This window comes from Delphinapterus leucas, chromosome 1 (assembly GCF_059928025.1).
Source record: "Delphinapterus leucas isolate spDelLeu-1000000601 "Yukka" chromosome 1, BTC_Dleu_Yukka2, whole genome shotgun sequence".
NCBI classification, from domain to species: domain Eukaryota; kingdom Metazoa; phylum Chordata; class Mammalia; order Artiodactyla; family Monodontidae; genus Delphinapterus; species Delphinapterus leucas.
The window spans coordinates 76353393-76415060 of NC_143129.1; the positions used below are offsets into that span (position 1 = coordinate 76353393).

The 61668-nt window shown below is 39.9% G+C and overlaps 1 protein-coding gene across 2 annotated transcripts; it reads left to right on the plus strand.

Moving 5' to 3' along the window:
• The first annotated feature begins 370 nt into the window (after nt 1-370).
• FCRL3 (Fc receptor like 3) lies at nt 371-46954 on the plus strand. Of its 2 annotated transcripts, XR_016393562.1 has the most exons (15): nt 371-1117; nt 19042-19062; nt 20132-20374; nt 20895-21146; nt 21383-21667; nt 22688-22975; nt 23284-23559; nt 29396-29674; nt 30039-30158; nt 35547-35574; nt 36451-36563; nt 36777-36845; nt 38359-38390; nt 38488-39545; nt 42130-46954. XR_016393562.1 is itself a non-coding variant. In XM_022559346.2 (14 exons), the coding sequence occupies exons 1-14, from the start codon at nt 1087-1089 to the stop codon at nt 38629-38631; spliced, it is 2181 nt and encodes a 726-aa protein (XP_022415054.1). In that variant the 5' UTR covers nt 371-1086; the 3' UTR covers nt 38632-42085. The 2 variants fall into 2 exon arrangements, 1 of the variants encoding a protein (XP_022415054.1); XM_022559346.2 differs by lacking the exon at nt 42130-46954 and having other exon boundaries at nt 38488-42085.
• Nucleotides 46955-61668: the final 14714 nt, after the last annotated feature.

The following is a 61668-nucleotide window of genomic DNA, read 5'->3' on the forward strand; positions in this document are numbered from 1 at the left end:
TGGGCCTAACAGTTGTTCTTTCTTTCATAATGCAAGTGCCCGACTTAAACTTTGATTGCTGAGGCATCCACTTCAAAGAGCTACTTTGAATAAACACATTGCCAGCCACTAGATAAAAAGCAGCACCAAAGCCCACCCCACCGCCCTCCTTTGCCCCCCAGGCTCCTTTGTTTTAGAGATATTGGTTGATTTTGATAACTGACCATTTGGGCCTCTTGTTTTTTTCTCTTCCTGTGCTTTAACTTCTGGCTTTTATATTTTAAATTCACCAATAAAGAGTGAGCCCTCAAAACACTAAGCCCCACCCTCCACCCCAATAAAAGCTTTCCAGGACCTATGAGTAATAAACTTTTTTTTCCCAAAGTTTCTTCCTGTTTATTGCTGAGGGTCACAAGGGCCTGCCCAGGCACAGCACTGGTTATAGGCTGAGATGGGGCACAAAACAGTTTCCTACCTAATGCTTGTTCTTTTATCTCCTAATTTGCACAGATCTGGGAGGAATTTAGGGGCAGCTCCTTTTGTAGTTGGTGAATTTTAAAAAATTTTTCCTCCTCAACAACTTTGTGCCACTTTATGTAAAGTCAAAAGGCTTTTGTGTCTGCTTTGACCCTTTGACTTTTTGTGACTTACACCATAAAACATAGCAGGACACCACAGTCACCAGGTATGTCTATATTAGGAGCCTTATGCAGAACCAGATGTTGTATGAATTCAAGGTAATGGAAGGGTTTTTCCATTTGAAAAATGAAAAAAAGTTATTTGAATACTAGCAAATCTATAGTGTGGCATTTCAGAGAACCCAGCACAGCTTTGGAGACATTTCTCCAGAGAGAGTTGAGCTGCTAGAAGATAACTGTCAACGTCTAAAACTGCACAACTGCTGGGGTTGAAATACAAACAACATTTAGGAAGGTAGTTGTGTTAATTTTTCAGAACCCAAGGCAAGATATTATTTTTTTACTTCCCCTTTTCTAACTCTTGCAGATCTCATCTGAGTACCTCCCTTCTGTCCTCTTTCGTGGATGAGAAAGAAGCCTGGCTTGTGGTGAGAGAGACTTTCCCTGCCCTCAGCCAGGCCACATCCCCATGTTTCTGTGGCTGCTACTGCTGATCCTGGGTGAGTAGATGGGTTGGACTGGGACAGGGGTCTCAGCTCCTAATGTCATCCAGGGAAGACCAAGGAGCTTCTGTTTCTGCTTCCACTTGGGGTTCAGAGACAGATAGCAAGTGTCAAATGAAAGAAAAATGCACAACATAAAAGCTAAGAATTAAGTTTTATTAAGAAACTTACTGAGGACTATCGCCCAGAAGACAGCCTCTCAGATAGCTCTGAGGAACTGCTCCGAAGAGGTAAGGGAGGAGCCAGGATATATACAAACTTTTTGCTGGAAAAACATGTAGTCAAGCATCAAAAGATTAGTGCTAATCACAAAGAAGGGAAATCTCAACTTAATGATTTTAGTGCTTTTCTCTGTATGGGAAGATGTAAGAATCTGGGGTCATTTAAAAATTTCCCTTAGGGGCTTCCCTGGTGGCGCAGTGGTTGAGAGTCTGCCTGCCGATGCAGGGGACACGGGTTCGTGCCCCGGTCCAGGAAGTTCCCACATGCCGTGGAGCGGCTGGGCCCGTGAGCCATGGCGGCTGAGCCTGCGCGTCTGGAGCCTGTGCTCCGCAACGGGAGAGGCCACAACAGTGAGAGGCCTGCATACCACAAAAAATAAAAATTTCCCTTAGATATACATCTTAACTATTTAAGGACCAGTATATCCAAAACACAGAATGTTTCTTGTTTTTCTGTATCCTGAATTCCCCTTGGAGCTCCCTGTTTGTGGGCAACTGCAGTGGCTAATGGCTTGATCCTTATAGAACTGGAATGGCATGCAACATTTTTTTCTTTACAGTGCCCTTTGTTGGTCATAAATTCGACCAAGGTTTGGGAGGCATTTCATGACCTATTTGTCCCGTGGCGCTAAGAACACTTATTCCTAAGTAAGGCGAAGATCTCAGTGATAGGCCATTCATGTGCTATATCTGGATTAGGCCCTGTTAATAACCTAAAATTCTCTGGATCATCTGTCTTACTAGTCTATTATGATCCAGGAAATGTTTTTCTCTTGTTACTTCTTCCCATATCTAGAGTTGCACTATTACAATTATTCTGTATAGAGTTATATATGTGATCATTGCCTCAAGACTTTTAGCCATCATTAATTTTGTTGGAGGCCTGGTTACACATCAGGTAATTTAAGAAACAACAATATTACAAAATAGACAGAATATAAGTAATATAGCTCAGAGTGGAGCAGAGAGAGACAAAAAGCATAGTTTGAAAACAACAAAGAGAGAACAGATTAAAATAATGATGAGTATAACTAGTTGTAATCTGGATTGCAATAAGCTATAAAGTCCAGAGGGGAGCCAGCTGGAAAAGCCAAATTCTGGAGGGATCAGGTAGAGAGAAAAAGCTAAATATTTCATCTTTGTTTACAAAGGTATACTTTATCATTTTTTTGTAGGTCATAGTGTAAGAGGAAAGGTTTTCTGGAAAATAAATATTAAAAGTCAGTAATATTTCAGAAAAAAGTTATAAAATGCAAATTGTGTTTATTAGTTCATTCAGTCCCATGTAATTGATTCCTGCTGATCTGGACGAAGTCACCAGGTTTTCCATTAGAGTTTTGTAATTTCTTACCCAGTTCAGTGGTATGATCTACAAGTCATCAAAAACCTTATTTGTCAAAAAGTCCTTTCTGTGAATCTTGAAGATCTTGATTTTGTAAAAGCATAAAAAATGACTGTCTATAAAAGACAAAAAATTTTAAATGGCATGGTTAAATATCTGATTACAACATAACTGACAAAGAATATACAACATTCTGTGACATACAACATTTTAAGATAATAATTAGAATTATGACTAATAACACTATACCAGGACATATCGGATTTTTAGGAATTTCATATAATTTTTAGAAGCTCTATATTAATGACATATACCCATATAATATAGCCTAAGAAAGTTTATCACAACTTATTTGACAATATTTCCCATGTAATTTAACATACTCAACAACCCTAATTAGTTTAATATCTCTCTTTGGGATGTTTCAGTGGCCCTTTGAAGCATCACAAAGTTAGCTAGAAGTCAAGAGAATTCATTTGGAATTTGACTTGGGAAGTTTGTCAAAGATATCAAAAGGTTTTTAAAACACGTGGTCAAATAGGATCATAGGTCAGTGTAAAACAATACTTATTCACTCAACCAACGTGACATTAAAGATTTTAAAGGCAAATACAGAAAGCTACAACAAATTACTTAAAAGATAAAGAAACTTTACAATCTGTTATCAAAAGCAGATCAATATTCCAAGAAAACTTTGTTCTCTGACCTTGGAGAGAAAACCAAATTCTAGTTTTGTACCAGCTTACTTTTAATATTTAAACTTATTTACTCAATTAAATTTTATTTTAATTTTAGCCAGTCCTGACCATGCACAAAACTCTTTTCTCAGGGTTCCTTTCCCACAAACTTTCTGTAACTGTCTTTTTTACTTTCAGATTTAGTCCAGTGCTTTTTCTTCCTTTTTTTCTCTCCAGAACAAAATGACTCTCTTTTCCCATAACAAAATGTTCATTCTTTATGTCCTTTTCCTTTCATGCAAAGTTGTTACCCTTATTAGTTTTAATTATGTATATTAATTAGGATTCTTAATGTTTAAGTACTGTAATTTCTAGTAAAAGCTAAGAAGTAAGCAACGATGCACTGTCTTTTACATTGGCATTCTGTAGATTGGCAAACTTACAAATATTATTTATGATTTCTAAAAACATGTGCTTTTTATAGACTATTTTTTAGTGTGGCACCAAACATTTTTATTAATAGTCCGAAATATCTTTAGTTTCTCTGCAAAATGAAGCCTATATTCAGTAATTAATATTTCAGTATCTTATTTGGAAATGGTCTAGGTATTTAATAAATTTCCATCATTTAAATTCACTTACCAAAATTCTAAAGTTTCAAGTTACCAAAAATCTAGAGAAACTATTTTTAAGTAGATATACCATAAAACATAATTATTCTTCAAGGGTTCGCCTAAAAGCTCTTACCCATTTATATCTATTTAATTCATTTGTTCTGAACAATTATGTTTAGATTATCCATGAAAACTTTGAGACATGACACCAAGTCAGCCACCATCCCAAGCTATTTTTCTCACTGATAAATTTTATAATAGAGATAATATGACCTTATTTGACTTTTAGTAAAGCTAAGTGTAATAAAAGTAAGACATATCTGTATTAATTAAACCAACAAACTTGAACTTTAATACTGAATATTAATTTAATATTGAATATTTCCCAGATATGTGAACTTGAAATTCATTTGGGTTAGTTTCTACTACATTTAAAAATATTTAATTTGTAAATGCTACTTTTAAGTCAATTAGATAGAGCTCTTCTATAAATTTAATTTTGATAATACTATCTGAAGGTAATTATGTATCATATGTATAATGTACACACAGATGTATAAACAGACATAACTAGAGATCTCATAACTTCATTTTAAATCTGAGTCATGAATCAGGTATTACAATATAAACTTACTAATTTATAAATGACAGTTGGTGTAAGTTAAATTTATTTGCTCAGATAATTAAGGCTTTTTACTATTTGCAGAAAAGACTTTGAGATTTGTATCTGGCCTTGATAAATCCTTAAGGAGGCCGTTAATTCGATTTTGGGTGAGGGAGGCTTTCAAGTAGTTTGAGTTTGTTTGCTTTTGTTTTGTTTAGTTTTGTTTTGTTTTTACATCTGTATTGGAGTATAATTGCTTTACAATGGTGTGTTAGTCTCTGCTTTATAACAAAGTGAATCAGTTATACATATACATATGTTCCCATATCTCTTCCCTCTTGCGTCTCCCTCCCTCCCACCCTCCCTATCCCCCCCCTCTAGGTGGTCACAAAGCACCAAGATGATCTCCCTCTGCTATGTAGCTGCTTCTCACTAGCTATCTATTTTACGTTTGGTAGTGTATATATGTCCATGCCACTCTCTCACTTTGTCACAGCTTACCCTTCCCCCTCCCCATATCCTCAAGTCCAATCTCTAGTAGGTCTGTGTCTTTATTCCTGTCTTACCCCTAGGTTCTTCATGACATTTTTTTCCCTTAAATTCCATATATATGTGTTAGCATACGGTATTTGTCTTTCTCTCTCTGACTTACTTCACTCTGTATGACAGACTCTAGGTCCATCCACCTCATTACAAATAGCTCAATTTCGTTTCTTTTTATGGCTGAGTAATATTCCATTGTATATATGTGCCACATCTCCTTTATCCATTCATCCGATGATGGGCACTTAGGTTGTTTCCATCTCTGGGCTATTGTAAATAGAGCTGCAATGAACATTTTGGTACATGACTCTTTTTGAATTATGGTTTTCTCAGGGTATATGCCCAGTAGTGGGATTGCTGGGTCATATGGTAGTTCTAGTTGTAGTTTTTTAAGGAACCTCCATACTGTACTCCATAGTGGCTGTACCAATTCATATTCCCACCAGCAGTGCAAGAGTGTTCCCTTTCCCCACACCCTCTCCAGCATTTACTGTTTCTAGATTTTTTGATGATTGCCATTCTGACTGGTGTGAGATGATATCTCATTGCAGTTTTGATTTGCATTTCTCTAATGATTAATGATGTTGAGCATTCTTTCATGTGTTTGTTGGCATTCTGTATATCTTCTTTGGAGAAATGTCTATTTAGGTCTTCTGCCCATTTTTGGATTGGGTTGTTTGTTTTTTTGTTATTGAGCTACATGAGCTGCTTGTAAATTTTGGAGATTAATCCTTTGTCAGTTGCTTCATTTGCAAATATTTTCTCCCATTCTGAGGGTTGTCTTTTGGTCTTGTTTGTGGTTTCCTTTGCTGTGCAAAAGCTTTGAAGTTTCATTAGGTCCCATTTGTTTATTTTTGCTTTTATTTCCATTTCTTTAGGAGGTGGGTCAAAAAGCATCTTGCTGTGATTTATGTCATAGAGTGTTCTGCCTATGTTTTCCTCTAAGAGTTTGATAGTTTCTGGCCTTACATTTAGGTCTTTAATCCATTTTGAGCTTATTTTTGTGTATGGTGTTAAGGAGTGATCTAATCTCATACTTTTACATGTACCTGTCCAGTTTTCCCAGCACCACTTATTGAAGAGGCTGTCCTTTCTCCACTGTACATTCCTGTCTCCTTTATCAAAGATAAAGTGACCATATGTGTGTGGGTTTACCTCTGGGCTTTCTATCCTGTTCCATTGATCTATCTTTCTGTTTTTTTGCCAGTACCATACTGTCTTGATTACTGTGGCTTTGTAGTACAGTCTGAAGTTAGGGAGCCTGATTCCTCCAGCTCCGTTTTTCGTTCTCAAGATTGCTTTGGCTATTCAGGGTCTTTTGTGTTTCCATACAAATTGTGAAATTTTTTGTTCTAGTTCTGTGAAAAATGCCAGTGGTAGTTTGATAGGGATTGTATTGAATCTGGAGATTGCTTTGGGTAGTAGAGTCATTTTCACAATGTTGATTCTTCCCATCCAAGAACATGGTATATCTCTCCATCTATTTGTATCATCTTTAATTTCTTTCATCAGTGTCTTATAATTTTCTGCATACAGGTCTTTTGTCTCCTTAGGTAGGTTTATTCCTAGATATTTTATTCTTTTTGTTGCAATGGTAAATGGGAGTGTTTTCTTGATTTCACTTTCAGATTTTTCATCATTAGTGTATAGGAATGCCAGAGATTTCTGTGCATTAATTTTGTATCCTGCTACACTACCAAATTCATTGATTAGCTGTAGCAGTTTTCTGGTAGAATCCTTAGGATTCTCTATGTATAGTATCATGTCATCTGCAAACAGTGACAGTTTTACTTCTTTTCCGATTTGGATTCCTTTTATTTCCTTTTCTTCTCTGATTGCTGTGGCTAAAAATTCCAAAACTATGTTGAATAAGAGTGGTGCGAGTGGGCAACCTTGTCTTGTTCCTGATCTTAGTGGAAATGCTTTCAGTTTTTCACCATTGAGGACGATGTTGGCTGTGTGTATGTCATATATGGCCTTTATTGTGTCGAGGAAAGTTCCCTCTATGCCTACTTTCTGCAGGGTTTTTATCATAAATGGGTGTTGAATTTTGTCAAAAGCTTTCTAGCATCTACTGAGATGATCATATGGTTTTTCTCCTTCAATTTGTTAATATGGTGTATCACGTTGATAGATTTGCGTATATTGAAGAATCCTTGCATTCCTGGAATAAACCCCACTTGATCATGGTGTATGATCCTTTTAATGTGCTGTTGGATTCTGTTTGCTAGTATTTTGTTGAGGATTTTTGCATCTATGTTTATCAGTGATATTGGCCTGTAGTTTTCTTTCTTTGTGACATCCTTGTCTGGTTTTGGTATCAGGGTGATGGTGGCCTCGTAGAATGAGTTTGGGAGTTTTCCTCCCCCTGCTATTTTTTGTAGGAGTTTGAGAAGGATAGGTGTTAGCTCTTCTCTAAATGTTTGATAGAATTCGCCTGTGAAGCCATCTGGTCCTGGGCTTTTGTTTTTTGGAAGATTTTTTTTTTTTTTTTTTGTGGTATGTGGGCCTCACTGTTGTGGCCTCTCCCACTATGGAGCACAGGCTCCAGACGCGCAGGCTCAGCGGCCATGGCTCACGGGCCCAGCTGCTCCACGGCATGCGGGATCCTCCCGGACTGGGGCACAAACCTGCATCCCCTGCATCAGCAGGCGGACTCCCAACCACTGCATCACCAGGGAAGCCCTGTTGGAAGATTTTTAATCTCAATTTCAGTGCTTGTGATTGGTCTGTTCATATTTTCTATTTCCTCCTGATTCAGTCTTGGCAGGTTGTGCATTTCTAAGAATTTGTCCATTTCTATCAGGTTGTCCATTTTATTGGCATAGAGTTGCTATAGTAATCTCTCATGATCTTTTGTATTTCTGCAGTGTCAATTGTTACTTCTCCTTTTTCATTTCTAATTCTATTGATTTGAGTCTTCTCCCTTTTTTTCTTGATGAGTCTGGCTAATGGTTTATCAATTTTGTTTATCTTCTCAAAGAACCAGCTTTTAGTTTTATTGTTCTTTGTTATCATTTCCTTCATTTCTTTTTCATTTATTTCTGATCTGATTTTTATGATTTCTTTTCTTCTGCTAACTTTGGGGATATTTTGTCCTTCTTTCTCTAATTGCTTTAGGTGCAAGTGTAGGTTGTTTATTCTAGATGTTTCCTGTTTCTTAAGGTAGGATTGTATTGCTATAAAATTCCCTCTTAGAACTGCTTTTGCTGCATCTCATAGGTTTTTGGTCGTCGTGTCTCCATTGTCATTTGTTTCTAGGTTTTTTTTATTTCCTCTTTGATTTCTTCAGTGATCACTTCGTTATTAAGTAGTGTATTGTTTAGCCTCCATGTGTTTGTATTTTTTACAGATCTTTTCCTGTAATTGATATCTAGTCTCATAGTGTTGTGGTCGGAAAAGACACTTGATACAATTTCAATTTTCTTAAATTTACCAAGGCTTGATTTGTGACCCAAGATATGATGAGTCCTGGAGAATGTTCCATTAGCACTTGAGAAAAATATGTATTCTCTTGTTTTTGGATGGAATGTCCTATAAATATCAGTTAAGTCCATCTTGGATAATGTATAATTTAAAGCTTGTGTTTCCTTATTTATTTTCATTTTGGATGATCTGTTCATTGGTGAAAGTGGGGTGTTTAACCCTACTATGAATGTGTTACTGTCGATTTCCCCTTTTATGGCTGTTAGTATTTGCCTTATGTATTGAGGTGCTCCTATGTTGGGTGCATAAATATTTACAATTGTTATATCTTCTTCTTGGATCGATCCCTTGATCATTATGTAGTGTCCTCCTTTGTCTCTTCTAATAGTCTTTATTTTAAAGTCTATTTTGTCTGATATGAGAATTGCTACTCCAGCTTTCTTTTGGTTTCCATTTGTATGAAATATATTTTTCCATCCCCTTACTTTCAGTCTGTATGTATCTCTAGGTCTGAAGTGGGTCTCTTGTAGACAGCATATATATGGGTCTTGTTTTTGTATCCATTCAGCCAATCTGTGTCTTTTGGTGGGAGCCTTTAGTCCATTTACATTTAAGGTAATTATCAATATGTATGTCCCTATTCCCATTTTCTTAATTGTTTTGGGTTTGTTATTGTAGGTCTTTCCTTCTCTTGTGTTTCTTGCCTAGAAAAGTTCCTTTCTCATTTGTTGCAAAGCTGGTTTGGTGGTGCTGAACTCTCTCAGCTTTTGCTTGTCTGTAAAGGTTTTTATTTCTCCATCAAATCTGAATGAGATCTTTGCTGGGTAGAGTAATCTTGGTTGCAGGTTTTTCTCCTTCATCACTTTAAATATGTCCTGCCAGTCCCTTCTGACTTGCAGATTTTCTGCTGAAAGATCAGCTGTTAACCTTATGGGGATTCCCTTGTGTGTTATTTGTTGCTTTTCCCTTACTACTTTTAATATGTTTTCTTTGTATTTAATTTTTGACAGTTTGATTAATATGTGTCTTGGCATATTTCTCCTTGGATTTATCCTGTATGGGACTCTCTGTGCTTCCTGGATTTGATTAACTATTTCCTTTTCCATATTAGGGAACTTTCAACTGTAATCTCTTCAAATATTTTCTCAGTCCCTTTCTTTTTCTCCTCTTCTTCTGCAACCCCTATAATTCGAATGTTGGTGTGTTTAATATTGTCCCAGAGGTCTCTGAGACTGTCCTCAGTTCTTTTCATTCTTTATTCTGCTCTGCAGTAGTTATTTCCACTATTTTATCTTCCAGGTCACTTATCCGTTCTTCTGCCTCAGTTATTCTGCTATTGATTCCATCTAGAGTATTTTTAATTTCATTTATTGTGTTGTTCATCGTTGTTTGTTTGCTCTTTAGTTCTTCTAGGTCCTTGTTAAATGTTTCTTGCATTTTGTCCATTCTATTTCCAAGATTTTGGATCATCTTTACTAACATTATTCTGAATTCTTTTTCAGGTAGACTGCCTATTTCCTCTTCATTTGTTAGGTCTGGTGGGTTTTATCTTGCTCCTTCATCTGCTGTGTGTTTTTCTGTCTTCTCATTTTGCTTATCTTACTGTGTTTGGGGTCTCCTTTTTGTAGGCCACAGGTTTGTAGTTCCCGTTTTTTTTGGTGTCTGTCCCCAGTGGCTAAGGTTGGTTCAGTGGGTTGTGTAAGCTTCCTCATGGAGGGGACTAATGCCTGTGTTCTTGTGGATGAGGTTGGATCTTGTCTTTCTGGTGGGCAGGTCCACATCTGGTGGTGTGTTTTGGGGTGTCTGTGGACTTATTATGATTTTAGGCAGTCTCTCTGCTAATGGGTGAGGTTGTGTTCCTGTTTTGCTAGTTGTTTGGCATAGGGTGTCCAGCATTGTAGCTTGCTGGTTGTTGAGTGAAGCTGGGTGCTGGTGTTGAGATGGAGATCTCTGGGAGATTTTTGCTGTTTGGTATTTTGTGGATCTTGGAGGTCTCTTGTGGACTAGTGTCCTGAAGTTGGCTCTCCCACCTCTGAGGCACAGCACTGACTCCTGGCTGCAGCACCAAGAGACTTTCATCCACACAGCTCAGAATAAAAGGGAGAAAAAGTAGAAAGAAAGAAAGAAAGAAAGAAAGAAAGAAAGAAAGAAAGAAAGAAAGAAAGAAAGAAAGAAAGAAAGAAAGAAAGAAAGGAAGGAAGGAAGGAAGGAAGAATGGAAAAGAAAAAAAAGAAAGAAAGGAGGAAGGGAGGGAAGGAGGAAAGAAGGAATTAGGGAAGGAGGGGATGAAGGAAAGAAGAAGATAAAATAAAATAAAGTAAGATAAAATAAAGTTATTAAAATAAAAAATAATTATTAAGAAAAAAATTTTCTTTTTTAAAAACAAGAAGAAGAAAAAAAAACGGACGGATAGAACCTTAGGACAAATGGTGGAAGCAAAGCTATACAGACAAAATCTCACACAGAAGCATACGCACACACACTCACAAAAATACGAAAAGGGGAAAAAATAATAAATTTTGCTCTCAAAGTCCACCTCCTCAATTTGAGATGATTCGTTGTCTATTCATGTATTCCACAGATGCAGGGTACATCAAGTTGATTGTGGAGCTTTAATCCGCTGCTTCTGAGGCTGCTGGGAGAGATTTCCCTTTCTCTTCTTTGTTCTCACAGCTCCCAGGGGCTCAGCTTTGGATTTGGCCCCGCCTCTGCGTGTAGGTCGCTGGAGGGCGTCTGTTTTTCGCTCAGACAGGACGGGGTTAAAGGAGCCACTGATTCGGGGGCTCTGGCTCACTCAGGCCGGGGGAAGGGAGGGGCACGGAGTGCGGGGCGAGCCTGCGGCGTCAGAGGCTGGCATGACGTTGCACCAGCCTGAGGCGCGCCGTGTGTTCTCCCGGGGAAGTTGTCCCTGGATCACGGGACCCTGGCAGTGGCGAGCTGCACAGGCTCCCCAGAAGGGGGGTGTGGATAGTGACCTGTGCTCGCACACAGCCTTCTTGGTGGCGGCAGCAGCAGCCTTAGCGTCTCATGCCCGTCTCTGGGTTCCGCGCTGTTAGCCGCGGCTCGCACCCGTCTCTGGAGCTCCTTTAAGCAGCGCCCTTAATCCCCTCTCCTCACGCACCAGGAAACAAAGAGGGAAGGAAAAGTTTCTTGCCTCTTCGGCAGGTCCAGACTTTTCCCCAGACTCCCTCCCGGCTAGCCGTGGTGCACTAACCCCCTGCAGGCTGTGTGCACACCGCCAACCCCAGTCCTCTCCCTGCGCTTCGACCAAAGCCCGAGCCTCAGCTCACAGCCCCGCCCGCCCCGGCGGGTGAGCAGACAAGCCTCTCGGGCTGATGAGTGCTGGTCGGCACCGATCCTCTGTGTGGGAATCACCGCTTTGCCCTTCTCACCCCTGTTGCTGCGCTCTCCTCCGCGGCTCCGAAGCTTTCCCTCTCCGTCACCCGCGGTCTCCGTCCGCGAAGGGGCTTCCTAGCGTGTGGAAACCTTTCCTCCCTCACAGCTCCCTCCCACTGGCGCAGGTCCCGTCCCTATCCTTTTGTCTCTGTTTATTCTTTTTTCTTTTGCCCTCCCCAGGTACGTGGGGACTTTCTTGCCTTTTGGGAGGTCTGAGGTCTTCTGCCAGCGTTCAGTAGGTGTTCTGTAGGGGTTGTTCCACATGTAGATGTATTTCTGGTGTATCTGTGGGGAGGAAGGTGATCTCTGCGTCTTACTCTTCCGCCATCTTCCCCTCGTTCCTTGTTTAGTTTTTATTTATTTATTTATTTTTTAGATAGGTAAGAAGTGGATTTATTTATTTACTTTTAATATTTTTGATTAATTTTTATTGGAGTATAGTTGCTTTACAATGTTGTGTTAGTTTCTATTGTACAGCAAAGTGAATCAGCTATACACATACATATATCCCCTCTTTTTTGGATTTCCTTTCCATTTAGGTCACCACAGTGCATTAAGTAGAGTCCCTGTTCTATACAGTATGTTCTCATTAGTTGTCTATTTTATACATAGCGTCAGTAGTGTATATGTGTCAATCCCAATCTCCCAATTCCTCCCACCCCCACCCCTTTCCCCCTTGGTATCCATACATTTGTTCTCTACGTCTCTCTGCTTTGCAAATAAGATGATCTATACAATTTTTCTAGATCCCACATATATGCATTAATATACGGTATTTGTTTTTCTCTTTTTCACTTACTTCACTGTGTATGACACTCTCTAGGTCCATCCACGTGTCTACAAATGACCCAGTTTCATTCCTTTTTATGGCTGAGTTTATTTAGAGAGATACACTTTCCATAGGCAGAATGCTATTTGCTTCTCAAAAGGCAAGACGGCCCTGGGAGAAACACACACCACAGACAGAATGTGGGCCATCTCAGAAGGCAAGAGCACCAACAGTTTGAGTTTTATTGATAAAAGGCCTCTTTTTTCCTTTTTTCCCTCTTCAGCTTCAGGTTCAACCTGATTGAGCTAATTAGGCTCAGTCTCAGGTCACTGTGGGCTGTATTTACATTTCTGATTTGTAGATTGGCAAGACAAAGACAGTTGCTTTTAATTCGCCAAAGAACTGGTCTGCTGCCTAAATGATATTAAAAGATTGATTTGCCCAATTACATTTTCTTTCATTTGCTTTTTTAATATCAGCAAGAAGATTTTCCGCTAAACTGGAAATCAAGAGTTCTATGTTCTAGAACTTTGGGATTCAATTTATCATGCCTTCAAAAATTTATGCACAAGGTATTCTACAAAGACCCTCTTTGTGCATGCACAAATTAAACAGAGCAATTTACCCTAGGGGCAAAAAATATTTATTATTGCTTTTATTAGTCCCTGAATGTTGGGGCCCCGTTTTTACTTTATGCTGTGTGCGCACAGGTAACTATATTGGTTTCTTTCTTTTTTTAAAAAATCAACTTTTAATTAAATTAATTATTTATTTTGGTTGCACTGAGTCTTAGTTGCAGCTCTCCAGGTCCTTAGTTGTGGCATGCAAACTCTTAGTTGCAGCATGCATGTGGGATCTAGTTCCCTGACCAGGGATAGAACCCATTTCCCCTGCATTGGAAGGCGGATTCTTAACCACTGTGCCACCTGGGAAGTCCCTATTGGTTTCTTTTAGTATGTTTAATTAATACTGCCTAAGGGGCAGATTTATATGCCCTGTCTTATAATACCAGTCAGGGGAAGCATTCCTCATAGAGATGTAATGTCTATCCCACAGTACAATTAGACAAAAGAGATGTAACTATCTTATATAAATGCCATTCAAATACATCAGTTTTTATAAGATTTTATTTCAAATTTATAACTATTGTACCTTTAACTTAAGCCTCCATTAGGACCCCATCAACAAGTCTTGGTCTTACAAGGAGTCCAGAAACTTTCCTTTTTATCCCCTGGCCATTTTATCCATTTTTGTATAAAAAGCTTTGGGGTTCCCAGTGAGGGGTCAAACCAAGGGACACAGGCCCTTTTGTTAATCTTAACTTCATTAATTGATCTCACTGTTGTCCCAAGCAAATGCTAGTCAGGTATCTCAGTGTAATTTTCTTCCAGCCTTTAAATTTTGTTTCAAAATAGGGGTTAATAGAGTGCACTTTAATGTTGGGGGGACTAATTGGGGGGTCCCTTTGGTCTATCCAACCCCAGGTAGTCAAAACTTTTGTTTTAATCCTATCAAAATCCATTTTATTTATCCCATTTCCTAATAATCATCTAAAGATTTCCATTCTGTTGGGATAAGTCCCTTTAAAATTTTCACTTCGTTGGGAAGAAGTCTCTTGACTTTCCCCTCAGTTTCTTCTTATTCTCCTGTTAATCAACCTAATTAACATTAATTAAGCTAATGTTTTTATTAGCATCTGCAAGAACCATTGAAGGGAAGCTGAGACCACAAATAAGGCTTCCTAAAACATTTTTATTTGTTAGTTTTAAACTAAGAGAGGTTTTTTTTGTTTTGTATTTTTGTTTTTGTTTTTTTTTGCAGTACGCGGGCCTCTCACTGTTGTGGCCTCTCCCGTTGCGGAGCACAGGCTCTGGGCGCGCAGGCTCAGCGGCCATGGCTCACGGGCCCAGCCGCTCTGCGGCATGTGGGATCTTCCCGGACCGGGGCACGAACCCCTGTCCCCTGCATCGGCAGGTGGACTCGCAACCACTGCGCCACCAGGGAAGCCCTTAAACTAAGGGAGTTTTTAAGGTTACCTGTTTTACTTATGTATGTATATATATATATTTTGCATCTACCTTTTAATTTGGTATTTTCATAGGCACCAATAAAACAGCTGTTTAAAATGAGAGCTCTCTAAAAATTTAGCAATTTAGAAGTTTCTCCAATTTAAAGAATCCAATGTCTGGCCATTGATGAATAGTATCTTAATAGCAACTCGAACCAGTAAGACGCAAGAGGCAACCCCACAAGAGAGCGCAAAGAATGCAGCCTTCTTAAAATACAGAAAGTTTACTCCCCATAATAGTCTAAGAAACTAAAGGTCTTTTTTGTGCAGGTACACAAAACAAAGGTTGAGATGACAAGGCCCCTTATGGGCTGGGACTCCTTATAACAAATTTTCCTGAGAGCTGGCATAGCCAGACAAGATGACTGCTTGGAATCCCAATCTATTCAGCTGGCTGCCAAATGTACACCATATGTGTACCTTCCGGATGGCAAAGACCAAGCTCTCGAAACACGGAATAAAATGCCTAAGAAGATCAGATATAACATTTACATCTCAAAAGCACAGGGAGAGAAATGCAAGTTCCTCCTAGAAGGGCTTTTGTTCCTTTAAGGTCAAAATTTTGAAAAGATGTTTTATCAAGCTGGCTTTCTTCTAATCATTTTTAGAATGTCAAAAGAACCCTATCTTGGCCATTTTAGGGCAAGATTTCCTTTAATTCCCAATTAAACAAGTATTCAATATTTGTAAGTATAAATTCCATATGTACATAAACATGGCTGGAGTGTTAGTTGGAGGCTGGCTTTCTGATGCCCTTCATTTTACCCAGCCCAGAGGCTCAGTGTCTTTCAACTGAATAAATCCTTGTATCTTTTAACCAGGCTCCCCCAGTATCTTTAAACCGGGGTGGAGGTGATTTTGGAGAGGCAAAAGTGAGTGGTGGCATGAAGCGAGATCTTAATTCCCTGCCCAGGAATTGAACCCGGGTAGCCTGGATGAAAACCAGGAATCATAGCCACCACACCCCATGGCTCTTGCCCCCAGTGAAAAATGCATTTCTCATGGAGGTAAAAACTGTAAAAACAGGTACAAAGTTTATTATTAGAGACATAGCACAAGAGGGAGACAACACAGAGAAACAGTTTGTTTAGCAAGGCAGAGATGCACGCCCCGAGAGAAAAGGTGTGGGCATCCTCCCTAAGGAGAAGATAAAGAGGCAGTTAAGTCGTTTATATACGGCAGTTCTTCCGGGTCTTTGTTTACCTTTGGCCAATTATCTGGCTTCTTTTTCCACACCTGACATGCCCTAGGACCCTCCCCAACATGTGTGTGCAACTTTTTTCCAAGTTGAATTTCAGCCCAAAGGCCTATGGGGTGGCCTTAGCATCACATATTATGGGGTGGTGAGCCCTCCTTTTTGACCCTAAAGGAGACTTTCTGCCCATGTGCAATGTGTCCCTTGCCCCAAGAAGGGGAAATGTGTGACCTCTTGACCCTTTACTCAAACAAGGTTTAGCCCCTCTCTGTTCCAGCCATGACTGTTATCTTAAGGTGGCCCCGAGCAAGGGCAGCCGGGGAGGGGGACACAGGATGCTGGAACCCAGCAGATCCTCTCCTGTTATTCAGCTGTACACACCCTACATGCATACACGTACACACACAAACACACTTGCACACATGTACACATGAACAGAACTGAACACAGAGTGGAGACTCCCAGCCCGGGCGGCGTGTGGTTGGGCTTGTCAGATCACCCCTCAGCTTTTGAAGGTGTCCAAAGGAGATGAAGCCTGGCTATTTACACTGTCTCTGTCATTGCTTCCATTTCGGAGAGCAAACAGGAGACTGATTTTCAATGTCTAACCTGGAGGCCATCTATCTCCTGTCCTAGGAAATGCAAACGGAAGTCTAGCTGTAAGTGTCCAGCCCGAAGCCCATGTTTTCCTGCCTCATGAAATGTAAATGGGAGGCCAGTTGTAAATGTTTAACCTGGGGCCCATCTATCTCCTGCCTCAGGGGGAGGGGGGGACAAATCCCTATTATATACCACAAAATAGAACTAACTCAGGATCATCAACCAATAATTGGGAGATCCTACAAACAATAAATGCTGGAGAGGGTGTGGAGAAAAGGGAACCCTCTTGCACTGTTGGTGGGAATGTAAATTGATACAGCCACTATGGAGAACAGTATGGAGGTTCCTTAAAAAACTACAACTAGAACTACCATATGACCCAGCAATCCCACTACTGGGCATATACCCTGAGAAAACCATAATTCAAAAAGAGTCATGTACCAAAAATGTTCATTGCAGCTCTATTTACAATAGCCAGGGCATGGAAGCAACCTAAGTGCCCATCAACAGATGAATGGATAAAGAAGATGTGGCACATATATACAATGGCATATTACTCAGCCATAAAAAGGAACAAAACTGAGTTATTTGTAGTGAGGTGGATGGACCTAGAGACTGTCATACAGAGTGACGTAAGTCAGAAAGAGAAAAACAAATACTGTATGCTAACACATATATATGGAATCTAAAAAAAAAAAGAAAAAAAATAGTCAGAAGAACTTAGGGGCAAGACAGGAATAAAGATGCAGACCTACTAGAGAATGGACTTGAGGATACGGGGAGGGGGAAGGGTAAGCTGGGACAAAGTGAGAGAGTGGCATGGACATATATACACTAGCAAACGTAAAATAGATAGCTAGTGGGAAGCAGCCGCATAGCACAGGGAGATCAGCTCAGTGCTTTGTGACCACCTAGAGGGGTGGGATAAGGAGGGTGGGAGGGAGACGCAAGAGGGAAGAGATATGGGGACATATGGATATGTATAACTGATTCACTTTGTTATAAAGCAGAAACTAACACACCACTGTAAAGCAATTATACCCTAATAAAGATGTTTAAAAAAAAGAATATATGAAACATTATGCTGGGACTCTATAAAGCCATGGACATTATATCATGATTATATGTTTAAGTAGCTGAAAGTCATTTGTAGTCTTAATATGCATGGATGATATAATAAAGGACATGATGAACATGGGCCTTAAACCAAAATAATAATAATAATAATTGTGAGATCCGAGAACCAGGAGAGACTCACCCAAATTTCTCTAAACTCATGGAAGAGGCAAATGGGCACAAGAGGCTCTTGCTGGTACCAAGGCTCCTGATCCTCAGGCAAAGGAGTGAAGTCTGCTCTGGGTCCCTTTGTGGTCACCAAAACTATTGACTGAAAGAAAACTGCACAATGTGAAATCTGAGTTAAGTTTTATTTGGGGAAATTATTGAAGACTATAGCCCAGAAGACAGCCTCTCAGATAGCTCTGAGGAACTGCTCTGAAGAGGTAAGGGAGGAGCCAGGATATATATAAACTTTTTGCTGGTAAAACATGTAGTCAAGCATCAAAAGATTACTGCTAATCACAAAGAAGAGAAATCTCACCGATTTTAGTGCTTTTCTCTGTATGGGAAGATGCAAGAATCTGGGGTCATTTGAAACTTTCCCTTAGATATGCATCTTAACTGTCTAAGGGCCAATATATCCAAAGCCCAGAATGTTTCCTGTCTTTCTTCATCCTGAATTCCTCAGAGTACACTGTCTGTCGGCAACTACGATGGCTAATAGCTTGATCACTGTAGAACTGGAATGGCAGGCAACACTTTTTTCTTTACACAAGAGATGAAGAATGAGCAGAGCTGGGTCCCAGGAAAACCAAAGCCAACAGAGCAAACCAAGTATATTACCCTTGATTCTTCAACCATTTCTTTTTCATCTCATCGGAAGCTTGGATGTTTCTTTCCACCAAACCCCTTCTAAATCCCTCACATAAACAATTATTTTCAAAATTCAGTTGAGTAAGGGAAGATCTACTGAGAAATATGACCCCGCTTCCTGAGACTTTAAGCCAGCATTTAGCCAGAGATTGAAAATGTAGGAGGAAGAGTACCCAAGTAATGAGGGGAGGAGAAACCATTTCTCCAAGGCCTTTTCTGTCTCTACATGGCTGAGTTCAGGCTAGGGAAGACAGGGGGGAATGAACTATGAAGCTGCTAAGTATTAAATAGCAAAGAGAAGAGTCAGGATTGTGGGTACAAGTCATTCATGTTTATACAATAAATTATAGGCTATTCTTTTTTGTTTCTTTGTTTGGGGACTATGGGTATCATAGAATAGGGGCAAAGAAATGGGAAGGAAAAACCGAAGAAGTGGTTGTGGCTGGGTTGTTGGAACACTTCTCAAATTGTGTAAGTGAAAAGGTTTGAAAAACATTGCTCTGTGCTAACCTTTACATCTTGGCTCCCTCACAGCTCCTGGAAGAGATCAATCAGGTCAGTTTTCCCTTTTCTCTGTTCCTCCTGGTCTCTGGGCATTGGTCCTCCCAGCCAGCACTGCCTGGACCCATAAATGAGGCCTGTGGTGATGTGCCAACATCAGTGGTATTGCTACTCCGAGGTCACACCTGTTGCATTAGTGGGTGAGCACACCCTCCTCTGACTTCTCCAGTCTTCAGTTCTTTCCCTATTACCGAATGCCACAGTGCGGAGGGGAAGGAAATATTTGCAGAAGGAAAGGCAGAGGCAGGAGGCTGATATTGAGAGAAACTCAGATCTGATCTCCTCTATTCCCTAAGACCCCTCTGTATGTCCAAGCTGGTACCACTATCAAAGAACATAGAAATATATCCTATTCACAGTGGAAAATGCTAAAGCCAAATCTTTGTACATCTCCGAAAGAAGCTCATGTCACTACACTGTTTCAATTTCTGGTCCCATTGGTTAGTTGCAATTATATATACAAATATGATTATGCAAGCAGTCCATGCCCCTTTGTTCAAATTTTTTATATCCTGTATCAATTACTGATTATACTCACCTTAGGCGGAGAGTAGAAAAATGTTGCCTTCCCCATAGACTCTCAAATTAAGCAAAGTTTAAAAGAATTGTAAGTGAAACAAATCTTGTTCATTAGATATTAATAACCAAGTAGGTACTGGTTTTTCAGAGTCTAGAAACTGCTTCTGAGGTATATACATCGCAGGCTGACTTTTACCTTGACAGGAATGTATAGGACAAGAGCATTTCAGAATCAGCCCACCTTCAGAGGCCCTCACAGTGTTTGCCCAACTACGAATCATGTCTCCTGAACTTTTCTGAGCCCATACCAGGAACCTGAGACCTATCCCGCATGACACCTACCCACCCACTGCTACTAGGCAAAAAATGACAAAGAACAGATTCTGTCCCAGGCAGTTCCCCAAGTTGTGTCTGCTCCATTTCCAGCCCTGGTCCTAATAGGATTTAGCCCAGAAAAACTCCTAGTTGCAGCTGGGCCCTTCCTTACGCTCCACCCACCTCTCATTCACCTTTACCTGCCTTCGTCTTTCCATTTCCTATTCAGGAGTAACTCCAAAAGCTTTTCTTCTCCTCAATCCTCCATGGTCCACAAACTTCAAAAATGACAGAGTGACTCTCACATGCAGAGATTCCCTTTCTCCAGCCCAAGGAGACATATCTTGGTATCATAATGATCATTTGTTGGATAATAAATCTGAAGAGATCCAAATACACAAGACTGGATATTACAAATGCAAGACTCGAAGATCTTCTCCCAGTGACCCCGTACATATGGATTTTTTACCTGGTGAGGAAAGAAAGGAGGGAGCCTCTGAAATTAAACCACTGGGCAGGATGTCTAAGGGCTAGGCTAATGCAGGGAGCCTAGGCAGGGCTGTAAACAGGCATGAGGATATTTGATGTATTGACCCCAGTGGGGAAAATAAGGAGATAGGACAGCAACAGGATGCTGCCTTGTCCATCCTCTCCATCCAGAGAAGTATTGGTAAGTATTGGTAGGAAGTATTGGTAAGTATTGGTAAGTATGGGGGAAGTCACCAGGAAAAAGGGACTTGTGTCTGAAGAAATGTATGGTATAAAACTTCTCTTTTAACAATATGTATGAGGATTTCTTAAGGATATTTTCTGGAAATTAGTTCATTATCCTAGGACAAGGGAGAACTGGGTTTTGGGATCATGTGGAAATGTTGATGGAGGACAGTTGCAGGTATGTATAGGATTGCAGCTCTTTCTTCATGGGCAGAAATGAGAGTTTGAAGAAACAAGCATCAGGAAATAAATTGATTGCATTCCTCCACTCTTTGCAGACAGACTGATCATCCAGGCTCCACACCCTGTCTTTGAAGGAGATGATGTTGTTCTGAGATGCCAGGGGAGAGAAGCAACAAGTGAAACAGTTTTATACAAAAATAAAAAAGAAATTAGGAAGAGTTATATATCAAACTTCACACTAAATTCAGTCTCCAGGGACAATGGCAAATATCATTGTACTGCTTCTAGGAAACACTTTTGGGGAATAACGAGAGACATTTCAAAACCTCTAACAATTCAAGTTCAAGGTAATGGCTGCCCTCCTGTGGGTAATAGGACTTGGCAGGGAAACTGTGTGAGGATTTAGGGAGGGGCTCATCAGTGGGGATTTCATGAAAATCCTCCAGTCATGGGAGGGAGATGGGAAGTGGTTCCACCTACTTGGGTCTCTGTGTTCTGATAGCTGGTGCTGAAAGCACACGTGCATCTTTCCAGGAGCCCTGAGCCTCACTACCTTGGGAACTGTGTTTGTTCTTCTCTCTAGAGCTGTTTCCCCCTCCTGTGCTGACAGCCAGACCCTCCCAGCCCATAGAGGGGAGACCGGTGACCCTGAAATGTGAGACTTGGCTCCCTCCACAGCGGTCATACATTCAGCTTCAATTCTGCTTCTTCAGAGAAGACCAGGCCTTGGGATCAGGCTGGAGCAGCTCCCCAGAGCTCAATTTACCTACCATGTGGAGTGAAAACTCAGGGTCTTACTGGTGCCAGGCAGAGACAGTGACTCACCATGTCAGGAAAAGAAGCTTGAGATCCCAGATACATGTGCAGAGTGAGTGTCTGTGGGGCTGCACTTCCAGAGTCAGAGCCGGGGAGAGGAGAGGAGAGCAATGACATTTCCTGCTCCCTAGGACACTGAACATAACATAGAGGAGAATTTCAGCTGTCCTGGTATCCTTCTCTCTTCAGGTTCAACACTGGCCTAATGTCCCTAGAACATTCTCTTCCATCTAACTCAGTTAATAACAGTTATTGATCAGTTACTGGGTCCCCAACCCTGTGGGGGGTTGCAGAGCCTTACAGGATATGTTCTCTCAAGAGTCAACAGATAGGGCTTCCCTGGTGGCACAGTGGTTGAGAGTCCGCCTGCCGATGCAGGGGACACGGGTTCGTGCCCCGGTCCAGGAAGATCCCACATGCCGTGGAGCGGCTGGGCCCGTGAACCATGGCCGCTGAGCCTGCGCGTCCAGAGCCTGTGCTCCACGACGGGAGAGGCCACAACAGTGAGAGGCCCGCGTAGCGCAAAAAAGAAAAAAAAAAGTCAACAGACACAGATGACCACAAGCAGTCTTTAGAGGTCCCTATGCTGCTTCCGTTTGTTGACCTAAACATATTCCAAAATAAAAGTGGAAGATAAACATGAACTGGAATAATCAGAAAAGAATGTGAGAAGATGGAGGTGAGACTGGAGAAGAGTCTTGAAGGATAGGAAAGGGGTTTGAATTTCAGGATAGAAGTAATATTCTCAGGGTTCACTCTTATTTTGTGATCCATCAGTGCACCAAAGATTCCTTAGATATAAATGTAAATAAAACGTGACTGCAGTCAGCATTAGGTTTAAGAAGATCCGGAGCCTAGTCCCCACATTCCCCAAGAATGGGAACTGTTGTATGTGGTGGGAGGGGTGTTTCTGCCTTTATAATAACATGCACAATTAATTCCTTATTGCCCACTTTGGACTCCTGCTTATTGTACCTGCTGCTATGGGCTTGTTCGTGACAGAACCAGCCTTCTCCTTGACCCTGAAGTTTCTGCCATGAGAACCCTCATGTGTCATCTTGTGTCCTCCCAGGAGTCCCTGTGTCTGATGTAAATCTAGAGATCCAGCCCCCCGAGGGGCAGCTGATTGAAGGAGAAAATCTGCTCCTTATCTGCTCAGTAGCCAACGGTACAGGGACTGTCACATTCTCCTGGCACAGAGAGGGCACAGTGAGAAGTTTGGGAACAAAGACCCAGCGTTCCTTGTCGGCAGAGCTGCAGATACTCACTGTGAAGGAGCATGATGCTGGGAGATACTACTGTGCAGCTGACAACATTCACGGTCCCATCCTCAGTGAACTGATTAGAGTCACACTGAGAAGTAAGTTCCCGATTCCTTCTATTCAGCCTCGGTTCACAAGCCAGGGTTTAGGCTTTCTATCAGCCATGAGGCTCTTTGGAAGAAGGCAAAGGAACAGAGTTGTGAAGATTTAGAAGCTAACCAAGGAATGGCAAAGATGACAAAAGTTGAAGATATTTTACTTGTGGAGAGGACCGTAGTGATGAAAACAAAATTATCTAGGATTACTCTTCATGGTTCAAGAGATATATCTATATTTAAGTTTCTTGAGTGGGGTTATGAGTCTGTCACAGCATCAGAGTCCTCTGACAGTCTACTATCTCTTTCAGTTCCAGTGTCTCGCCCTGTCCTCACCCTCAGGGCTCCTGGGGCCCAGGCTGTGGTGGGGGACGTGATGGAGCTTCACTGTGAGGCCCGGAGAGGCTCTCCCCCGATCCTGTACCGATTTTATCATGATGGTGTCAGCCTGGGGAGCAGCTCAGTTCCCTCAGGAAAAGCATTCTTCAAATTCTCTCTGACTGCAGAACATTCTGGAAACTACTCCTGTGAGGCTGACAATGGCCTGGGGGTCCAGCTCAGTGACAGAGTGACTCTCAGTGTCACAGGTTAGTAGGGATGCCTGCAGCAATTACAGCCCAGAACAGACTGTGTCTTCTCTTTTGGGCTACTTGCTGGTGTGACATTCCAGCAGACTCCCCACTTTTTCTTCCTCTACCTGAGAGTCCTGGGATTCTTTCTTCTGACTCTACATTCAGGAACTTAGGCCATTCCTAATGGTTTTTCTGCATTTATCAAGATGATCATATGATTTTTATTTTTTATTTTATTGACGTGATGTATCGTGTTGATTGATTTGCAAATGTTGAACTACTCTTGCATACATGGAGTAAATCCCACGTGATCATGGTGTATGATCCTTTTAAAGTACTGTTTTATTCGGCTTGTTAATATTCTGTTGAGGATTTTTGCATCTATGTTACCTGAGACATTGGCCTGTAATTTTCTTTTTTGTGTGTTGTCTTTGGTTTTGGTATCAGGGTGATGTTAGCCTTGTAAAATAAGTTAGGAAGTATTCCCTTCTCTTCAGTTTTTTTGAATATTTTGAGAAAGATAGGATTTACAGCACCTTTGAATGTTTGGTAGAATTCACCTGTGAAGTCATCTGGTCCTGTACTTTTATTCTTGGGAGGTTTTTGATTTCTATTTCAGTCTCTTTCCTAGTGATTGGTCATTCAGATTTTATTTTTTTATGATTCAGTCTCAGAAGGTTGTGTGATTCTAAGAATTTGTCCATTTATTCTAGGTTGCTCAATTTGTTGGCATATAACTGTCCACAGTATTCTTGTATAATCCTTTGTATTTCTGGGCATTCATTGTTATAGCTCCTCTTTCATTTCTGATTTTATTTATCAGAGCCTTCTCTCATTTTTCTTAGTGAGTCTAGCTAAAGGTATGGCAATTTTGTCCATCTTTTAAAAGAACCAGGTCTTAGTTTTTATCAATATTTTCTATTTTCTTTTTAGTGTATATTTCATTTATCTTTGAATCTTTATCATTTCCTTCCTCCTACTGACTTTTAGCTTCATTTGTTCTTCTTTTTCTAGTTCCTTTATGTGCAAAGTTAAATTTTGGTATGTCATATTTTCATTTTCATTTGTCTTCAGGTATTTTTTCAATTCACCTTTGATTTCTTGTTTGACCCAATAGTTGTTTAGCAGCTTGTTGTTTAGTCTCCACATATTTGTGATTTTCCAGCTTTCTTCTTGTGGTTGATCTCTAGTTTCATACCATTGTGATCAGGCAAGATGGTTGATATGATTTCAATCTTCTTAAATTCATTGAGACTTGTTTTGTATTCCAACATATGGTCTATTCTTGAGAAAGTTTCATGAGCACTTAAGAAGTATGCGTATTTTACTGCATTTGGATGGAATGTTCTGTATAAATTTATCAAGTCCATCTGGTCTAATGTATCTTTTAAGGCTGCTGTTTCCTTGTTGACTTTCTTTCTGTACAATCTATCCATTAATAGTGGGGTGTTACAGTTCCCTACTATTATTGTGTTGCTGTCAATTTCTCCCTTTAGGTCTGTTAATAATTGCTTTGTATATTTTGGTGCTCCTATGTTACGTGCATATATATTTATCACTATTACATCTTCTTGATGAATTGTCCCCTTTATCACAATTAATGTCCATTTTTGTCCTTTGTTATCTTTTTTGGCTTGAGGTCTATTTCTTCTGATATGAGCATGGCTATACCCACTACTTTTTTTTTTTTTTTTTTGGCTGCCATATGCATGGAGTATCATCTTCCATCCTTTCACTGTGAGCCTATGTTGGTCTTTAAAGGTAATGTGAGTTTCTTGGAGGCAGCATAGAATTGGGTCTTATTTTTTACTCCATCGAGCCACTCTATGTCTTTTGATTGGTGAATTCAACCCATTTACATTTAAGGTTATTATTGATAAAGGAGAATTTAGTATTGCCATTTTACCTTTCATTTTCAGGTTGCTCTATATCTCCATTGTTTTCTTCCCCTTAAGTTTCTGCCTGCCATTTTGGTTTTGTGGTTTTTTATGATATTTTTCTCAGTTTCCCTTTTTTCATGTTTTGTGTCTCTGTTCTAGACTTATATTTTGTGGTTACACTGAGGTTTGCATAAGACCTCTCCTAGATAAAATAGTCTGTTTTCTGCTGATAGAATCTTATCTTCATTTACCTATATGGGTTCCATCCTTTTCCTCTTCCCTTTTTATATTTTTATTGTCTCAAATTATCTCTTTTTGTATTGTGAGTTTTTTACCAAATTGAAGTAGCTATAGTTATTTTTCTGGCTTCCCCCCTTTTACCTTTATGCTATAATAAAGTGTTTAAAACCTATTCTGATAAAGAGCTGCAATTTTCTGATTCTGTCTATTTCAGTTTCCTCAAAGTTTTGTATACTTTTGCCTTTTTGTTTTTTGTAGAAGAGCTTCTTTCAACATTTCTTGTAAGCAGAACCAGTGTTGATGTATTCCCTCAGCTTTCATTCATATGGGAAGGTCTTTGTTTCTCCTTCATATCTGAATAATAACTTTGCTGGAAAAAATATTCTTGGGTGACACTTTTTATCTCTCAGTATTTTGAGAATGTCATTCTGTACCCTCTTGTCCTGTAGAGTTTCTGTTGAGAAACCTGATGATAAGCTCATGGAGATTCTTTTGTAGGTTACCATCCTTTTTTCCCCCAGGCTGCCTTAAAATTCTTCCTTTGTGATTGACTTTTGACAATTTTAATATAACATGTCTTGTAAAAGGTATTTTTGCATTGAAGTAATTAAGTGTTCTCTTAGCTTCATGGATTTGTATATCCAGTTTCTTTCCTAGGTTTGGGAAGTTCTCAGCTATTATTTATTTAAATATACTCTCTGTTCCTCTCTCCCTGTTTTCTCCTGGGACACCCCTTATACTAATGTTGCCTTTCCTAAAAGAGTCAGATAGCTCTTGGAGAATTCCCTCATTTTTAAATAATCTTATTTATCTCTCCTCTTATACTTGTATCATGTCTAGATTTCTATCTTGAGATTGCTAATTCTCTCTTTCATATAGTCTGATCTATTTCTAGTGCTTTCCAAGGCATTCTTCTCAACATTTATTCAGTTCTTCAATTCCAGAATTCCTGTTTGGCTCTTTTTTAGAGTTTTAATATCTCTGGTAAAGTATTTCTTTTGTTCATTAATTTTATTTCTGAGCTCATTAATCTGACTTTCTGAGTTTTCTTGTAGCTTTTTGAGTTTCTGAATGACAACTATTTTGACTTTCTTTGAATTCTTTCTCAGTTAGGTCACAATATTTCATGACTGTAAGTTTGAATTCTTTCTCAGTTAGATCACAATATTTCATGACTGTAAGTTTGGTTTCTGGAGAATTTCCAGTTTCTTTTTGTGGTACAGTGTTACTGTGATTCTTCATGGTACTTGATGGGTGGTTTCTCTGCTGGTGCACTTGATGTGGTGACAGTTAGAAATCAGAGGCCTTTCTTTTGTTTTCCAGTAGGTGGTGGTATGGCATAAGTTTTTGGTTTCTCTTACCTAAGCTGTCTCTGGCTATGTTTGAGAGTAGTCACTTTCCATCTTCCCCTTTCTCTATAAGAAGTGTGGCTCTATTATCGCTTCCTGTGCCTCCGGAGTTACTGCTGCTTTGCTCCTGAAGTGTTGCTGTTATCATCACCTGGTGCCCCAGGATGGTGGGCTGTTCTCTCGTGTCTGGGATCCCTTGAGTCATAGGCTCCACCAATGCAGGCAAAGCAAGGGGGTAGCATGGGAGCTAGGGTCAGGCTGGCACCTATACCCTTTCTGATGTCATAAGGTTTGTGGACTCTGTCGCTGTGGGTTGAGGGGCAGGGGCTGGCGTCATGGGGCACTCATTAAAAAAATGAGTAAAGGACTTGAATAGACATTTCTCCAAAGAAGACATATAAATGGCTATTAGATACATGAAAAAAATGCTCAACATCACTCATTATTCGGGAAATGCAAACCAAAACTACAATGAAATACCACCTCATACTCATTAGGATGGGTACTATAAAAATAATAGAAAATAACAAGTGTTGGCTAGGATGTGGAGAAATTGGAATCCTTGTGTAATGTTGGTAGGAATGTAAAATGATGAAATCATTATTGAGAACACTATGGAGGCTCCTTGGAAAATTAAAAATAGAGCTACCATATGATACAGAAATTCCACTTCTGGGTATACATCCCCCAACGCTGAAAATATATTCTCAAAAAGATATTTGTACACGTGTGTACAGAGCAACATTATTCATAATAGCTAAAACATGGAAACAACCCAGTCCGTTTATCTGTTGATAACCCAATATCCATTATCAATAGATAAATGGATAAGCAAAGTGTGGTATGCACATAATATGAAATATTACTCAGACTTAAAAAGAAAGAAAATTCTGCTACATGCTTCAACCTGGATGAATCTTGAGGTCATTATGCTAAGTGAAACAAACCAGTCAAAAAAAGACAAATACTGTATGATCCCACTTATATAAGATGTTTAGGTTAGTCAAAATCATAGAAACAGAAAGTAGCCTAGTGCTTGTCAGGGGGTGGGGAAATGGAGTATAAGGAGTTATTGTTTAACGGGTATAGAATTTCACTTTTACAAGGTAAAAAGTTATGGAGATGGATGATGGTATTGGTTTCACAATGTCATGAAATTATTTAATACCACTTAACTGTACACTTAAAAAGTTTATGATGGAAAATGTTAAGTTAAGAGCATTTTACAGCAAAAAAAATTGGATAAAAATATATGAGGTGGTGACATGGGTGGAAAGACACACTGAGATGTGCAAAGAATGTATAAAGCCTTACCCCTGAGACCCTTCGCATTTGGCCCAGGTCACTATATATTGTAAAGGATGTACAGAAGGGTGAATTATTCCCATTCAATGGATTGTCTCCATGCTCCCTCCCCTTTAGCCAATCTCAGATGCAAAGCAAAGCTTAAGATCCTTACCAAACTTCTCTTGCCAATGAAGCACACAGCTTATATCTAAAGCATTGCACACAGATTGGCTCATCCAGGTTCCCTCACAACTTAGCAGAATCAGCAATCTCACAGTTCACATTTCACATTAATTAATTATTGATTAACAATTCCATATATTAATTAAAAACATAGTGATTTTCTGTTTTTCCTGGCTGTCCTATTTCTATAATCACAAAGTAAAATGGAAATCATGTTGTTATTGCTGTGTCTGGATATTTTGGGGCCAATCTGGATCAATTTTGTCATCCACTCATTCACGAATTGTTGATGAACTATTACATGCCAAGGCAAAGTTCCAGCAGCCGGAAATACAAAAATGAACAAACAGATAAGTCCTCATCCTTATGAAACGTACGTTCTATTAGAGGAATCAGATATACAACAATGATAGATGATAGATAGATAAATAAGAGAGAGATACATAGATACATAGATTGATAGATGTTAGTATTAATGCTATGCAGAAAAATAAAGCAAGGTAACTGGGTAAAAGGTAATGAGGTCTTACTTCAGATAGGTGTGGAAGTCTAGGTTTAAAGCTAGGTCTCAGGAGTCAATCAATGATATGGAGAAACAAACCTTGCTTTTAGTTATTATTTATATCAGTAATAGTAGCTAACATTTATCGAGCATTTTACATACATGATTCTTATTACCATAGCTTGTGATATAATTATTATTAGCTCCATTTTACGAAGGAATAAACTGAGACTTGGAGCTAGTAAAAAGTTTTTAAAACATCAAGATCACAGGGCTAATAAAGAGCAGAGACGGGATTTAAACTCAGGTCTCTGTTCCTACTACTAAACTAAACTAAATATTTCCTTTATTAACTTATCTTGTACACATACTTAATTAAAGCTGCTCATGAACTATGTTGCTTCCCTCAGTTCCAGTGTCTCATCCTGTCTTCACCTTCCACCCTGCTGGGGTCCAGGCTATAGCGGGAGATGTGTTAGAGCTTCGCTGTGAGGCCCAAAGAGGCTCTCCCCCGATCCTGTACTGGTTTTATCACAAGAATGTCACCCTGGGGAGCATCTCGGACCCCTTTGGAGGAGGAGCATCCTTCAACCTCACTCTGATGGCAGAGCATTCTGGGAACTTCTCTTGTGGGGCTGACAATGGCCTGGGGGTCCAGCGCAGTGAGATGGTGACACTCAGCGTCACAGGTGGGTTGGTGGTACCTGGGCTATAGGTTACATTTATAAGCAATAAAATATTTCTCCAATAGACTGTAGAAATTCTCCCAGTGCCAGAGTTATTAACATGAAAACAAGGCTTGAAGCTTCTGGAGACTGGTACTGATTTCATGGGGGTGGGGGAGGGAAAAGGAATACATTTTAATGTTAGATTCTGGCAATCACTCATGTGCTATTATTTTGAAAATTACGAATTATACTGTAAATGATTCAAATTGAGAAATCAGAACCTGGCAAAAACCTGTCCTAATATATCGCTAGCCCCCACCTACATGTTTTTTGTCTAGATAAAAAATATTTGGCCCTGAACTCAAGTATAGGTCTCTTTACTTAGGGCCTTCCAGTAACAAAATAACGCTTATCACCGAGGGGGTCACTGCAGGGCTGCTAAGCATCCTTGGCCTTGCTGCTACTGCTGCTCTGGTGTGTTACTTCAGGACCCAAAGGAATTCAGGTGAGTGACTATATCTTACTCTTTGATGTTGTGACTTTTGCCATTGCTGTAATAACTTGGACTTGTGTAGTACATCCTATAAAGGTCAATTATTCCTTTCCAAGTACTAAGCCCTCAGTTCTAATCACTGCCACTCTGTGGCAGTGACAAAAAGGTACAACAAATTTCTTAATGAAGTTACTACTCCATGTGTTTAATTTGAGACTTAAATCAGAGAACAGAGTTTAGCTTCCATTTAAAAATTAGAAAGTTAAGTATTTACTGTTCCAACCCCAGTCCAAAGCTTACTGAAAACAAAAAGAAGGAAAAACAAAGTCCTCCACTTGTAACAACAACAAAAATAGACAATAGCCATAAGTACAAACCATAAACTCTGAGCTATATTTGAAAAGCATATAAAAACAGTGATATTTATTAGTAGATAAAATTAATAGATATTCTGAGAATGAAATTAAAATTTTAATTTCTGATTGTTGCTAGTATATAGAAATTCAGTTGATTTTTGTACATTGGTCTCATATCCTGCAACCTTGCTAAACACACTTATTAATTCTAGTATTAGTTTTGTAGATTCCATCAGATTTTTCTGCATAGATGATCAAGACGTCTGGGAATAAACATAATTTTACTCCTTGCTTTCCAATCTGGATTCCTTTTATTTTTTTTTCTTGCCTTAATGGACTGGCTAGAACCTCCTGTACAATGTTGAATAGAAGTGTTGAGAATAGACCTACTTGTCTTGTTCTTGAACTTAAAGGGGGGAAAGTATTTGGACTTTCACCACTGCATATGATAATATTAGCTGTGGATTTCTTGTAGCTGCTGTTTATTAGGCTGAAGAACTCCCTACTAATTGTAATTTGCTGACAGTTTTTACAGAAGAAATGACAAATGTTTTTTCTACATTGATTGAGATGATCATATGATTTTATCTTCTAGTCTAGTGATACAGATTTTGGATTTTGAATGTTGAACTGGCTTTGCATTTCTGGGGTCAACCTCACTTGCTTATAATTTTTGAATTTGATTTGCTAAAATCTTTAAGAACGTTTGCACCTATGTTCATAAGGGATATTGATTTGGTAGTTTTATTTTCTTGTCATTTCTTTTTCTGGCTTGATGTCTAGGTAATACCCACTTAGTTATCACTTCCAGAATTCTTCATTCCTTTTTGTATATACATACATCCATATGGTATCATTCTCTCTCAGTTTGAAGGACCTCTTTTTAACATTTCTTGTACTATGGGTTTGTTTGTGAACTTGATTGACAGTGTTGCTGAAGCCTTCTATATCCTTTCTGATTTTCTTTTTACTTGATCTATCGGTTATTGAGAGAAGGGTATTGAAATCTTCAACAATATTTGTAAATGTTTCCATTTCTTCTTGCAATTCTATCACATGTGCTTCATGTATTTTGAAACTTTATTATTAGGTGCACAAATATTTATCATTGTTATGTGTTTTTGATGAAATGACCACATTATCCTTATGACCTTTTTATTCCTGTAGCATCATTTACTCTGAAATATTCTTTGATATTAATATATTAATATAAATAATGTTAGCATGATATTTATTTTTTCTACCCTTTTAACTTATTTGTGCCTCTATTTTTTTTTTTTTTTTTTTTTTTTTTTTGCGGTACGCGGGCCTCTCACTGTTGTGGCCTCTCCCGTTGTGGAGCACAGGCTCCGGATGCGCAGGCTCAGCGGCCATGGCTCATGGGCCCAGCCGTTCTGCAGCATGTGGGATCTTCCCAGACCAGAGCACGAACCCGTGTCTCCTGCATCGGCAGGTGGACTCTCAACCACTGCGCCACCAGGGAAGCCCTGTGCCTCTATATTTAAAGTGTATTTTTATAGATAGCATATAGTTAACTTGGATATTTTTAATCTAATATGGCAGTCTCTACCCTTTAATTTTAAAAATTTAGACCATTTAGATTAATGTGATTATTGATAGGGTTAGGTCCCTAAATCTATTATTTTGCTATTTGTTTTCTATTTGTCTCATCTGTTCTTTGTTTTCCGTTTCCTTTTTTTTTCTACCCTCTTTTGGACCACTTGAGTATTTTTTATGATTCCATTTTATTTCCTTTTTTGGCTTATTATCTATATAACTCATTGCTTTGTTATTTTAGTGGTTGTTTTAGAGTGTATGGTATACATATCTAACTTATCACAGTCTACTTACAAGTGACATTATATCACTTCATGCATAGCATAAGAATCTTACCATTGTGTACTCCATTTCTCCCCTGCCTGTTACATTGCTATTAATTTTGTAAACAATTCTCTTTTAAAGAAGTTTACATATAATTTTAAAATATTATACATTTACTCATAAAGTTACCACTTCCAATGTTCTTCATTCCTTTTTGTATATCCATATGTTCATCTGGTATCATTTTCTTTCCACCTAAAAGATTTCTTTTAACATTTCTTGTAGTATGGGTCTGCTGGTGGTGAATTATTTCAGCTTCTGTATGTCTGTAAAAGTCTCTGTTTTGCATTCATTTGTGAAATATATTTTTACTGGCATAGAATTCTGGGTTGAAAATTTTGTTTTCTTTCAATATTTTAAAGATGCTGTACTGTCTTCCCTGTGTGCATGATTTCTAACAAGAAATCTGCCATAATCCTTGTCTCTTTCTTATGTGATTGCTTTTATTTTTCTCTCTGAATGTTTTTTCATGGATCAGAAATCTTTGAGTGCATAGACTGTTTTATTCAGTGCTTTGGGTGCTTATAAGGTTTCAAGACTTTATATCTGGAATTACCAATCCTTTACTTTCTGTCTTTCTCTGTGGTGTAACATGAACTCTCTTTTTCTGTCATACCAAATGGTTCTGTTTTCCTTTTTCAGGGCTCATATTGAAAATCAAGCAAATAAACAAATAACTGGGTCTCAATTTAATGAAGGCTTTACATACTTTCCTTAATGATAGTGGTTAAGCATTGTCTTCTGACTTCCACTTTCAGGTCAATCAATGAGCATCCAGCCTTCCTCTTCTTTGTACAAAAAATGGCATCATCATTTTATGACTGATATTTAAAGCTATTTAATAGTTTCTTAAATAATATTACATATACAATTATGTGTGTAGCACTAACCCTGATAGTACTCATCACAAAATCTGTCACTCATGTAGAGCCTATTATATGCAATTTTATAGTGTCTAATTCTCTCAGTTTTTCAGTATGTACATTTCACTTCAATTCTACCAATATCATTATAACCATATTAAAGATGAAGAAATGAAGATTTGGAGAAGTTAGAAACCTTTCCAAATTCATGTGTATCTACTAAGAGTCAGAGTTAGGTCTTAACTGGGGTCTCCCTAGCCCTTGAGTCCATATACTCTCCATTAAATCTTGGTGACTTGTAAAAGGCTGGTTGTACCTCCTACTTTAAAAATTACTTTTCTATCTCATTACCTATCTGGATGTCATTTATTAATCAGTAACATACTAGAAGTGCAGACATTAGAACCTCAGTATTGCAGTTGATAATATTAAAAAGACAGGTTGCTCAGTCAGTACAACACCAAATAACACAAGGGAAGGAAAGATTACCAATCATTATTTAATGTGATCCATGAGGGCAGAAACTCAGGAGATTCTGTCCTCTATATCTAAGGGAAGTGTTTTTTTAAATAGCAAACTCAACTAAGGCATTCTGACAGTGTCAATCAGAGGGTCTCTGCCTTTCACATCTCAAAATCTTGTCTACTGTACTTCCCTCATAGCAAAGTCTTCTTTCTCATTATTGACCAGTCTTCTCAGGGAAGAGCTCAGCCCTTTCAAATTCATCTAAAAGTGAAGGACTCTGCTCCTTAAGCCTGAGTGTTTCCTCCAAGTTACCTAAGGGAGTGATATATTTATTGACTCTATAACTGCTTGGAATTAAATTCCAGTAATGTAACTCTCCAGACTCCAGTCTCCTTAGCTGTGTAATGGTCATAATAATCGTATATACCTTTTAGGTGCTATGAGACAATCTATGTAAACTGCTCAGCACAGTGCCTGGCCCATATATCTTTAGTGAATACTAGCTTATATTATAAATAGCCACCTTCTGGGTCTGTTTTCCTTTATGCAGATGAAGAGATAATCTGACTCTCAGAGGCATCCTGGGACTTAGTTAACCTGCTTACAAGTAAGGGTATTAGTTGTTGATTGATATGGTTACAATGGCCCTGAGGAGAGAGATATAGGCCAGGATCATGCTTACACACCTCTAGTTTAACTCAGGACACCTGGTTCCCAAAGATGGGGTTTGTAGGCATTAATCAGTCATTTTCCATGAGAGGTAAGGCTGAATATGTTTACTTTGGGAAATAACTTGTATCCTCTAAGACCAGTGAGACAGATATAGAGCCACAGATAAGTAGGCAAAGGGCAGAGATGGGGAACTGGGAGGAGGCTGTACTGGGCAGGCCAGAAAGATTTCAATATTTTTGTGTTGATGGAAAGCTGGCATATTTTCAAGGCTGATGGAGTAGGCTTCCAAATTAGGTTTACCTGTAGTCACCTATTAAAAAATCATCAACTTGTTTTTCTTTTAGTCCTCATAGTACACAGTTTAATTTGTTCAGTCATTTAACAAATCTTTACTAGATATTTTCAACCTTCTAGGCACTGGAAATAGAAAAATAATTAAGACAAGTTTTGCTCCCTCAAGTAACACACCTTTTCACGAAGGAGAGAGTTAGAGGCAAACACAGAAATAGATAATTAAAATACAATATAGTAATTTTAATATTGCAGGGTTCTATGTGCATGGATATAGGTCACTTAATCCAGCCTGTTGGCATCAGGGAAAGCTCTGGAGGAGGAAAGATAAATTGGTATTAGCCAGGTGAAAGCGAAGGAAAGAAGGGGTATGGAGAAAACAATATGCACCCAATGTTGTTGAAATGGATTTGCAAGGTCAGAGATAAAGAAAGGTCTGGGCTTATTCTGGTAGTCCTATTGAGTCATACTTGTGTAACAAGTATTAATTTTAACCCCCCTCTAGGCCTCAGTCTCCTTGTCTCTACCTCATAGGGCTGCAGTGAGAATAGAGAAGTGGGAGTATGGGAAGCACTTGATCTAGAGTTAAATATTAAGTTGTCTCTCTTCTGCTACTTCGTCACAACTACTTAGAGTTCATGCTGCTATTACTGATTGAATGATGGAGAATAAGTGTGATTCTGTGCAAATGTCTCTCCAGACCCCACCTTCTTTATCTATAACATGACATAAGGGGTGGAGCCGGATGTTCTCAAAGATTTGCCATAGCTGAAATCTAGGCTGAATTTGATTTCTGGGAAAGGATATTCTAACATAGAGCACATTGTCCACAGAGATCACTTATCATCAATGTTCCTTTTTTCGTTTTTCAGGAGGACTTTCCACCACTGGAACACCTAGGTGAGGTCTCTTCTTCTTGTGCTGTCAGCATTTTCATTTTATTTATGCTCACAAGATAGAACATGGAATTATGTACATTAAAAATATTTTACTCATTTCCTATTAAAATTTCAAATTCTTATGAAATAAAAAATGTGATTAAGAAGGCCACTTTCGATCATAGTTGTGAATAATACTCACTTATACCTACTTATACACAGAATTAATATTATTTACTATCCATGGTTAATTTATCTCCTTCCTTAAGTGTGCACCAGTAGAGAATTGATCACTGATGTCTTAATGATATCATCTTTCATAAGGCTACATTTATTCACTCCCTTATCGCTCATTTCCCCACTCATACACTCATTCAGGAAACAATTATTGAATGCTGGCAATGTTCAACTCACAATATTAACTGCAGAAGCAAATGAAATTGGAAAAATATACTTTTCCTGAAGATTCTTCATAATATTTTACAGGAAATGTAGATCATTGTAATATGAGGTAGAAAACTGAAAGGAACCTAAAAAATGACAAAGGTCAACTTCTGTGGAATGCAGAAGCCTTTGTGTACCAATGTTGAAACATTTAAACTTTTGAAAGCAATAAAAAATAGGCAAACACAAGTGTTTACTCTATCAAAGGGACCTTGATCTATGTAGCCTTTGTCCTCTGACCTTGCCTCAGCTGGCCTTCTCTGTAATGCTGCCCTGGCCCTGTCTTGTGCCATACTTCTGACGTTTTCTCAAAAGAAGCATGAAGACTCAGAGTAGCAGCCATGATATTTTCACGTGAACCATGCTGAGCTCTTCCTGGATATTGATTTTCCTGAGATTCTGTGTAGTCCACAAATACTTTTCTCCTTTTTGTCTCTCTCCCCTTCTGTCACAGTTACAGTCCCAGGGAGTTTAAGGAACCTTCTAGAACCTCCAACACAGACCCCCAAGAACCCACTTACTCTGAACCACCAGACCCAATGGAACAGCAGCCAGTGTACAGCAATGGTGAGAACTTCCTAAGGAACAGAAGGCTCCAGGGAGGAACAAGGGAGGGAAGAGAGATTGAGCAACAGTCCATGGTTCAGTCATATTCAATATAAAAATGTCATTTCTGGCACTATGTCAAGGTTAGAAGGTGGTTATAAACTTGGTGACTGGGAAGAAGAGTTTATAGTGTGAGCTCTTGACTGCAGCCAACTGTGATCTATTGTTTTGCAGTGGATCTTGGTGAGAGTGACCTGGTTTATTCCCAGATCTGCAGCATCCAAGATACAAAAGAAAATTCAGGTGAGACACAAGTAGAGGTAAGGTGGCAGTGTTTTATCAAATCCAGCAAGGGGTTTTTGATCAAAGAGTCATCTCAATATGAATCCAACATGAGAGGCATTAACTGCTCCTCTTATGTTACCAATCCTTTAATCATATCCATTCCCTCTTACCTGTCTACACTGCCACCATTACCTCATAAACTCTTTAAGGACAGACACCTTATTTCTTTGCTAATATATCAGTAGCATATAGTGTTATGCTTAGAAAATGTTAGGCCCCCTCAAATTTTTCTTTAATGAATGAATGAACATAGGCATAATAAATGAACAAAGGCATAATAAATTAAGCCTTTAATTATCTAATGTGTAGACAATTGTAATTCTCTTAACTGGTCTCTTTATTTCTAATCTCATTCTCCTTCAAACCTTGTAACGACCTGTTTCCAGCATGATCCCTCTGAGATGCACAATTGATCACATCATTGTCTAGGTTAACTGCCCTCAGTGATTCTCCATTTTAAAGCATGACCCTTGCCTTCCCCTGTGATTTTGTCCCTCCTCTAAGCTCTGCCTTATGTCCTTACTTTAGCCATATTGAACTCTTAACATTTCTTTGATCAAACTGGGTTGTTTTGTGCTTTGGTGCTCATGCTTCGTATTTGTCTTGTAATGTTCTTGCCTCTAGTTTGTCTGTGACCCTTGCTCACATTTCAAGAAATAATTCAGTTACCATCGTGAAACTCAGTAATTCCCACCGGCCCTCCCTATCTCCTAACCTGAGAGGAACTGATTACCCTCTGTGGCAACAGCATAGTTTAATACGTATTTTTATCTTGGTGCTCATAATACTTCTTGCATTTGTTTCCATGTCTATTTCTCTATTTCTTTCCTTAAAAATGATAAGATTCTTAATTGTATGGACTGAGTTTATGTCATTTTCCCCACTTTATGGCTTACCAATGCTTAATAGAAGGTCATTGTTCACTGAATGCTTATTGGCTGAGTAACTAAATGAAAGAGATCCAAAGAATCCCTTGGAAGGTTAGGAGAAATACACACACACTGAATTTTCTCAATGTTAGCACTGCATATCTTTGGCTTACTGGGCATTTTCTGTTTGGCCTTAGAATGCCAAGTCCCTATTGGAGCTGCCTCCTCCAATTTCTCTGTGCAAAGTGAAGTGAATCATATTTACTTCCTTCTCCCAGATGATCAATGTAGCCATAGAGACCCTAAATAGTAGTAGGGAGGTGGGAATAACAGAGTTGCTCTGCTGGGGTTGTGATGAGCCGTGGAAAAAGGAAGATATTTTCAAGAAAGTCATTCTGGGCATTTTATGGGCAGAGGAAAGGCTTTATTGTTTGTGTGAGGATGAGATTCTTGCTCTGTGAGGGCTTTGGAAGAATTCAGCAGAGGAGACAGGAAATGAGTCAGCAGAGGAAAGATTGGCTTGGAATGCACTGTGAGTAGGTTGTAAGTTACAATGTATTACCCACAGTTTAATACTTTTCTTTCCTCTTCCCATCCAATAGCAAATTCACCAAAGAAACACTGGGAGGATAAGGTGGGTCATATTTCCTGGCTTTCTTTCCCCTCTGCTCTTCCTCACCTACATTTAGGTACTTACTATTTGTGTTTTGTTTTGTTTTGTTTTCCACTAGGAGCCTGCAGTCATCTATTCAGAGTTGAAGAAGGCACATCTAGATGATTCTGCAGGGCTGGCCATCAATCAAGACAGGGACCTTGAAGATGCTGCAGAAAACTATGAGAATGTCCCATGTGCATTGTCAGCCATAGACCACTAGCTCTGTACCCATAGTGGCTCACAGAGACCCTGAGAAGCAGCCTGTGTCATTATCTCTGTTATCTCCAGCCATGCTACCTCTTTCCCCCCAGGGCTCAGCATCCCAAGAGGCTGGGCTATAGGGGACATCAGGCTGGGTGAAAGTTCTGCCAACTTCCTCTGTGCCTGAGTCTGTGTATTATCTAGGAACATAGTGAGCAGCATTTGAGTAAATTCTGCATTCTTTTCACAGTAGAGACACATGTGAAGGCAGGGCAGTTGGGCCTTCAGCTCCCAGGCCTGTTGATGAGAAAGGAGAAATGGTCTAGCCAGGATCACGAGGATGCAATCGTGACCAGTTGATCTAAGTGGGATCAAAATCTTTTTATGTACTATCTCTACATAAACAGTTTGTTCTAAACATCTTGTTTCCATTTTTGTGGGGTTGATAGTGGCATGGCTGATGTTCTGTTGTACATGCTTTGTTCCAGCTACCAAATTGGAAACAACCAAAAAGCTTTGTTCTAGCCACATATATACTATTTCTTCATGAACTATACATCAGTATTAAGATTTTTTTAAATAACACATTCTATTTAATGGGAGAGAGCTTCCAAATTGTCTGATTAGATAGTATAATGTGGACTGAATTGTATTCTCTCAAAATTCAATGTGACTATACTTGGAGATAGGACCTTTAAGGAGATAATTATGGTTAAATGAGGTCATAAGGGTGGCCCCTAATTGAATTGGACTGGTGTCTTTCTAAGAAGAAGAGGAGACACCAGAGCCCTCTCTATCTTTCTTCATGCACACAGAGGAAAAGCCATGTGAAGACACAGCAAGAAAGATATCTGCAAAGCCTGAAGGTGGCAAGAAGAGAGGTCTCGCCAGAAACCAACTCTGCCAGCACCTTGATCTTGGACTTCTAGAACTGTGAGAAAATAGATATCTGATGTTTAAGCCACCTAGTCTGTGGTATTTTGTTATGGCAGCCAGAGCAGACTAACACAAATTTATACATAGATACATAGATGACAAATGATTGATGACAACGATGATGATGATAGATAGATAGATAGATAAAGATAGATGCAGGTATATGACACACACACACATACACACCGCAGCCCACACAGAATTTGTAGTCTTCAAGATACTTCATCTCTCATAAGATCAAACGTTCCTCCTACAAGTTGCAGCTCAGTTTTACTGTTTAATTATTCAACATCCACTATTTGATGGCTACAGAAGCATCAACATCAATCTTGGAAGGTCAGTAGAGCCAATGATTTACATGACTCAGATGGTAAAGCTTAGTGTCACTCAGGAGCCCTCATGACCTGAGCTGGCAGTGGGTGTAGAGATGCAAGGCAATTAGTAGGCTCAAAGGAAGACATCCCCTTCCATTGCTCAGTGACTCCTAATCAATTCCTCAATTGACTGACAGATATTGGGTGTCTACCAATGAAGAAAAAACATTTTTTTAAGTATGCCAGCAAAAATGTCAGAAGCAGTTTTATTCATAAGTTCTGCTGAGGCAGAAAAGGAATAATTGAAATTGTTAGCCTCTATCACCTAGTGTTACACTGAACTTTTTTAGCTTTGAAAACAATAGACCTTAAGGAAAGAAGGTAGAAGTTCACTGAGGACTGATGCACCTCAACTGATACAATTTATGGACATCATTGATTTTACACCAGCCATTGTTGATAACGTTAAGTAAATAATGAAATGATGCTTTGCAAACCTTGAAAACAACTCAAGCATAAAAGTATTGTGTATTTCAAATTTTATGTTTTTCCCCTTGGGTGTCAGAAGCTTAGACATCAGGAAGTATAACATATATCAAAATGCAATCTGATTTGAGGCTTTTAGCCTTGACTAATGAATTCAACTAACAAGATCATTTGCCAAGGGAAAAAATGATTGCCTTCTTAAAGAGGAAATACATATTTTTATTATGAAAGAGGGACTTACCATTCTAGTTTCCATATTAGTAGGTACAACATGCAATCCATAATGTATGCCTGGCCTTTAGAGGGAGAAAGGAATCCAGGTGTAGTCTGTGTCTGTCCTTAAATTTTGCTCCAAATGCCTCCCCACCTTGAGCTCCAGAACGAATAAGGTATACAGGAGAAGGGGAACATGACACTAGATCCAGCTGTGGGAAACCCATCTAAAAGAGTTGTGACAAAAGGCAGGTTTTCTCTCTTGACTTCAGAGAGAAAAAAATCCTTAAGGGAGAAAGACAGGATTGAGGTAGCTTCCCACGGACAGTGAAAGCCACTCTCCAGGAGTGCATGCAAGAGGTGCAAGCAGCACCAAGGACAGCAACCTATAAGACGGACAGAATCAGGAAATGCCAGCAAGAAATGGGGACACCAGAGGGGCTGTACAGCCTACAGAATAGTTCCGAGTGTATGGAGGACCTCCCTCCCCAAACCCCTTATGCAGATCTTCAAACTAAGGGCAAATAGTAGTACCTGTAAGCAGTCAGGGAGAGTCGAAGGAATATTTGAGAGAAGATTCATGAGGCAATTATTTTCCCAACTAGTCAGGAAGGTAACAGTTGAGGCATTAAGATTCAAGACATTACTATAATTACTTTCTTTACATTTATTTTATTTTTTTTACAAATAATTGAATAATTTATGCAGAGTAAACTGCATAGATTTAAAGTATACAATTTGATGAATTTTGACAAATATATGCACCCATGAAGACACTACCACAATCAAGATGCCAAATATCTCCATCACCCCCCAAAGTTTCCTTATCCTGTACGTAATACTTCTTTCCCTCCACCTTTATCTTATGCAGTCATTGATATGCTTTCTGTCACCGTAGATTACAGTGTATGCTGTAAGATTTTATATAAATAGAACCATAGAGTATATACTCTTCTGTGCCTGGCTTCTTTCACCAAGCAGAAAGATTTTGAGATTCATTCACATTGCTTCATGAATCCATAGTATATATATATATTTTATTGCTGAGTAAATATACCATTATATGTATATACCACTTTTGTTATCCATTTACCTGTTAATGGACATTCGGATTGTTTCATTTGTCATTATTAAAAATAAAGCTGCTATGAAAATTCATGTACAATTCTTTGTGTGGACATATGTTTTCATCACTCCCTTGTAAACACTCTGGAGTATAATTGCTGGGTCACATGGTAGATTGATGCTTCACATTTTAAGAGGCTGCAATACTCTTTTCCAAAATAGCTGTACCATTTTACATTCCCACAAACAGTGTTTGATAGTTACAGTTGCTCCACATCCTTGCCAACACTTGGCATTTTCAGTTTTTAATTTTGGTCACTCTAAAGAGTTTGTAGTGTGGTATAGTGTTATCTCATTGTGGTTTTGATTTCACTGATAATCAATGATGTTGATTATCTTCTCAATTCCCTATTAGCACTTTGTAGGTCTTGTTTTGTGAAGTGTCTATTCACACATTTTACCTCTTCTTTATTGGATAGTCTTTTTTTTTTTTTTTTTTGCAGTATGTGGGCCTCTCACTGTGGAGGCCTCTCCCGTTGCAGAGCACAGGCTCCGGATACACAGGCTCAGTGGCCATGGCTCACGGGCCCAGCTGCTCCACAGCATGTGGGATCTTCCCGGACCAGGGCACGAACCCGCGTCCCCTGCATCGGCAGGCAGACTCTCAACAACTGCACCACCAGGGAAGCCCTACTGGTGAGTCTTCTTTATGATTGAGTTGCAAGAGGTTTTTTTGTTTGTTTGTTTATATATCCTGGTCTGATTTATGTGTTGCAAATGTTTTCTCCATGTCTGTAACTTGCCCTTCATTTTCTTAATGGTGTCTTTTGAAGAGAAGATATTCTTTTATTTTTGATAAAATCCAATTTATCTACTTTTTCATTTTATGGGTAAGCTTTGTGTTTTTTATATAAGAAAGTATACCCCAAAGTCAAAAGATTCTTTCCTATTTCGTTTTCTAGAAATTTTATAGTTTAACTCTTACATATAAACCTAAGAGCCATTTAGAGTGAAAATTTTTGTGTGTGTATTGTGTGAGGAAAAATGTTCATTTTTTTCTTGTGAATATCCAGTTGTTCCAGCACTATTTGCTGAGTAAACTTTCTTTTGCCTCTTTATAACTTGAGTTCTTTGTCTTCTTATTACTAGTTACTGGAGTTCTTTATGTATTTGGGATATGTATACCTTTGTCAGAAATGCTTAGCAAATATTTTCTCCTAATACATGACCTGCCTTTACATTTTCTTAACTGTACCTTTCAAAAGCAAACATTTTTAATTTGATGTGGTGGATTTATAGTCTAAATCGTTACCAGTTCCCCAGCCCAACAGCTATTCCTTGTTTCTACATATTCACATTTCCCAATCATTAACTCTTGAGTCAGCCTTTACTTCAAACGACAAGGTCACAGGGGTATGTACATGATTTCAATACTGATCTCTAATTTAATTACATTATTATTGGAGAACATTCTATTATTTCAGTCATTTCAGACCTATTGGGACTAGTTTTATGACCCAGTATATAATCTGTCTCGATGAATATACCATGTACACTTGAAAATAATATATATTCTGCAATTTTGGAGTGTCCTATTCTATAAATATCAATTAAGTCGAGGAAGTTGAGAGTGTTGTTCAAATTTTCTGTGTCTTTATTGAGTTTTTGTCTAACGTTCTTTCAAGAGCTGAGAGAAGAATGTTAAAAATTTCCTACTACAATTGTGGAATTATGTATTTTTCCCTTTTTATCATCAATTTTTGTGTCATGTATTTGAGGCTCTGGTACTAGATGTATACACGTTAATAATTATGGATTCCTGAAGTTGTCTCTTTCATCATGAAATTCCATTTTATCTCTAATAATAATCTGTCTTGAAATCTATTTTATCCAATATTAGTGTAACCACTCCAGTTCTCTTATGCTATTGTTTGAATAATGTATATGTGTCTATCCATTTACTTTCAATCAGTGCCTTTATATTCCAAGTGTGTTTCTTGTAAGCAGTGCATAGTTGGGTCTCACTTTTTTAAGTATTCAGATAATTTCTTTCATTTCATTAGTGTTTAGACCAATAACATTTCAGATAATTATTGATATGGTTGGACTTATTAACTTTAGTTTTTGCTTCCTATTTTTCTCTACTGTTTTTCTGTTCCTTTGTTTTTCCCTCTCCCTCTTTCTAATTATTTGAATATTTTTAGTATCCTATTTTAGTGTGTTAAATATGGCAATTTTATTATCTTTTTAGCTATATGTCTTTATATTATTTTTAAAGACTGATCTAGAGATTACAATATGCATTCTTAATCTTTCCTGATCTGCTTGAAATTAGTATTCTACTTCTCCATAGAAAATGGAGAAATGAAACCATATAGGTATCTTTATATCCCTGCTCCTTGAATTCTTTATGTGATATTTGTCATAGGTACTACATTTACATACATGTAAAAAAATCACATAAGTCATTGTTGTAATTTATGTTTTAAGTAGTCACACGTATTTTAAATAACTTAAGTAGAAAATTGTAATCTTTTACCTTTCTCCAGATATTTCAATGTTCTTAACTTTTCCTGAAGATCCAATTTGCCCTCTGATATGGTTTTCCTTCAGTACTCAATATATTTGGACATTTTTCATGCTGTTAAGTATTCTTCTAAAACATGAATTTAATAGCTATAATTGCATGATATAGATTCTCCCATTTTAGTATATTTCATTTTTTTTCTACTTTTGTAAAAACTTTGAGGTGTAACTTTTGTCTGTATCTCTGATTATTTTCTCACAATAAATTCTTATTGGGAAATGGAGTATAAAGAATGTTAAAGCTCTTAATCGAGTACAACTTTATATTTTATTGTTCCAGAAACGTGTATGTGTTCCAACACTGGGTGGTGTATTTTTTTTTTTTTACAAATATGATAACAGAAGCTATATTTGATGGTTTACATTTTATTTGGTTATTAGCGAAGTTGAATATCATTTTATGTGTGTGGGGTAGTGTTCTTTTTTTTAAACCAATAGTCAGTTTGTGATAATATTTTTATATTTTTTTTAGCAGTTGGAACCGTCTTTTCCTAGTGAACTGTGTGATTACTTTATGAACTAATGATACTAATTCTTTACTTATTATGTGTGATGTAGATATTCATGGTGTGTCCTTTGCCTTATACTTTTGTTCATGGTATTTTAATATGCCAAAGTTATCTAATAGAATATAAAGATATATTCATTTATGAAAATGCCCTCTTCCAGCCATGGGTGAAGAGACAGGACATCTGCTGACACTTCTCTAAATTTCTCAAAACATGAAACCAAAACTTGGTCTGAAGAGAGGAAATACCCATGTGTAATGTGGAAGACATGCCACTTCTTGAATTGCATTCTCCAAAGCAGGGTATCTTGATGCTCAAAAATCTCTGAAAATTAGGTGTCAGACAGAAAGAATTAAGAATACGGCCCCCTAACTGCAAACAACCTAACAGCAAAGGATGATTTCAGAATCATGGACTAGGGTTACTGCTTAAAAGAACCATAATCCTTGGGTCATTCAGCCTAGAGAACAGCTTCATTTTTCCAAAAGCAAGTATGGTGGAATATATATTGGAGCATCCACTTTTGTCTGTGCTACGCACTTACAGGGGACATACTCTTAAGATGCAAGCCAAAAACAGTGCCTTGTTGGTGAATAAAGAGACATTTATATCAAGGATTATAACTTACAATGAAATAGCCACTCACAGGTCCCTTTGACATTTCAGTTTCCTCCCAGTACTGTCCTTCTAGTAGATGAAATCATATTTACACATTACTCTCTCTGACAACTGTAAATTCTTCTCTCTCCCTTCCTTGGTTTGAAGGAAGTTGAATGGATCTATCTACACAAGCCACTCTTAAAATAAATCTCTCCCCTCTTCTCTATCGATGGATAATTAATGTGATTCTGCTTCAACAACTGCTAATTTCTTCAGCCTTTCAGCTAGGACTGGGCTGCTTTACATATGGTGTGAGGGGTAAAAAAGGAATAGAGGGAAGTAAGCACAAAAGGAAGAAGTAGTGGTTAGTAGGTTGCTGAGGAAGTTCTCAGAAATTTGCAGATTGAAAAGATTGGAAAATGAGCAATTCTGTGCAAGTGTCTGGTTTCTTTTCTTTGGCAGTTCCAGGCAGAAGGAAAAAAAAAAAATCTGTGACTTCCGTTCCTGCTTTATGGTCTCCAGGCAAGGTCCACTCCCTTTATCAGCACCCAGAAAACTCATATATTATCTAGCTAAGCCCCTTCTCTCTAACGGCTACAAGAGTGAGGCTCCCGTCACTTGAGGCCAAGAGACTTCTGTGGTTACACCCATCTGCACCCCAGTCTCCTGCCTGTCATTCTGTGTGAGCAGGGTCTGCCCTAAAAGGTAACCCTATCTGCTGAGGAATGCTAATGAGGGAGGGATAAGACCTCTTCAAAGAGAAGGGCAGGTTTTACAAGTGGCTATTGATGGAACAATGTCTGTGCCATCAATCTCTTTGGGATTTGACAAATGACAGACTTCGGTGAGATGGATCCTGAAAACAAAGGGAATCTGGTAGAAAAATCCATGATCCATGTCCAGAATAAAGTAGTATCCTTGTGATTATCATCTGTTTTCAATAGTCAACCCAGCCATTTAGCTTTAGCTTCCCATTAACCAGGTGCCTCAACTAGTTCTTCATACAAACTTTTTTTTTTTTGGTCCCTCAGTACCTAATGGAAAGAAAGGCCCCTAACACCAATACGGTAAAGAGGAGAACCTTGCTCTCCACACAGGTTTCAATCTACTGAAAGTGGAAATAGCTCTTTACTCATAAAATATCGATAGGACTCTTCTGGTATCAGGGAATGTGGACCAACTTATGTGACCTTAAATAGAAGTGGGAAATTATTATTAAAAAACAACTGCTTTTAGAATACTGATCAGAAAGGTCAGAAACAAATTGGAATCGGAAAGTCGGGTGCTGTGGGAACCTCAGCACTAACCTGCCCCTGAAACCAGGCAGACTCGTCCACCAGCCCCCATGTGTTCTTGGACAAATACTCAACTTCCTTATGCCTCAGTTTTCTCATATTAAAATGAGAATAACAATATTTTGTGAGGATGAAATGAGTTAACTTGTGCCAAGGGCTTGGAGCTATGTCTGAAATTTACTAAACACTCAAATAGTAGCTGTTGTTACTGTTGCTATTGTTGTTGCTTGCTTCATTTTATCTAACCACATATTTTGATTTCTATTTTGTTTCTTTCATAGAAAGCCCCACTATCTGAAACTATCTCATTTACATAATCGTTTATTGGTATATTTGCCTTCTTAGCTAGTATGTAAGTTTCTTCACAACCTCAAGGACAGTGGGTGTCCTGCTGTGTGCCCTGTTTGCTGGTGCTGAGAACTCTCAGCTTGTTTCTTACCCAGACTTGTACTCTGGAAACTGTAACAGTGTCTCATCCCCAGGGCTGGTTCTATCTCCCTAGCTAAATGCTGGACTTCCTACCCCAAGGAGGGGAGGTCCTTGAGCCTCAACTCTAAAGATGAATTAATCAGAATTCATTTGGTTTCAAGTCAGACTGAGAAGAGGACCATTTATAATGCTTGAAGTTCTGTCCCTTGTAAAGATTCCCTTCATCACTTTTTTTCAGGAACAATCCTAGTTGGAGTTGTAATGTTGTAGCTGTTCACTTCCAATTAATTTCAGTATTTTGTGCAAAATCGTCATGAAACAAGCCCTAGTTTTTCTTCTTTAGTTAACCGGTTATAAGGAACTCTACATGTGGGCTGAGAGAGAGGAGGAAATGAGGCAAAAGTTGGTGCCATAGCAGCCTGAGCTACCTGCTCACACATCACACAACTTATTTATGCCTGTTTGAGCCTAGTTTTGTTTTGGTTTTTTGTTTGTTTGTTTTTACTCTTGAGGATGGATTGCTGCTGTGCATATACAATATGATTATCTAAAATCTATCTCATGATTTTGTGGTCACTTGATGTCCCACGGTTAAGCATTCAATTTCCAGTAAGACTCAGTAAGAAATCAGATGCTACTTCTCAAAAGAAGAGTTATCTCAGGAGTTATCTCTAGAAGAGAGTACATAGTTTTTGTCTAAAATCTTAGGACGCTATGCTGTAATTCTCCTCTCCTGGCTCCTCGGATGCCCCATGCAACATCCATACTTGCCACAGTCATCTCAGGCAACATCAGATTTGCAGGACTGTACCCCTTCCATGGTTGAGCAGCTTCCATGGCAACGTGGGCTTGCTGCAGACTCGTCTTTTGCCCTGGACCTCACTCAAAACTGACAGTCGTCTGGTCTCCTCAGTGATTGGGTCACAGCAGTACACTTAAATGAGGAATACGTTGCCTCCAAAATGAAAAAGAAAATCTACCAAGGATTTTGCCTCTTCTTTAGTGATAAGGGGGTGTTAGGTGCAATAACTGGCTTTGGCGATGTCCTGAAATGGGGGTAATAATATCATCTAAGTTACAGAGGTTTCGGGAGAAGAACATGAGATACCTGGCACAATGTATGGCATTTAGTAAGTCCTTAGTAAGTATTAGCTCAGAGGATGATTCTGTTTATTATCTCAGCAAGACTGCATAGAGAATGCCTTTTCAGACTTTTAAAACCTTTTTCCTTCTTCCCATCCTCACCACTGCACACCGCAATCAGCAGAGTCAGAAAAGGATAGAGATGACATTTGAGGCAGCCATAACTGTATTCATATCTATTATAAAAAGCAGCTATCAAATTCAAGAAGCCAGCTTAGATCTCTACTGTAAAAAGTTAATGAACAGGAACTGCCATTAAATAGAGTCAGAAGACCAGCAGGGGGAGCTCTCACACCCTGTGATGGCAGCAGAGCCGACCGGGAAGAAGAAAGACCTCTTTTAGCAAGGACTCAGCAGTTAATGAAGTCATGGACTCTTTTTACTGCAGCCCTCTCAGCTTCCTTTTCCCTCTAGAAAAGCATTCTCCTTCCCTCGCTGTGTGGGGACTTGCATATGGCTAACCGTGGTTGCAGACCCTGAATTGTAATTCTCTGCTGATCCCAAATAATCCCACCTTTGCTGGAGAAATACCTGGCGGTCTATTTCTTTCAGGTCAACAGTACAAACAGCTGTTGTGTGTCTAAGTCATTTTATATGTAGTTATATTCCAGTGAAGTCCTAGACAATTATTTTTTTACAGTTTTTAGCAAGAAAGTGACAAGAAGTATCCTTGGTCCATACCTGCTGTGTATGTTTGTGTGAATGTGCATCAGGACAGGGGTGTGGGGAAGGACAGGGGGTGGGTACAGTGACCTCCACCCCCAGGAGGATAACAGGCCTTTGGGTTCCTAAGTACCAAACCCTCCATAATCCCAGAAAGAATAAACAGGTCTTCCTGGGTTTGTGTGGGCTAAGAACTTCCTAACAGACAATTCAATTTTTACTTTCAAGAAGGAAATGGATACTTTGAGTTCAAAAGGCAAAGGCAGTTGTAGACCTGGTATGAGAATAAGGGGAAGGAAAAGAAACAGAGGCTTTGGGTCCAGGAAAGAGGTAGTCATCTGCTCCTGAACAGATGGAGCTCCTGAGTGGCACCCCTCACACTGTTTTCAGGATCTGTCTGTGTCCCAGGAAGTCCCAGGGTCAATCAATTATAGGCTCTACTACTGGGAGGGACATCTTGAAAGTGTCCAGCAGTGGTGGCTAAAACAGAGGACCCATCCCCGAGGTACTCTTTCCAAGGAAGCCCTCCTACCACATGAGTGATAACATTGTCACTCACGGGCTTCAGTGTACTGAGCACCACTTACTGTGGAACTGCAATAGGACACATCCCAGGACTTGTAAGATCTATGTGATCACTAAGACCCACTGGGTGGAAGAGTTGGAGTGCATATGTAAGCAGCTCTTTGCAGTAAACTGCCCTCAGCAGGAAACCCCTTTTCTTGTCACTTTAGCAAAGCTGTATTGTTACTTTTTTTTTTTTTTTTTTTGCGGTACACGGGCCTCTCACTGTTGTGGCCTCTCCCGTTGTGGAGCACAGGCTCCGGACGCGCAGGCTCAGCGGCCATGGCTCACGGGCCCAGCCACTCCGCGGCATGTGGGATCTTCCCGGACCGGGGCACGAACCCGCGTCCCCTGCATCGGCAGGCGAACTCTCAACCACTGCGCCACCAGGGAAGCCCTGTTACTAACTTTTAAACCAAGCACCCCCTTGCTCTACTCATCTCTGGCTCTAGCAGACCTTTCAAATCTTTTGATCACACAATACTTCTTTGGTTCTTTCCTAGATCAAAGAAGTAGAAACGAAGAATAAGTAATTAATAGATGACCATATCTCTTCCTTAGCTTTGTCTTCAGTAATATCATGAACAAACTTTATGACCAAACTGTGTAAACAAGATAACATCTAGAGGAAGATCACAAGAAGTAAATGGGCCTGCATGCCATGGGGGATAGCCATGACCCTGACCCCCTATCTCAAAGATTAACTGAGATTATTTCCTTTTTTTCCTTTAAAACGTTCATGGTCTAGCAGAGTCTTCGGAGGTAATTTTTTGGGGAAGCTGAGTCTACCATCTCCCCAGATTGCCGGCATTCTGATTAAAAGCAACTTTCTTTTTTACCAACATTTGTCTTTCCTGAGTTTGAGTTTTGAGTGGAGAGCCGCCAGACCTAATTCGGTAACACATATACTCTGGAGGTGAACTGAAACAATTTGGTGCACAACAAGTATGGGACAGACAGATATTCCCCTTTCATTCGTTTATTTCTTGTATGTGTCAGGTGCTAGTTTAAGTGTTTTCACATAGTAACATTTAATGGAGAAGTTGAGATTTCTGCTCAAGGTGAGAGCCAATAGGCCCTAGAGCACATGAGTGTGTTTGCAGGGTGTGAGCAGAGTAGAAACTACGTATAAGGAACCACATGAAGTATAAACAAGTGATAGATGAGAAGCATTCTGTTGAAAGACATCAAGTAAGTTTTTTGATCCTAACAGGAAAATAGATGATATGTCATTCTCTATCAAGGCTTTCTCCCCTCATTAGACTAGAAACTACATGAGGGCAGGGATCATTAGCTTGGTTCAACACAACATGGCCAGGGAGATATAGGTCACCTATATAACTCAGCCCATAAGACACAGTAAATAAACAATAGATAATTGTTAAAGGAATGAATGAAATCCCCCAGACACAGAAACTAGGGAGACTTGAACTGTTATAATGGGATACCAAGTCTTACAGTTCCTGGATGACTCCTTGACTATTTTAGCTACGTTGTTGACCTATATTTAAGCAGATATATAAACAAGAGAACAATTTCACTTCCTTAGGACCCACAACAGAGGAAATGGCAATTAGCAAATAGCAGTGTCCTCGGCTTCCCCTTTTCAAAATCTCTGGGCCACGCTTATTGGTGCCACTGTGGACAGCCTCTGTCCTCAGATCCAAGTGCAACCATCAATTTCCAAGAGGAACTGCTTCTGAGTCTCCTGGAACAAGACTCCATGCTGCTGTGGATTTGCTGCTGGTTCTAGGTGAGCGGGCACCACAGAGCAGGACCTGGATGGGATGGATTGTTCAGCCTCCCCAGAGCACTAGTCTCAGATGCCCATAATTCCCTTGGGCTCTGCCCTCAGGCATTCTCTAGGGGTAAAATGGACTGGGAAAGCTTTCCTTGGAATGTGGGCCCCTATCGTCTTAAATAAGAATTTAGCAGTGTGTCAAAATAAAAATGATGACAATAGAAATGTTAATATTTTTTGAGTGCTCTCTAGCAATTTGCTTGTGTTAAGTATTTTCATCTTACACTAACTACTACCGAGTAGAATTTGTGTCAGAATTGAAGAATAGATAAATCAACAGTTAGTATATAATTAACCACATCAAAATGCTAAATAGGAGAAAACTTATGGTGACAACAGGTGCCAAAGGTATTAGAATAGGTATAAAAAAATCAATACCTATTCCTAAAATAAGTATCACAGAACAGAAGACTACCTACCTAACATAACAAAGAATACCTGTTCTAGATTGACAGCCAATATTATACATAACAGAACAAGACTAAAATTGCCATTCAAATTGGAGCTAGAACCAAGAGGCTTGCTATCATTATCATTTGTCATAGTTTTTAAATTTTGCCGGTACGCTAACATTAGTAGCAAAAGTAAGAGGCATACACATTGGAAGGCAAGATTTAAAATATATTATTCATTCTTTATTCATTCCCACCACACTTATTTGGCATTTGCTTGTTTGCTATTGTGTTATGAACTATGCAGCCTCTATTCTTGATTATATCATCTATGTGGTATAGTTTGAAGTACATGAATATGAATTAATTAGGAAGATTCAAGATAAACAACCAGAACAGTGACCTCCTTGAATATTATCAAATATTAGTTTGAGATTATAGCGAAGAAATTCCATCTAAAATAGCCACAAAAGTGAAAAAATAGGAGTGATAAAAATGTTTTTTGACTTATAAAAGGAAATCTATAAAACTGTACAAAGAAAACTTCAATGAATGAAGACGTGTCATTAGTCTGGATAGGAACACTAAGGTAGAAGTGTTATAAGGATGTCAGTTCTCCCCAAGTTGATTTATAGATTCTATATTATTTCAATCAAACTACCTGAAGAATTTTCCTTGGAACTCAATAAAATGTTCAAAAACTTATCTGGAAAAATCTATTGGTGAGAGTATCAAAGAATAGATTTTTTTAAAAAAAAGAGTAACATTGGAAATCTAATTCATATATTTAAAAAATAGATTCTAGAAAAATATGAAAAGATGATATTATGGGTACAAGATATAAATATAGATCAATGGAAAATAATAGAAATCTAGAAATACATTCAATTACATATTAGCTTAATTTATGGTAAATAGACATCATCACACAATAGATATTTACAGATTCCACTGTAAATTTTAAAATAAACCAGATAATTAAGAAATAAGTGTATTTTTTTTAATTCTCAAAAACATGGAAAATGCATTAAGACTGTATTGGATTTTTATACAGATTATGTCTTCCTAAATATTGAAGTAGTAGAAAATTCAGAGAAGATTTTCTAAAATAAACATTTGATATGTCTGTAATATGATAATAATACAACTATAATAAAAATGAGTATTACCTTTGGAAAATATTTACAGCTAATAAGGCAAAGAGCTGAGATATGATGCAAAGAATTCATATAAATTGGCAAAAAAACTTGAAAATGTTTTGGGTAAATGGATAAAGATCATGATGATCTACAAAAAGACACTTCCTGCAGCAGTTGCTTACTGGATCACCCGCTTCACAAAAACCATCGTTTATCCCTAAAACCTAGCAGAGTGCCTGGCACGTAGCTGTACTCAGTTAATATTTCTTGTATGAATGAGTAAATCCATTCAAGAAACACAGATTAAAACATGGCGGTACAGTTTACAGTCAATAAATTTGCAACAGCAACAATAATCCCAGAGGGCCACATGCTGGTTTCCCAGTGCAGGAAGATTGAGTGAAGCAGATGCAGTCACATTGCTCCTGGCAGCGGAAGTGGTAAAGCATATCTGGAAAGCCAGTTAAAAAATGGCATGTATGTTGACCTAGGAATCCCAGTTCTGGGAATCTAAAATAAAGGGGTGAGCATGGAGAAGAGAATATGCACCATGATGTTCACTGTATTTATTATAATATGATAATATCAAAGAAGTGAAAGCAGAATTCTAAACTGTGTCTTAACAAGCACTAAAATTAGGTTAAGATAATACACATACAAGAAAAATGTTTGGAAGGAAATAGTGAAATCTGATGAGCTGTGGAATTGAAAATATACATGGGAAGTTATGTTTTTTTAATATAAATAATATTTAAAATATTTGAAAAATAAGGGTTTCAAACTTCAATTCTGACAGTAGGCTTAGCATTTTTACTTTGATGTATCCCTGTTACATTAAAAAACTACATAAATGGTCTTTTGTTATTCGGTAAAAAGAAGTTTGATACCCACTTCTGTGTTCTTAACAATTCTCTCTCTTCCCACTGTCATAGCCCTATTACACTGTATTGTAATTTCTTATCAACTTAGCATCTCCTCCATTAGACTGTAATTTTCTTGAGGGTAGGGGCAGTGTCTTATTCTTGGTAACTCTAATATTTAGACCCACTCCTGGCACAGTAAGTATTTACCAAACGCTTGTTGAATAAATGAGTGCGTGAACAAAGAAGTTGCTTCCACTGAGTGCCCTTATAAAGGGACAATCCCCCAGATGAGAACTTGGTGAGATCAGACTTCTGCTAAACCCTTCTCTGGACACCAAAGTCAAAACAGAGAGCAGGTAAGGGAGACCAGTGCCGAGAAAAGGGAAGGGCTAGACGTCTTTCTCCACTGTTCTTCTTGCCTCTGGGCTATTCCACACTAACGTCTGGGACCAAAAAAGAGAACTGCTGAGTAGCCAATAGGCCCTGAGGATGAACTGAAGAAGTGTCCATCAGCTGCTTGGGTAGGGACAGGGCAACATAGAGAAGGCAAAGAAAGGCAGATAAAGTGGGAGTGTGCAGCTGAGGACGGGATCCCTGTACTGGGCTAATCTCTCATGTCTCTCTCTCTTGCAGTTCCTGGCTGAGGAGAGTCCTGTAAGTTCCTCTTTGTTTCTTCTTCATCGCCTTGGAGTTATAGTGCCCGGCACAGGAGCCTGGGGAAACTTGTACCAATCCTTCTCCCCACAGCTGCAGGGAAGGGTCCCCCTTTCCCCTAGGCCCAGTCATTCTAGTCCTATCTACCTCTCTGTTCCTGGCACCTTCCCGCTCTGCTCTGCTCAAGAGTTGACTTTCTGACCTCTTCTGCAAAAGGAGGAGGACGCACCTGACAAAGGAAAGACAGGTAAGGAGACAGTGTCTTCACCTGGTTGCAGGTGCATGAAGTGTCCTGGGAGCACCCCAGCTGGAAATCCATTTTAGGAACAGGGAGGCAGCTCTGCCAGAAATATTCACAGGAACTCTCTCACCCAAATCTTTGACCCAGGCTCAGAACAAACTCCTGTCATTTCCATCCTTTTTACCTACAAACTCAATATTTCATATTGACCCTGTTTCAACTTGTTATTTCCTGGTCTGAGCAAGAGTCAGAGCTGTTTTGGGGTGTGGGAGGAGGAACTGTTTACTCATTTGTCTGATTCATTTCTGCCCTGATACTCATAAAGAATCATACGAAGGGGCTTCCCTGGTGGCACAGTGGTTGAGAATCTGCCTGCCAATGCAGGGGACACGGGTTCGAGCCCTGGTCTAGGAAGATCCCACATGCCGGGGAGCAACTAGCCCTGTGAGCCACAATTACTGAGCCTGCGCGTCTGGAGCCTGTGCTCCGCAACAGGAGAGGCCACGATAGTGAGAGGCCCACGCACCGCAATGAAGAGTGGACCCCACTCGCCGCAACTAGAGAAAGCCTTCACACAGAAACGAAGACCCAACACAGCCATAAATAAATAAATAAATAAATAAAATTTAAAAAAAAAAAAGAATCATACGAGGACGTCCCATAACTACCCCAGAGCAATGTGGACTCCTTACTTCCTTGGCACCAGCCAAGCAAGGGTTGAGGGTTTTCGCAACCAATCCAAACTTAGGGTCTCTTCTTTCTCTTTCTCTTTCTTTCTCAAGCAGAGAGCATGGTTTAGTAGAAAGACTATGGCCTTAAAATTCAGCGACTGAGGTTCAAATCCTATCTTTGCTACACTCTAGCTCTGTGACCATGGGCAAAATGGCCTGATCCCCCACTGACTTACATGTTTACAAATTAGACATGATGATAATGACCCCATGGGTATTCGTGAGGATTCAGTTACCTCATGTAAAGAGTATAGCTAGGTGCCTCGCGCCTAGTGGAAACTTGATTCATGACAGGTTCGTTCCATCTGCTGCCCAACCAAAAGCTGTGCTCTCTTCCATCCTCCAAGGACCACCATCTTCCAAGGCACAGTGGTAACAATGACATGCAAAGCATCCCTCTACCCAGGAACAGAGAGAGCATGATGAGCCTATGAAAGAATATGGACTACAAATTTCATTTCAAATGCTATTTAAGAGACACATCCTGGAAAGCACCAGTGCTGTACCCTGAACTTGAGTCCCAGTGACCCTGTGGTCTCTTCAGGTGAGGGAGAGGAGGGTCAGGCTTCAGAAATCACCTGCTCCTGAATGAGGGGTAAAATTCATGAGGAAAAAGCGAAACTGTCATCGAAGAAACTATGAATGGATAGGTTTTGTGGGGAAAGTGAGTGCAAGATATCAACAGGCACCCAGAGGATGGAAAATCAAGGAGTGAATTGAGTGTCTACTGTCTATTGCAGACTGGCTGATTCTCCAGGTCCCACACTCTATCTTTGAAGGAGATAGAGTGATTCTGAGCTGCTGGGGAAGGGAGGGAGGGGAATTGAATGAAATTAGTTACTACAAGGATGGGAAAAAACTTGCTGCTTGACGTAGAGAATGGACTTGAGGACGCGGGGAGGGGGAAGGGTAAGCTGGGACGAAGTGAGAGAGTGGTAAGGACATATATACGCTACCAAATGTAAAATAGATAGCTAGTGGGAAGCAGCCGCATAGCACAGGGAGATGAGCTCAGTGCTTTGTGACCACCTAGAGGAGTGGGATAGGGAGGGTGGGAGGGAGGCTCAAGAGGGAGGAGATATGGGGGTATACATATATGTATAGCTCATTCAGTTTGTTATAAAGCAGAAACTAACACACCATTGTAAAGCAATTATACCAATAAAGATGTTAAAAAAAAAAAAGAAAAAACTTGCTGCTTTTACAAGGAACTCAAGCTTCAGCATACCAAAAGCGGTCTCCAGATACGATGGCTTATATAATTGCACTGCTTTCTGAGAAAGGTTATGTATCTCTGTGGCAAAGAACTTCAAACCTTGTAAGGGTCAAAATTCAAGGTAACGACTACACTCCAGGTATAGCAGGGTTGGGTGCAAACCAGGCTCGTCAAGGAGCAGGGAGGTGGAGGGTGTGCTCATCAAGCTTCCCTAGAAAGCCATGGGTAGAAATTATGATACTTCAGTTGTGCCAGGGAGTTGGGTGGTGATTCTGTTGGCTTGGTTTTGTAAGACCTATTTGATAGTGCTGAGAGCATAGATGAGTCTCTCCAGGTGCTCTGAGCCTCGCTGCCTTGGGATTATGTTTGTTCTTCTCTTTAGAGCTGTTTCCACCTCCTGTGCTGACAGCTAACACCGTCTGGCCCACCAAGGAGAGTCTAGTAACCCTAACCTGTGAGACTCCGCTCTCTCCACAGAGTCAGATGCCCAACTTCAATTTCACCTCTTCAGAGATGTCTAGGACCTGGGGTCATGCTGGGGCAACTCCCCAAAGCTCCAGACAGCTGCCAGGTGGAGAGAAGACTCAGGGTCTTCCTGGTACAAGGTACGGAAGTGACTTCCTGTGTCTGGAAACTGAGCCAGAGATTCCAAATTTATGTGCATAGTGAGTTTTGGTGAAAAGGGCCACTGGGGCTGGAAAAAGGGAGGTAGGGCAGGGCGTTATTCAGACCTTAGTTCCTTCTTTTCCCATAAGATGGGGACGGGGATCTGTTCCAGAGAGATCCTGAGGCTATCCTGAGCTCCTCTCATTTCTAACAATGCTTTAGGACTGGAATGGTTACCGAGAGGCTTCAAGAATCATAAAACTTCATGGGCTTCCCTGGTGGCACAGTGGTTGAGAGTCCGCCTGCCGATGCAGGGGACACGGGTTTGTGTCCCAGTCCGGGAAGATCCCACATGTCGCGGAGCGGCTGGGCCCGTGGCCCATGGCCGCTGAGCCTGCGCGTCCGGAGCCTGTGCTCCGCAATGGGAGAGACCACGATAGTGAGAGGCCCGCGTACGACTAAAAAAAAAAAAAAAAAATCATAAAACTTCAGAATGTCCACCACAGTCCTCTTAACTTTACCTTTCTTATTGTAATATAATCAGATATATACTGGGTGCCTATTATTATGCTATAGAGGCTTTGCAGGGAGCTGACAGTCAGCTAGAGAGTGGCCTAGTACCTAATCCAACACAATAGGATTTGAGAGAACAGAGAGACCCATTTTATATCGGAGCAATTAGAGAAGATAGTATTGAAGCAGAGGGTCTTGAGGTAGGTCTGAAAAGAAGGGATAGAAGCAGTTTATCATCTTGAGTGATGTCCCTTTAAAGGAGGGCTAATATTTTCCATTATTCTTCCTAGCTCTCAACACAAGACTTCTGCCTATTGTCACCAAGCACAAGCCCAAAGATTTTTCCCTGGCGTTGCCCATCCTGGCCCCCTAGGGGAAATAAGCTCCTGAATTGAGTACATTATGAGATAAGGAACCTCATGTGACCGAAGGCTGAGAAGTGAGAATCTTGCCTCCCACAGAAATATACTCAGGATTGACACCCAGCATCCCCAATTCGTACTCTACAAAGATCTCTGTTTCCTGATCTTACTCAAAATTTCCAACTCCATCTGCTGTCACTTTTAGGGTGATACCAACCACTTCAGCCCTGATGTTCCCAAGAGTCAAGCCTCACCTGCTGTCTCCTGTTCACACAGGGAGCCCTGTGTCTTGTGTCTCCGTGGAAACTCTGCCCGCAGAGGGCAGGTGATTGAAAGGAAGACACTGGTCCTTGTCTGCTCTGTGTCTGAAGGCGCAGGGGACATCACCTTTTCCTGACACAGAGGGGACGTGAAGGAGAGTCTGGGGACCAAAACTTGGCATTTCCAGGGAGCAGAGCTGGAAATCCTTGTTATCACGGAGGGCCAGGCTGGGGGATACTACTCTACAGCTGACAACAGCTATGGTTTCATCCAGAGTGAGGCAGTAAATATCACTATGAGAAGTGAGTTCCATCCACCCACAGTTCAGTCAGAGGTACTCAAAGTGGGCTCAGGGAACCTTTGCGTCACGAGAACATCTTAAGGTAATCATAGGGACAAGAGCTGTGAAGAGCTAATTCTTTTCTGATAGAGGCAGACCTTCCAAAATAAATATCTGCTTTAGGAGAACTACAAATTCGGTAGAAAAAATAAGATAGTAAAGATGAAAGAGATGAAAGAATACTGTTGCTGTCAGCCAGCTGGAGAAAGGCTTCCTCGAATTCATCCTCACAGCTCTGGGGTAAATGCCTCTACAGCTGTGCTGTTCAATACAGTGGCCGCTCGTCACATTTGGCTGTTTACATTTAAATTAATTAAAATAAAAAATTTTCTCTTTTATTCACACTAGTCACATTTCAAGTGCACAACAGCCATATGCGTGTCGTGGCTGCCATACTGAGCAGCAGGTCTATAGAGCATTTCCACTATTGCAGGACGTTCTGTTGGACAGCCCTGAGCTAAGGATTAAATCTGGAATGTGGGAACAGAGGCAGGGGTAGATGGTGAACTGTCAAGAGGAAGAGACCCTCTCTGAGAGCCCGCGGTCCCCCTCAGGCCCTGTGTGTTGCCCCGTCCTCACCCTCAGGGCTCCCGGAGCCCAGGCTGTGGTGGGGACGTGATGGAGCTTCTCTGTGAGGCCCAGAGAGGCTCTCCCCGATCCTGTACTGGTTTTATCATGAGGATGTCAGCCTGGGGACCAGCTTGGCCCCATTTGGAGCAGGAGCATCCTTCATTCTCTCTCTGACCACAGAACATGCTGGAAACTACTATGTGAGGCTGTCAATGGCCTGGGGGCCCAGCGCAGTGAGGCACTGCTATTCAATGTCATTTGTGTGTTGCTTGAGCTTGGGTTACACGCTTCCCTTCCAGAGGAAAGACTGTAAGCATGTCGGTCGATGAGAAAGGGCATTTGGTTAAGATTGGGGTTCCTCAGGAATTCCCTGGTGGTCCAGTGCTTAGGCCTCCGCACTTTCACTGCCATGGCCCAGGTTCAGTCCCTGGTCAGGCAACTGAGATCCCACAAGCCATGTGCCACAGCCAAAAGAAAAAAAATTGGGGTTCCTCAGTGACTCATACTGGAAATAGAGACTACTAGAAATTGTGAAAGTTAGCAGCCAGTCTCACACTAGCCTGAGAGGAGTGGATTACACTCCAGGTCATTGGACAAATAACTGAACATCCACTTATCCGTTTCAAACTAAGGCAAAACTCACTGGGACCCCTGCCCCATCCCTGACCTCACACCCCCTCCCCCGCAGTGTCAGCAGATGTCCAGCTTGAGTCCGAGGCCTCTCTCCTCAGAACCTGCAGAGGACAAGAGCCACCTTCTGGCTGCAGTGATGGCGGGGAGGTGGGGGGAGTCACTGCTTGGTTTCCTGACAACTGCTGCTCTGTTTTTTACCTAAGGTTCCAGAGGAAGTCAGGTTTGTAACTTCTGCTTTTACTCTTTGTTGCTCTATCACTGATTATCACCAAAAATACTGCTTGGGTGCAGCAGGTGGCATACACGTAGTCTGGAAGCTACCACCCAGTGGGTGAGGCTGTCAGTTAAAGTAATTCAACCCTCCAAGAAAGTGCTTTACATATGTGAGTTCAAGTGAGACTGATTGCCCATTTACATTTGTTTATTCAATAGGACTCTGACAAAATAGCTACGGGTTAGAAACAATCTCCATGAAGATGCATAGACAAGAGAAATACAACAGGGAACTAGATTTGAAAAGAAATAATCTGAGTATTCTAAGTACTATAGAATATAATACAATGGGTGTATTAAGTACAGTATAACTGGCATATTAATTATAATATATTATAATCTACTGTATTATGCATACTTATATATGATAATGTATAATATAATAGAAAGAGCCTTGGATTGGAAGTAAAGAGATGAGTTGTAGCCACAGTTCTGCCACTTGCTGGGTGGGATATATTAAAAACCTACCAAGACAATGGTTTTATCTCTCTGACCATTTTCTTTCTCTGAAAATGGGGATATTAATGCATCCTCTCCTTGCCTTCATAGAGGCATTCTGAGGATAACATGAAGTACAGAATCATTTTATATAAAATGTCTTACTTCATTTACTCATTTAGTTATACCTCTAATTCATTCCATGAAGGACTTGAGAAAGCTTGTGACAAAAACATTGACAATTAGAGAAGAATGTCAAAGAGAGAATCAAGCCCGTGGAAAACATAAATAGATGGAAGTCAGCCACAGCTTGCTTACCTCAGCTTGTACTCACACAGACACAGGTCCTAGGCTGCCCTCTTGGTAGCAGGAGGGTGCTGGCTGCTCCAAGCCTGCCTCTTGTTTAATGCTCAGGATCCAGATGGCTCCTGCAGAAGTCTCAAGGAGAACTTGGGACGAGCCAGCCTGGAGCATGAATGGCACATGTCCCACCCTTCACAGGAGTAAGGAAGGAGGAGGCAACCTCACCCAAATCTCATGAACCAAGCACAATTGTCATCTAATAGGTGAGGGGTGCCCCCCCCGAAGAAGACTTTATTGGATACACAAAGCCAGCTAAAATCTTGACAATAGACAATCAGATGTCACTACCTTGACTCCAAGAAGTCACTTGTTCCAAAATTAATATAGGCTAGGTCCTTTACCCACAATAGAATAATCACATTTCCTCTCCCAATTCAGCCCCCTTCCATCACCTTTTTCAATTCTTATGCCCTAAGAAGAGCTGTTAATCCCAAGAGAGGCTTTTTTTTTTTTCGATACGCGGACCGCCACTGTTGTGGCCTCTCCCGTTGCGGAGCACAGGCTCCGGACGCACGGGCTCAGCGGCCATGGCTCACGGGCCCAGCCACTCTGCGGCATGTGGGATCTTCCCGGACCGGGGCACGAACCTGTGTCCCCTGCATCAGCAGGCGGACCCTCAACCACTGCGCCACCAGGGAAGCCCCCAGGAGAGACTTTTGATGTTTTTCTCTGGGGAGTCTTTCCACTACTTTTACCTTTTTTAAAAAAGGCTCTTGTAATATTATGCCATAATGCACTTACTAGATGGGTTAGGGACGCCCAGCATATTGGTGCCAAGGACAGCACTTCCATCCTTAGAAGCCCTCCAGGTATCAAGCAAGCTCACATAAAGACAATGTCAAAAGTAGAGAAAATCC

Coding starts and splice junctions, on each gene's coding strand:
- FCRL3 (XM_022559346.2), top strand. CDS start 1,087: ATGTTTCTGTGGCTGCTACTGCTGATCCTGG. Junction 29,675..30,038: donor GGTGACACTCAGCGTCACAG/GTGGGTTGGTGG, acceptor CTCTTTACTTAG/GGCCTTCCAGTAACAAAATA. Junction 36,846..38,358: donor AGATACAAAAGAAAATTCAG/GTGAGACACAAG, acceptor CCCATCCAATAG/CAAATTCACCAAAGAAACAC.